Source organism: Anopheles gambiae, chromosome 2 (assembly GCF_943734735.2).
Source record: "Anopheles gambiae chromosome 2, idAnoGambNW_F1_1, whole genome shotgun sequence".
NCBI classification, from domain to species: domain Eukaryota; kingdom Metazoa; phylum Arthropoda; class Insecta; order Diptera; family Culicidae; genus Anopheles; species Anopheles gambiae.
The window spans coordinates 72,333,938-72,406,026 of record NC_064601.1 but is presented as its reverse complement, the minus strand read 5'-3'; the positions used below and the strand labels follow the sequence as shown (position 1 = coordinate 72,406,026).

The 72,089-nt window shown below is 40.8% G+C and overlaps 1 pseudogene; it reads right to left on the bottom strand.

Moving 5' to 3' along the window:
* Positions 1-21,347: 21,347 nt before the first annotated feature.
* Positions 21,348-45,948, bottom strand: LOC133391684 (paired box protein Pax-6-like; annotated as a pseudogene).
* Between the last annotated feature and the right edge of the window lie 26,141 nt (positions 45,949-72,089).

The window sequence follows — 72,089 nt, the reverse complement described above, 5'->3', positions numbered from 1 at the left end:
AAAGCGATGGAATTGACTAATAATTGCAAGCAATTTCAAGCGGGAAAACTGTTTGAAAACCCCGCAATGTTTAGAAAGTACCAGCTAAACAAATTCGAGCAGTTCGCGGGCTCGCATAATTTATCGCGAAAATTACGCGAGGAAATTACGTTTCTAGCAAGGACCGTAAAGATATCAGGTCAAGTTATAAGCCCGTTTTGACAGCTAGGTGGAAAAAGAATCGACGAAGAAAACTGACAGTTAGTTTTCCGCTTTTGGCGAACGCTTCAAGTTCTCGAAGAAAAATTTCCATTTTAAATCACGGACTGTGTTCTAATAAACTAAAATATTCACCCAAATTGATCTCCACCAAATATTGACCATGCAAAACGTAAACAATCCATCAATACATATACAAGCGGAAAACCATCTGTCAAAATCGGAGCCCAGGGGGGGGATCGCCAAAAGCGCTATAACTACACCTCATTATACATTCCACCTTGGTTTCTAGTCCTCGTATTGACACGTCTAATCCTCGGTCGTATTAACATTTTATTAAAAAAAACACCGATTTTGTTTTACAAAATAACGCCGCACTATGTGTGTCTTCTGTTTTCGCCAAATATTAAAGCCAAATATTCCAGCATCGCATGGAAGAAGGTCATACACACTTAAAAACGTAAATTTGGCGCTTTCAACACGGTTTATCACGCACACACACACAATTTTTGTTTTTTCGAGCACGATTCGAGCCAATCATGGTTTAACATTTAGAACAAACGTCACTCGGGTATGTGACCAGTGTCACTTACCCAAGTCTACCCAAGTAGCCTTAAGAAACTCTATTTGATTATTAACAGTTTTTAACGCCTTTAAAAATCAAATAGAGTTTCTTAAGAGAATATGACATTATCAGCGATACAGCATAACGACGTATTATGTTACCTTATTTTATTCTGGCCAATATAACACACAAATTTCAATTTTCAAATTTTATCTATACCAGTTCCATTTTTCAATACTCGGAAGAATTGTTTTTTATTCTTATCCATGTAATGATGCGTATTTATTTTCACAACAAAATATGTGTTTGTTTAACAGTACGTAAAATATGTTTTTCTTTAATTCCTCAACTCGAATTTACATGGGATTTGACAGATAACGTCGGACGTGCGATTTCGTCGTCCGACGTTATCGGTCAAATCCCATACAAAAATTTGACAGGCCGTCCGATAAAATCGCATGCGAAAAAGCGTTGCCACCGCCCTCATTCCCTTTCGCGCATTTTCTCATGCCTTCTTTTTTTCTCCAACGGCAAATTTGTCATTCAGCGTTTCGAGCTACCCGTCCCTGACTCCGCCTCATACCCCTCGCCTGAGCGCGCTGTCCAAGGTTTGGATGTGTTGGTGCGTCAGACGGCCAATCGCTGTCAGCCGTCGTCCGTGCTTTTTCTGCATAGCCATAGCGCTATCTCTTTCACGCGTATGGTCAATGCTCGCGAGCTGTTGTGGCGCTCAAAAAAACCGTTAACAAACTTTGCGGCGATGTATTTGATTTTTCACAAATCAAACCAAAAAAGCGCAATGAGTTCAATCGCTGCAATGTACAAATGACTAAGGAATCGCTAGCTCACGTTGGAGGGTTTGCTGTGCAACGCCCAGAACCCTAATTCCAAGTAGCGCACGCAAGACAAGTGTCCATGGCCGTGCATAGGAAAGCTTAAACCAAATTACATAAAGTATAAGTTTATGTGACACTATGATGTTCCTTTCATGTGTTCGATTACACAGAGAAGCTGTGCCATCTGCGCAAGGGTGTGAGTGTGTGTGTGTGTGCACAACTGTCGCCAAATGTTCCGGAATGTCATGATCGATCGGTCGAAGAAAGGAAAGTGTTCATGATAGTGGCGGATTAGGGGAATCGGGGGACCTAGGAGGAAAGACGAGTTGAGGCCCATGTAAATGGTAACTAATGACTGGGAGGAGGGGGTACTGCTTAACAGCTGTTGGGAGATTGAACAGTATACTTAAATAGCCAGCGGTGATGGAGGGGGGGGGGGGGGGGGGGGATGGGGACGGCTCTGTTGGCTCCGTCGGCTTCGGACGGCACCGACGGCTCCAACGTCTCCAACGGCTCCGGACGGCTCCGACGGCTCCAGACGGCTCCAGCTGCCGACTAGCGGCTCCGACGGCTCCAACGGCTCCGACTGCTCCGGACGGCTCCGACGGCTTCAACGATTCCGGACAGCTACAACGGCTCCAACGGCTCAGACGGCTCCGGACGGCTCCGACGGCTCCAGCTGCCTACTAGCTTTGCGTACGAATGATTTCTTCCGTCGCTTTGCACAGGGGGCGTAGTTTTGGCTGAAGTCTAGCGTATTTTTTTGCGTATTTTTTGACGCAAAACGACGCAAAAAACTACGAAGAAAACTGCTCGAATTTGCAGAGCGGGACAATATAAACAAAGCTTGACGAACTTTTTTTGCGCGTGGCCACGGGGGTGAAAAAATGTTGAAAAAATTTTCAACTTTGTCAAAATTGCTTGTCAACTGCAAAAAAGAGCTTTTCTCGCGGCCGCACCAAACACATACACAATAGCGACAAAAAGCTCCAACATCTGAATATCATCGATATTTTGTTTAAGAAGCACGAAATAGGTACAGTCTTTCCCCGAGTTACGCGACACTCGAGTTACGCGAATTCGAGTTACGCGAATTTTTATTTTTGACAGTTCAGATGTCAAATCAGTACAATTTTCTCCATCAATTGTCAAATGAAAAATAATTACCAATAAATAACCAAATTTTCTACACCAATTGCATCAAATAAGTATTAAATTACATAAATGAACTAAATTCAATCAAAAATTAAGATAAATAAAGTATATTTTTGCTGTAACATGTGATATTCGACTTACGCGAAAATCCGAGTTACGCGAATGTCTCCGGAACGCATTATTCGCGTAACTCGGGGAAAGACTGTACATAAATCAATTATAATGATGCATTTTAGCATTAATATCATAGCAATGGGTCACAACTGCGCCAAATAGCTGTTTGTTTACGCTTTTTCGCGAACGTCAAATTTTGTCACTTTTTGTCAACTTTTGTCAACTTTATTTCCTGGCAGCTCCAGGATACAAAATTTTGACAAAAGCTCACATTTTGAAAATTTTGTCAGCATTTTGTCACTCCCATGGCCTTTCGCTTTTTGATATAAGAAATGGAGGAGCCATGTACGTGACCATGTACTGTATGTCTCTCGTTATCAACGTTAAAATTATCGTTATCAAGTTATTACATGGATAAGAATAAAAAACAATTCTTCCGAGTATTGAAAAATGGAACTGGTATAGATAAAATTTGAAAATTGAAACTTGTGTGTTATATTGGCCAGAATAAAATAAGGTAACATAATACGTCGTTATGCTGTATCGCTGAAAAATGTCATATTCTCTTAAGAAACTCTATTTGATTTTTAAAGGCGTTAAAAACTGTTAATAATCAAATAGAGTTTCTTAAGGCTACTTGGGAAGACTTGGGTAAGTCCCAAGTGCCACAAATCCACTAAACGACCACTAAACGGCTTCTAAACGACTCAAGTTCTCTACCTAAACGGAATATAGAAAGACTTCGTTTAGCAGACGGCAAACGACTCATGCATTCTAAAAATAGCAAAAAAGCTGGTGGCGCTCTCTGTTGGTGGGATACCCCAACCAGTTGAGCTTCATCGCTTGGAGGAGAGCTTTCTCATTTCCTCTGTACTGTTGTATGGTTTCGCATTGAAGTTATGCATCGCTAGAACTAGAACGGCGATACGATTGTTTAAATACTAAACTCCAACCGAAACCACCAGTACTGAAGCAAGTGAGATTTGAGTAATGGTCGTTGGTGTTGATACCCGTGTATCTGACCACACGACCATTCATATAGATTTTTGCTCGGAAAGTTAGAAGGCTACTGCGAAATACCAAAAGAATAGGAGAAAATGTAGATATTTACTGGGAAGAAAAATCACAAATTTAGTCTTTATTCCTTTCTTCTGGTGTTGTGGCGTACCAAGAGAGCGAAGGCGCATATTTCGGGGCTATTTATCCCTTTTCTCCCCACCGCCATCACAACCGTCGTTGCAAAATGAAGTGCACTGTATCCCTCCGTCGACCTTTGTCGCAGAACCCTATAAATTCGCACGATCATTAGAAGTTGTGGGGTTTCGCCAACGTAAACAAACGCAGTTGTCACAACAAAGGCTATATAGGTCATGATCAAGGTGGAATGTATAATAAGGTGTAGTTATAGCGCTTTTGGCGATACCCCCCCTGGGCTCCGATTTTGACAGATGGTTTTCCGCTTGTATATGTATTGATGGATTGTTTACGTTTTGCATGGTCAATATTTGGTGGAGATCAATTTGGGTGAATATTTTAGTTTATTAGAACACAGTCCGTGATTTAAAATGGAAATTTTTCTTCGAGAACTTGAAGCGTTCGTCAAAAGCGGAAAACTAACTGTCAGTTTTCTTCGTCGATTCTTCTTCCACCTAGCTGTCAAAACGGGCTTATAACTTGACCTGATATCTTTACGGTCCTTGGTCATGATAAGATGAAACTTGCCGAAACACATTGCAAGAAAAGGATAGCAATATAATAATCAGTTTTAATACGCCATCTATTGATCAAACCAATGAAGCTGTGGAGCTTTTATTTTTTTTCTATGGATATTCAATTTTCCAGTCGTTTAAGCTTAATCTGTGGCGCTTGGGGTGACACTGGTCACATACCCGAGTGACGTTTGTTCTAAATGTTAAACCATGATTGGCTCGAATCGTGCTCGAAAAAACAAAAATTGTGTGTGTGTGCGTGATAAACCGTGTTGAAAGCGCCAAATTTACGTTTTTAAGTGTGTATGACCTTCTTCCATGCGATGATGGAATATTTGGCTTTAATATTTGGCGAAAACAGAAGACACACATAGTGCGGCGTTATTTTGTAAAACAAAATCGGTGTTTTTTTTTTAATAAAATGTTAATACGACCGAGGATTAGACGTGTCAATACGAGGACTAGAAACGTAATTTCCTCGCGTAATTTTCGCGATAAATTATGCGAGCCCGCGAACTGCTCGAATTTGTTTAGCTGGTACTTTCTAAACATTGCGGGGTTTTCAAACAGTTTTCCCGCTTGAAATTGCTTGCAATTATTAGTCAATTCCATCGCTTTCACATACAATATATTTTTAATTTTGTAATTCTTCCACAAGAGCACATAAACAATTTTTGTTTATTTGTAATTGAATTGAATTGCTTGCAAAATGTAATTTGAATTGCTTGCACTAAAGTAAGCTATATTTCATGTTATTGGAACCTTTTTGTTGAGTTCCATAATTATTACATAAAATCGGTAGTTTTTTTTTCGCGTCTGCATAAATTATGTTGTTTTTGTTTGTAATTGCACCGCAAAAAAAATTGTTGATTTGCACTAAAAAGATCAGATATTTAGCTATCAATAAATTGCACTGTTAAAACTGTTCGCAAGGTGCTATAATTATAATTGCAAAACTTTTGTGCGAAAAAGCTATTTGCTCCTACAAGAAGCTTTAATGCGATGGTGCTGTGATTAAGGAGTTGGATGGAGTGCGAGGCCTTATGCGAGCTCACAGCCTGCTCTAATTGGTTTAGGGCGGTGGCAACGCTTTTTCGCATGCGATTTTATCGGACGGCCTTTCAAATTTTTATATGGGATTTGACAGATAACGTCGGACGACGAAATCGCACGTCCGACGTTATCTGTCAAATCCCATATAAATCTCGTCCGCGAAAATCGCAACCGATACGCTTTTTCGTATAATATTGCGATTATTTGAATGATATTAATAATATAACAATTATGAAAAATTAAGTTGAGATTGTTCCTACAAAACACCACACATTTAGTTTGACAGATAAAATCGGATGCGGCGTCCGACGAAATGAAAAATTTTTGATTCCGTCGTACGACGAAATCGCACGTCCGACGTTATCTGTCAAATCCCATATAACATTTTGACATGCCTTCCGATAAAATCGCATCCGATGGAGCACAGACACGGGCCTTAGGTCTTAGGGGAATGTTTAACGGGCCTCATGCGAGCCTGCAGGCTCTTCGAATTTGTTTAGCGGGATATGAATTTGCTCTGAATAACTTCACCTTGTCATATTCATACACCTTGAGCGGGATTATCTAGAATATGTGTTGATCTAGCTGGCAGCACGGTCATTTCGCATTACCTTGATGAATTGTACATTTTGCCATTTGTTTGACGCTAGAAGTTGCATGTAACTAAGTAATTGAAGTGGGTGCAAAAGTAAAGCAAAAGGACTTGTATTAGTAAACGTATCCCGTTTTGTTGATTGAGAAAGACACAAAAGCTGTTTTCTAATAAACTGTCTTTTTGCATATCATGGTGCGTTTTTGAGTGAGAATGGCGAAGCGACGCTTTTTTTCGTGAAGTGGTAAGAATTAGGAAATCACAACAGGTAAATTTTCTACTAACTGTTTGGTCAATTACGTTTTTAGTTTTTAATCATGTTGAAAGTATATCAATATCGCTACAGTTACTCAGTGCATGTAAAATAGATGTTGGATCATTGTTTGTTCCATTAATGTAAGTAAAAGACTAGAGTGTACTTTGTTTCGTATACAGCATGTAACGCAAAATGCAAGATGCGGTTTATGAAATCTGACAATGCCTCAAGGAAAATATCGAATGGAAATGAATTCGTTGGTTGATGTAAATTTGAATATCGTTGAAACAAGTAAAGAAAAATGCCTCTTCTTCTGCAATTGTATTATTTAACCATTGATTTATTTGTTAAAACCATCAACTGAAACAAAATAACTGAAACTCAGAGGTGCGTTCGCGAAAAAGTGTGGCATTCGTTTTAAGCTGTCTTATGAATACATTAACCGCGTCGCTTCATTAGTATATCATAAGTTATCATATTTATGTCCGATATTACGATACAATTCGTGGTGAAAAATGTTCTGCAAACCATCCTTTGTAGGTAGTGGAATGCGGGGCAAAATATGCACCCTCTTTTCAACATTACAGGCGTCCCCCGAGTTACGACCCCCTCGAGTTACGACGATTCGCAGATACGACGATTTTTATTTTGACAGGGAAAAGTTGTCAGTGAGAAGAAATTGATGTATTTTTTTTGAATTTATGTGCTGAAAACCGTTACAAACACATTTCCAAAGATTCTACAACTAGCCGATCTTTGATATTTATATCGCGTAAACGACTTTCGGTGTAAAATTAATACATTATCAAACATTATTTCAAATAAAAATCACGATATAATAGATTTCGCCTCTTCATCTTCGGTTTTAAACTTAACTTTGACAGATATTCGACATACGACTATTTCGACTTACGCCTTGCTTTGGGCCATTTTTTCGGTCCCAAATACAGTCGTATCTCGGGGGACACCTGTATTTCACTACAAAGATTTTTTCCAATTCTCAAAATGGATTCATTAGAGAATTCATTGAACACTATGTATGTTTCATAATCCTTACATTACAAATATCCAAGAAAAATGCAAAATAAGATTTAGTAGCATATCGATGTAATTTTTGCCACTTTGAAAATAAGCTTGAACCAGTGTCACAGGAATGCGTGGAAGTTTTACATGGTGTATTTTTGTAAAGACTTGATATTTCTACTAAATATTTTATGCAAGGCGCTTGAATGCATATTTTACAAAAACTTCAAAAATGCTTCACGTGGGCAAAATGGGCAGTTAGGCAGCGGTCTAAGCTTATTGTGCGCAACATTGTTGCTCGGAAACATATCGCTGAGGTGGTCTATGAGCGTTTCTACATACACCGAGAAAGCAGCTGAGAAAATAACTGACAGCATGCTTTGACAGCGACTGACAGCATTTTCGGCGAGAGAAATCTCCTCGGCATGCGAAGAACGATCCCAAATAGCCAGCTCGTACTTTATAGCTGATTTAGGGCTGTTTAACGAAAAATCGTTCCATTGTCGTACTTTGTGGCTGATTAAGAGATAGACGGCACTTTGCGGAACTATGGAGCTTTTTAACAGGCACATGGTACTCTTTGGAACTTTGCGGCTGATTAGCACTATGTGTAGGGCTCATGACGGAACTTTAAGGCTTGTTAAGAACGTGTACCGAACTTGGTGGAACTTCATAGCTTTTTAATGCATGACATCGGTACAAGGTGGGTCTTGTCAAAGTGTCAAAGACAGACGCCGCCAATCATCTCATTGCTGCTGTACAAGTTAGATTAGTTCTTTGAAGAAGGGATTTTGAAGGAAGAGATTGTGATTGTACAGTTAATTGTGATACGTTTCGTGTAATTTATGAATATTAAGGGTTTAAAATATACACATGTACACAAACAAAACAAATCCTGTTGTTTATTTCATCGATGACGCTTGCTCTTATTCCAAGTTGGTACGTCAAACGGACAACACAGTTTTTTCAAAGCAAACGTTGAACGAGTGATACAAAAAACGATTTTGCAAAATGGTGACGAAGGACAATACCTTCAAAGTGGATTTCAATCCAATGCCACAAAGACCGAGTCCGGGCTATGTGATACAATTTATTTTGGAGAAAATTGGAGTAAAAAAGGAGAGTTTGCTAAAGGTGCAACTGATGACGACAACGGCTATTGCAGTGGTGCAAATAAAAGAATCGGGAGAGGCCATAAAAACAGTGGATAACCACGATGGCAAACACGCGGTGGAGTACAATGGGGAGAAATATTTCATACCCATAAAAATGGAAGACAACTCGACAAGAGTAATAATAAAAAACTGTACGGATCAGATAACTAACGAGGAGATTAAAAAAGCCATGATGAAATTTGGAGAAGTAAAGAAAGTCATTGACTGTGTATGGGAAGCGCCATCCCCGATAGCGGGAATAAGAGATGGTAACCGAGAGGTAACCATCGTAATAGATACACCAATACCATCATTCGTATCTATTAAAGGAGAAAAGGCGCATGTACAATACAATGGACAGCAGAGAACGTGTAAGTACTGTGAACTAGTGATGGGTAATCCGGAGCGGAGTCATGGATCAACTCCGACTCCGGTGCGCAAAATATGACTCCGGCTCCGGATCAGTCCGGATCAGTCCGGATCAGTCCGGATCAGTCCGGATCAGTCCGGATCACTCCGGATTACTCCGGATCAGTCCGGATCAGTCCGGATCAGTCCGGATCAGTCCGGATCACTCCGGATTACTCCGGATCACTCCGGATTACTCCGGATCACTCCGGATTACTCCGGATCAGTCCAGATCAGTCCGGATCACTCTGGATCACTCTGGATCACTCCGGATCACTCCAGATCACTCCAGATCACTCCGGATCACTCCGGATCAGTCCGGATCACTCCGGGTCAGTCCGGATCAGTTTTCGTACAAATTAGATGTACGACTTGAAAGTCAATGAACTCATCAAGAATTGTCTAAACGATAATGGACAGTCATTCCGGATCCGGAGTGATCCGGAGTGATCCGGAGTGATCCGGAGTAGTCCGGAATAGTCCGGAGTAATCCGGAGTAATCCGGACTGATCCGGAGTGATCCGGAGTAATCCGGAGTGATCCGGAGTGATCCGGAGTGATCCGGAGTGATCCGGACTCGGAGTCGATGAGTCCGAGGGTTTTCCCGTACGCACCCCCCCCCCCCCCCCGCCCCCGCTAAACAGTCCGGAGCAACTCCGAGTCCGACTCCGAGGGGTGCCGGAGTCGGATCAATCCGACTCCGGAAAAAAATTGTATTTACCCATCACTACTGTGAACTCAACATGCATTTAGGCATGACCTGTCTCCAGTACAAAAAAACGGTGACGAATAACAACGAGGATGAAGGTACGTATGCCAATATGGTACGGAAGGAAGGGGTAAAGAGTTCGGTACAGAATAGACTACAGTTAGAGAGAGCAGTAGAGGGATTGAACTCAGAGGAAAAAAACAAGATAACACTTTGTTCAAAAAACCGGTTAACACAATAAAAGAGCGACGAGTGTATGAGAGCGTAGAAGAAGCTCCTAGCACTAGCAAAGCTAATGCTCAGAAACGCACAGGAATAGTGGACAGCCACACTACAACAGAAACTGAGGATGAAAGTTGCATGGAAACAGAAACCGAATTAAAAAAAAACTAAAAGGAAGACCCAAAAAAACAAAAACTCTGACACAGGAAACAAAACAAGACAATAACACAAACTAATAAACTAAACAATAAAGAAAAATTAAATGAAAATAAAAATGGCGACGATAAATCAAAAGGAAATTAGCCTATTACAGACTAATATAACAAGTTTAAAACGAAATAAAGAAGAATTAGAGAGGATGATGAACGCAAACAAAATTACTATCGCGTGCATTACCGAAACATGGATGAAAGAAGAGGAAGTTAATAAAGTAAACGTATCAAATTACAATTTAGTTACCAGCAACAGGGAAGATGGATATGGAGGATCAGCCATATACATTAGAAAAAATTTAGCATACAAAGTTATCAAACATGACATAAAAGATAAAGAAGTTCAAATTACAGAAATAAAATTAACCAGGGAAAAAATAAATATAGTAAGTGTATACATGTCACCTCAATTAAAAATTAATAGATTCAGAGAAAGTGTTAGCAAATTACTACACAACAGATCAGGAAATCAAAAAAATATAATAACAGGAGATTTAAACTGTCATCACAAAATATGGGGGAACCCAACAAATGACAGTAGAGGGAACTTTTTATTAAATGAATTAAATGACTCAAATTTATGCTTATTACACAACAAGGAAAAAACACTAATACCCACCGATAGAAGCAAAAGAGAAACAGCTGTTGACCTTACTATCATATCAGAAGATATAATAGATAAGTGCCAAAGAACAGTTACAGAACACCATATGGGTGCAACAAACCACAAAACCATAATAACAAAAATAAATGAAATAATACAGGAACACACAGTAACATACACAAATAAATCAAAATTGTTCAAAGAAATAGAAGCAATCGAGGTAAAAGAAACCAGGTAACAAAACAAATTAAAAAATTAATAAAATCTAACAAAATCACATCGAAAAAAAAAACCAAAAATATACTGGAATATAGAAACAGAAAAAGCATGGAAAAACAAAAATGAACTTAGAAAAATTTTCAACAATGTCAAAAGCACGGAAAATAAAATCAACATGAATAAAGGAATAGGTGAATTTAGAACGAAAAAAAGACTTAATAAAATGAAAAAAAATTGAGGACAAGCTAGAGTAGATTTCAACAGAGATCCAATAAAACTATATGAATTCTTACAAAAAATGGAAGGGAAATTCAAAAGTAAAACAAAAGCAGGAAACATAATAGAAACTGACAGGAAAGCAGCAAAAATTTTCTTAGACAAACATTTTTTTAAAAATAAAAAAGGAAACAAGAAGCCTTATAGAAACTTTAAACCTAACAAAGATATCATAGATATACATAAATGGAATCGCTTATTAAAAAAGAAAAAAAAAACACAGCACCAGGTCACGATGGAGTATCATATGAAATACTAAAGAAAATAAATGAAAAAAACAAGATTTGTAATGGTTAATGAAATAAATGATATGTGGCACAAAGGAATTATAAAAAAAACATTCCAAAAAAATGAAAATAATAACTTTTCCAAAAGCAAACCAAGATAAAAACGATCCACTGAATTATAGAGGTATAGCCCTTATACCAGCGATTATCAAAATGGACAATAGTGCAGTGTTGGAAGAAATGAACAGGCATTGGAATATTAATAAAGTAATTCCAGGAACAACATTCGGATTTATCAAAAACAGGTCGATAAACAATTGCACAAATTACATAACGAATCGAATAGGTCAAAATAAAAGAGAAGGAAAAGCAACAGGGATAATTTTCTTAGACCTAACGAATGCATATGATAAAGTACGGACAGATATACTTATCTCTAAATTAAAAAAATATCAAACACCAAAAGAAATTATTAGATGGATAGGAGCTTTTTTGAACAACAGAACTATAGAATTAAACACAGAAGATACAATAATCAATAAACTAATATCAGACGGACTTCCTCAAGGAGATGTGCTATCGCCAAGCCTATTTAACATATATACTAAAGACATACATGATAAAATAAATAGGTTGGGAATACAAATAATTCAATATGCGGATGATTTTGCAATCTTTGGATGATCACACAAAGTCATAGTCATCACAATACTACAAACAAAAATGCAGGAGATCATGAAACAGTTTTCAGACATAACAGATGAATTAAAACTAGAAATTAACACAGAAAAAAACTAAATTCATGATTTTTGATACGAAAAATAATAATATAAAAATAAGGATAAAAGGAAAATCAATAGAGAAAGTTAATAACTACAAATTCTTAGGATTATGGGGCCTCATCGCGAACGAAAGTCGATAACGGAGTGGATAATTTAGCCGATCGGTTAGCAAAATTCCAATGTTATCCAATTGCGTTTTCTCAATCAGAATTTTCGCTAACCGATCGGTTTGGCAGTGGAGTGGAATGGTGTTTGCCGCCATAGCAACGTGGTTAAAAAGTCGAGCAGTGGGATATGCAGTTGAAAACTTCATATAAAAAAAAACCATTTCAGTCGGATAGCCATATCTACTGATCCACCCCAGTTGATATAACAGTGGAAAACTAAATAATATTAAAAACCATGTTTCACAGCTCGCAAAAATGGATGTTTTATCGATGTTTGAGTTATTTAAGATGTTTTATCACTCGATTTAGCTAAAATATTATTTTTTAGAAAATATAAATTTACCTGTTTTTTTAAATAAATAATCAAAACACATAAATTTAGGTTTATAACAGGTATCTAGTTTTTATAGTTCAAGCTAAGAAATAAGAAACAAAAAAAATCCTTTTCTGCTAATCCTTCTCTTTTATCCAACCTTATGTTATGGCCTTATGGCATATTAGAATCCGTTCCGACACGTAAATGCAACGAGATTGGGAAGACCAGTATTATCACTAGGTACAAGAAATTATAAGCAACTCATATCCGTTGGAGCGGCGAGTTCCGGTCGGAATCGTTTGCGTTGTTTTGCACCTATCGAAGGTGTCGTGTCTACTTGTACCTTCCGGACTATCCCCAAAAACCCAGGGTTGCTTATGGAAGGGTACAGCCCGGGAGTGTTCAGATTGACACACACATCGCTATGTTCCACGCCTCGTGACAAACGTGTCACCCAATGAATTTTTTTGTTCATCTATTTAAACGAATATGTACACTTCAAAAGCTTCTCTTCTGAATCACATACATTACAATTTTAACGTAGTTATTTTATTTTTATCAAATCTGACGCAATCATCATCGTACGTGTGGAAGCACACTCATTGTCGTATCAAGCTCGCCAGTCTTCAGTGGACGGTCCTTGTTCAAGGCATGGAAACGATCGTCCCAGGTGTTGTGCAGGGAGAGGGGGTGGGGGGAGATTTCATCTCTTGGCTTTGAATCAAATACACTTTAATTTTTTTCTTAGGGGGGTCGGGGGTATTGGTCGGAATCCCTCATATATGGGCCCCTGTAGTCTTTTAGTCTCTTCGTCCATGGAGCCTCTATCGTTCATGGAGGTCCACGATGAGACTACTGTACACACCATATATGCTGGACTTGATATCCACGGAGCCTCCTGTGGCCAATCAGTCCGCTTACGGTTAAATCCGCAATTGCGGAGAGGGCGTAGTAGGTTTAAATTTAAGTGGCCAGAAGACTTGGAGGCGTCAGTCATTGAGGCCAGGATAATGGACTGGCGAGGGCGAGAGACCGTGAGCGGTTTCGGACACTCCTTATTGCACGGAATAAGTGTACCGCGTTGTTTCAATATATTTCTGCACGAGGGCGTAAAATACGGACGTTCACGGATCCAACGTTCGCGGTGGCTGGAGTTGATGGACGCACATGGTATATGGCACAGGACAAGCGTCAGTGAAGGTGGCAAGTTCAGAAAGGATTCAAACCTCGTTCTCCAGTTCATACGATTTTGTTTCAACTAGACTTGTTCAGCCTACAACCCGTTTTACACTTTACCCGGATTGTTTGAATAGGCCTACAGTCAGTACTGTCTAAGGCCTGGTGTGGATTCTTCACTAGATGGTCTGTAAATAAGCCAAATTTACTATTTTATTCATTCCGCAAAACAACACCTCTAAATGTAAACAAAAGTGTGATTGACAGATAGGCAAAATCAATGGCTACTCGAATCGGAAAGAGTTATCCACCGGTGGAGAAATTATCCACCGGTGGAGAAAATTATCCACCGGTGGAAAATAAATTCCACCAGTGGATTCGAGCAAATTAACCGATCGGATAAATTTTATCGACTTTCGTTCGCGATGAGGCCCATGGTTAGATAATAAACTAACATTCAAAAAACAAATCGATGCTATGAAAACAAAAACACAAAAAAAGACTAATGACAATAAAAAGAATTTGTAATTATCTTAATAAATTATATCCTAACAAAACAATACAAATTCACAGAAGTTTTATCAGAAGCAACTTAGAAATAGGAACAGCATCAATAAGAAATGCAAAAAAAGAACTACTGAAACAGTTAGATACAATACAAAATCAATCTCTAAGAAAAGTTACAGGATATACCAAAACAACTCCTATACCCTCACTAATGGCCATAGCGGCAGAAATTCCTTTAGGCATAAGAGCAAAATACCTCGCGAGCAATGAGCAAGCAAAAGAGATTGCACATTCAAAAATTCACAGAAATCTACTGTGTGACAGAAACCAAAATCACAACACCAGAAACAACAACAACAAGCACAAAACATATTACGAAAAATTGTATGAAGAAAACAAAAATATCATAAACAAAATGGATAATATAGTAATAAATGATAACACTAAAAGAGTATCGATAATATCCAATGCCCCGGATAATATAACGAAAAATCAACATACAAACAAACAAATCCTCAAAAGACATTACCAACAAGAAATAGAGTTTTTTAGAAAAACAAACACAATTATTTACACGGATGGAAACAGAACAGATGACGGTTATAGTGGCTTGAAGACGGTATATACATCAAGCCACACAACAAAAATATGTACTGGAGTTACAAATATAAATTAAAAAACAACACACCCATTACCTCAGTAGAACTGACTGCAATAGATAAGGCACTACAAATAGCAGTGGAAAACAACATAATAAATCCTATACTATATACGGACAGTAAAGCGGCTTGCAGCATCATCAAAAGGGAACAATATAACAACAATATAGAGGAAAGTACATACAATATTATTAAAAACAGTTTAAAAATAAATGCACAAATCAGATGGTTACCGGGACATATCGATATCGAAGGTAATGAAAAGGCGGATGCCTTAGCAAAAAAGGGAGTGACGGCAGACAACATTATGGAAAACAAATTAAGAAAAAGTGACTTCAAACTTATGTTTCAACAAAGAATGATTTTTGAAACGCAGGAATGGTACACAACGGAAATACAACATAAAGGGAAAAAAATTGCAGAATACCAAAAAGAATTCAAAAGAGATAACTGGCATAAAACGATAAATATCAATGCAAATGAAATAAAGACTATGAATCGGATACTAACAGGACATGACTTCTCCAAATACTGGCTAAAAATACTTAAAATAGAAGAAAATGATATATGCGATGTTTGCCTAGTGCAGGAAACGGGCAAACACCAAATATTTCACTGTACTAAATACAACAATGAAAGACAGAAATATCCCAACATCCAAGAAAAACTATTTCGCTAACACTGGAAAAATAATGATGGAAAAATAATAAAGGAAATAATTAGATTCATACAAGACACAAAAATCTCCCTATAATGGAAAAAAACCGCAAGTTTGAACAGCACACAAAAACATAGACAACATGATCATATGAACTTTGAAAGACAAATCATGAACACAACATAGAAATGTCAAAACCATCAGCAAGTAAACAACACAAATACAACGGTACCAACATTGGAGAGGTATATGACTCAGGCAGTCGAAAACCTAAGAGCGGTACGTCTTTGAATGTGGCTTTATTAAGCATAGGCTTTATAAAACATAGAAGACTACATCCCGCTCCACAAAAGAAGATGAAGAAGATGACGCTTGCTTGAAAATAAAACACAAAGAAAAATAATCCCCAGCACCGTAGCTTAAGGAAGCTGCTTAGGCGCTATTAGGAAGGAACGCCTGGAACTTTGATGCTGTTTATCTACTGCAAAAGGCGAATTAGAGCAGCGATCTTTAGCGTGCCAAAATGAGCTGCTTAAGCAATTCTGGCTATTTGGGATGGAGCTGAGAAAAAAATACATTGGGAGCGTTTCTACATACACCGAGACTGCAGCTGAGAGATGGCTGTGAGAGAATTGAAAGTAAAAGAAACTATTTTGACTTTATTTTTGCAATTAAAATGGATTTTTTCAACATCATTTTAAAAGTCTCATCTTGGTGCTTTTGTGAGCTTCTACATACACCGGCGTGAAAAACCGATTTTCAATTCTCTCACAGCCATCTCTCACCTGCAGTGTCGGTGTATGTAGAAACGCTCTATGAATGTTGCTGGCAACATTTCTTTTTGACATTGTTTAGTGCAAGGTGGAATGTATAATGAGGTGTAGTTATAGCGCTTTTGGCGATCCCTCCCCTGGGCCCCGATTTTGACAGATGGTTTTCCGCTTGTATAGGTATTGATGGATTGTTTACGTTTTGCATGGTCAATATTTGGTGGAGATCAATTTGGGTGAATATTTTAGTTTATTAGAACACAGTCCGTGATTTAAAATGGAAATTTTCCTTCGAGAACTTGAAGCGTTCGCCAAAAGCGGAAAACTAACTGTCAGTTTTCTTCGTCGATTCTTCTTCCACCTAGCTGTCAAAACGGGCTTATAACTTGACCTGATATCTTTACGGTCCTTGGTTTAGTGTCAAAACAATGCCAATTAACAGCTCAAAGTTTATTTTTTATCATTCACTTGTTGAATAAAGTGTTAACAAAATAAAATATACACAAAAAAGGCTTATAAATGCAAGTTCCAATTTTAGCGGATGTCAACAAAACGCACACTGCTGCTTTGTCATTTCATACACCCGATCACCATGACCAAGGTAAATAAAAAATGTTGCCAAGCAAAAATCAAATTGGTTTGAATTTGGCCGACAACAAAGTAGCGCTAGCTGTCAAAATCCATACATTTCGCCAGCAACAATGTTGTGCGCAAAGTTTTTTTTTATCATTCACTTGTTGAATAAAGTGTTGAAAACATAAAATATACACCAAAAAAACGTATTATAAATGCAAAATTTCAAATTTAGCGGATGTCAACACACACCTGTTTCCATCTACGTTCGAATCTCGTGCCGTTTGCATCGAATCGCAAACCGCCTGCTTCGAATCGCATGCCACTACGATCGAATGCGTGCAACCATGGTTGAATCGCGTGCCAGTACGGTTGAATCAAAGTTTTTGAAGACCAGGTGGTCTCGTCCCATACAAATTGACAACTACTTTCGGAAACAAAAAAAGGTCCATTTGATAGAATGGGTGAAATGAATTTCCATAGGAACGGTTCGCTTTGTTCTTAGCAACACATACGTAGTACACATTGGTGTCCTCATCGACGGCATTATTTTGATACAAAAATAGTTCATATTTGATTTAGCTCACAATTAGAAATATTTTACGTGTTTTTCAAGGTATTTCAGTGCAAATAACGAAGATTTTAAGATTGTGTATTCGGCAAGTCGCTAGAAAGCTTGTTTGGGGAAAAAATTTCACCCATGCTGTCAAAAAGTGACGTTCAACTTTTGCTATAAAAAACAGGCTATGAGACCACCTGTTCTTCATACACTTTGGGTTCAATCGCATTCCACTATGGTCGAATCAGATGCCACTACGATCGAATCGTGTGCTGCTACCATTGGATTTCTGAAAGCAAGAGCATAGTTAACTGTTTGTTTACGTTTGAAAGCTGTTTCCTTCTTCGCCGACGGCATTTCATTTGTAAAATAGTACTAATAAAAGGCAGTTATTCACTGATTACACGAGATTCGAACGTAGATGGAAACAGGTGTAACACACACTGCTGCTGTGTCATTTCATACACCCGATCAAAGTCTTTGAAAGAGAACAGGTCGAAGCGTTTAGAGTAAATTGACAGAAAGCCATGGGAAAATTTTGACAGTTTAATTGAACATTGTTTATGTTTAGCGATGGACGTTGCTATGGAGTGAATAAGAATTTTGTTCAACATTTTGCACTCATTTCCTATTAGAATATTACAAGAACTAGGATCCAGTTGGAATATTACATGGCTGATACAATACCAGGATCTCTTTTATCATTCGACGTCGGGTTATAAGCAGAAGACGGTATACATATTGTACATGTATGTGCCGATACGATGTTTCATGTTACTCTCAGTGTTTAAATGAAAGTAAATAGGACTTCTGTTACCCAGTTGGAACATGTAAAGTGCTGTTTTATGCCTGTTAAACTTTTCGTTCTTCCAGCATGACCGTTGCAAACGGTAGTGATTCGTGGACACTGATAGGCAAGCAATGAGGTTAAGTGTATACAGAGTAGACTGCAATTACTTCTCCTTTATTCTCCAGAAGTGATTGACCGCAAGAAATTTAACCAATATAATCTTCCTAATAGTAAATTCGCCCACTTTTCCACGTTAACTTTTAGCCGTTTTTTTGTAAACACTTTTTCATGAAACTGTCAAAAGCGAGCTGAAAATGGCAACCTAGCACGGGCTTTGCATCGACCTGTTCTCCTTAATAGATCTTGCACCCGAGCACCATGACCAAGGTAAATAGAAAATGTTGCCAAACAAAAATCAAATTGGTTTGAATTTGGCCGGCAACAAAGGCAGCGGTCTAATCTTGTTGCGCGCAACGTTGTTGCTCGGAAACATATCGCTGAGGTGGTGGTCTATGAATGTTGCTGGCAACATTTCGCTTCGACATTTTTTAACGTCAAAAAATTGCCAATTAACAGCTCAGAGTTTATTTTTTATCATTCACTTATTGAATGAAGTGTTGAAAGAACAAAATATACTCCAAATAATGTATTATAAATGCTTCAAATCCAAATTTAGCGAATGTCAACAAAACGTAAACTGCTGTTGTGTCATTTCATACACCCGATTACCAGGACCAAGGTAAATAGAAAATGTTGCCCGACAAAAATCAAATTGGTTTGAATTTGGCCGGCAACAAAGTTGCGCTAGCTGTCAAAATCTATACATTTTGCCAGCAACAATGTTTCACGCAACAAGATTAGACCAGTGCCTTACCGTAGCAATAGACGATGCGCAATCTCAGATTGCGCATATATTTATCTGTCAAACGGATGGGTTAGATATATTTATCTGGCAAAAAATATTTATATATCTCGGACATATAATCTTGAAAATTTATGCGCAATCTTGGCGCAATCTGAAATTGTATGGAAATGACGTTTATAGCTCAGGGTTGGCTACGCGAAATGACATATGTTTTGATAAAACGAATATATGCGCAATCTGGGATTGCGCATCATGTATTAATACGGTGACGCACGATGAAATCGCACGTCCGACGCAAGGTGTTATAAATGACAAGGTGAAGTTGTTCAGAGTGAAATAACATTTCTCGACTAGACATAACTGTTGTATGCAGAGAGTGACAGATATCTCCCACAATGACATTATCCTTGGTCCGACGTTATCTGTCAAATACCATGTAAAATTTTGACAGGCCTTCCGATAAAATTGCATCCGATGGAGCACATACACGAGTTAAAATTATGATTTAACACATTTCGTGTCATTTATTAACAATCTGGAAGAAATACAACGCAATAAAAGAGAGAAAGGAAAAGGATATATCAAAACTGCCCGATTGGGTAAATTAACGACTGCTTATTTACCATTACCTTCCTCCAAGTCTCACCGCTGCTGATGTTGCACTGTCAATTATGTCGGCGGTAGCAGATGGAACGGTGCCATTAGGGCCGAATGGAAAATATCCTGTGCAAGGGCCAGCGCTGAACGGTGCACGGGCAGTGCGGCTAGCCGAGGCAGAGGAATACTGCCAAGCTGCGGCGGTGAAACAGCCCACCTGAAGCAGCACAACTATGAGAAATCCTGGAAAACTCTGTAATCAAGAACTGGTTACAGAACCGGCGCACCGGTACGATTGGGATTGGAATTTTGAATCGATTGGGATTCGATTGATGTTCCATTGAGATTGGTATTTGATGGCTATTCCAATAGCGATCTAATCTCAGCCGGATTTGCTGGAATCCAGTAGAGAAAAGCGCTGATTGTTTCGCCAGGACTCCACAGAGCATAACACGGAGCGCAACATAACAACTGACAGCTGCCAAACGCTTCAGAAAACGCTTCTTTGATGGTAACATGTTCTGAATATCCTTAGTAGGCCGCTCATTGCTCATAGAAAAGCTACCAACCTACTACGATGACCGACAGTTAATGAAACGCTTTACCTGCTTTCCCAAGCGTTTTCTGAAGCGTTTGGCAGCTGTCAGTTGTTATGTTGCGCTCCGTGTTATGCTCTGTGGAGTCCTGGCGTTTGAATTGCTAATGTAAACAAACATTTTGATAACATTTTTGTTGGGGTAAATCGTGAAAATTTGAAGAAATGGAGCTTTATGGGAGAGGAAAAGCTTTTGAAGTAGAAAACATGAAAAAACACAAAATTCGTGTAATATAAGTATTTTAACATGTATTTATCTCAACATTAGTTCTTACTTGTATTTACATCTGCCCCTTCCCTCTCCGTAGAGCATACCAAAAGGGGTCTGATTGAGATTCGGAACTGTACAGAGGGCAGGTGAAAGCTATGACAGCAAGGAAAGGTACACTGCATGAGGCTATCCGCCATCAGCTTTTGTTTTGCTGTTTTTAAAATGCGTCAGTCGTTTGCCGGCTGCTAAACGGAGTCTTTTAAGATAACCTTTAGTCCGAGAGTTTGAGTCGTTTCGACATTGTTGAGGAATCGCAAAGTTGATTTGTAGTGCTTGGGATTGTTTTAACGGAATGCCCGACGCTATTCGAGACTCCCAATGTATGAATTAAGATAAACATTACGGCGCTCGAAATTACAATGAAATTGTCGTTTTATTTCCTTATAATTATTTTAATTAAACAAATCCGTTCGTTGATGCATTACACGCCCGCACTTTTAAATCTCTTGCGGTTTAATCTTCACTCTCACAAGCATGTTTTCCTATGACCACTGCGCACTGCGCTCTTCAGCCCGAAGCGTCCACCTGCTTCAGGTCCTTTGCCCGCTTGTCTGTAGCGATGAGACAACGGAGGACGTCGCGAATGGTACAGCCGTGGGAAACGCTGTCACCGCATTCGGCGAGCGGACCGTGTACACCGGTTTGCCAACACGCGGTTCTTCCTTCAAGGCACACCGCTGCTGATGTTGATGCTGTTGCACTGTCAATGAAGTCGGCGGTAGCTGATGGTACGGTGCCATTAGGGCCGACTGGAGCGTACCCTGTGCCAGGGCCAGTGATGACCGGTGCACGGGCAGTGCGGCGAGCCGGGGCAGCGGCTGCAGCTGCCCGTCCAGTGGAATGCTGCCAAGCTGCGGCGGCTGAAACAGCCAGTGGGCGATCAGCTGCGCCTGCTGGCGCTGTTTGCGCTTGTTGCGCGAGTCCTGCTGCTTCTTAAACTTGGTGCGCCGGTTCTGGAACCACGTCTTTCTCTGCGTCTCAGTCCAAGACACTGCGCAAGCTCGAACCGCTTGTTCATGTTCAGGTAGATATTGCGCTGGAATTCGTCCTCGAGCCGCTCGAGCTGCATCGCACTTTAGGCCTGGCGCGGTTTTCGCTCCTGATTCTGTTTCCGGTACCGCTTCAGCAGCGTGGATGCTGCTAGAGAGAATGGATGGGAAAACAGGGCTCAGTCGCGTTTGTTCAGTATTTTGTTTGCGCCGCTCGAGGAATGCAGGCGTCGCCACGATATCGTTGAAATTGACTCACTCAGAGAATTTGTGTTAGAATATTGTTGTGGAAAGACGTTTTGTGGTCTAGATTCGCCGCAGCAGTTGCGCTGCTGCTGGTCGACATCCACGAATCGACAGTTCGCTCACGTACACTATGAAGCATACACTAGCGAGGCGCGCTAAGTGTGTCAGACTAGTGATGTGATTTCTAGAGCGCTTCCACGACTCCGATCCGACTTCAACTATTGTTAGTCCGATTCCGACTTCGGCAAAATGAAACCACTAGATCCGCCCGGAGTCGTCCGGAGCCTTCCGGAGTCGTTCCGAGTCGTTCCGAGTCGTTCAGAGTCGTTCGGAGTCGTCCGGAGTCGTTCAGAGACGACCCGAGTCGTCCGGAGTCGTCGGAGTCATTCGGAATCGGAGTCGTTCGGAATCATCCGGAATCGTTCGGAGTCGACCGGAATCGGAGTTGGTTGGAGTCAACAGGAGCCTTTGTGCTTGTGATCAGACATTTCCTTTCGTTGTGTTTTAGGTCTTTCACTTTGCGCGTGCACTTCTTATACAGGTCTTTGTTTCCAAGGCCGACCTCGGCCGACTCCAGACGAGTCCAGATAACTCCGTCCGTAGCCATTGGTTGCAATCGAGAACAATAGTAACAAATAAGACAATCAGTACAATATTACATTCATCACTACTTGTTAATTTTTATTCATAATATCCAACTTGTGCCGCGACACAGGACAGGATAAAAATGCAGATTGTTCCAGGGCTCTTTAGCGACTGGATACATGTTTCCGATGAGGAAACGACGCTGGAGATGTTGTGGTGATATCATTATATATACCATGCCAGTCTGGTTGCCTAGCGTTCTTCCGCACACGCTTTTTTTACTCCCTTCAAGGATTTTACAGAAATGACCCGGATGAATATCCTCAATAGGGGTCGGCAAGACTGTATATGAATCAGCTTCGAAAATCAGCTGTTAGTCACATAGTTGATAACGTACGTGGCCGTCGGCTTTGATTTCTACTACGACACCTTGTCTATGCATTGGTGTACGAATGAAGTTGCCTATGGCGATTTTCGGTTGTTCCATTTTAGAATACTTGAATTTTGATTCTGGTTTGGGAGAAATGGAGCTAGAAATTGAATGTAGAATAACAAATATGGTGATTTTTGCAGTTCTTTTCTTTTCTTGTTCTTTGCAACGATTTTTTCTTACCTTCAAATGCTTACTTTGCTACTCGGTGCAAGCGCAAGATGTATAATGGCGGTGCCTGTGCTCCATTGGATCAAGCTGTATGTAGCTGACAAGGTGAAGATATCGAGAGCAAATCTACATGGTGCATTAATGAGGGTGGTGGAAGTGCCTCACCAGATGCGATTTTATCGATCATTCTGCCAAGTGCTATTTTGATTGACATTGCGATTATAGAGATGGGTTTAATAGTTGAATTATAATAACACATAGATTTGACATATTTCCTTCAAACTCGACTTAGGCAGCGGTCTAATCTTACCGCAGGACTCCACACAGCATTACACGGAGCACAACATAACAACTGACAGCTGGCAAATGCTTCTGAAAACGCTTTATTGCCGGTACCATGTTTTGAATATCCTTAGTAAGCCGCTCATTTCTCTTTGAAAAGCTACCAACCTACTGCGATGACCGAAAGTTAATGAAACGCTTTACCTGCTTTCCCAAGCATTTTCTCAAGCGTTTGGCAGCTGTCAGTTGTTATGTTGCGCTCCGTGTTATGTTGTGTGGAGTCCTGGGGTTATTGCGCGCAACATTGTTGCTCGGAAACATATCGCTGAGGTTGTCTATGAATGTTGCTGGCAACATTTCGCTTTGACATTGTTTATCGTGCCAATTAATAGCTCAAAGCTTAATTTTTATCATTCACGTGTTGAATAAAGTGTTTATCAAAATAAAATATTCACAAAAAAGGCTTATAAATGCAAAAAATCCAATTTTGGCGGATCTCAACAAAACGCACACTGCTGCTGTGTCATTTCATGCACCCGATCACCATGACCAAGGTAAATAGAAAATGTTGCCAAACAAAAATCAAATTGGTTTGAATTTGGCCGACAACAAAGTTGCGCTAGCTGTCAAAATTCATACATTTCGCCAGCAACAATGTTGCGCGCAACAAGAATAGACCGCTGCCTTACGCTAAGGGCAAAATGGGCAGATGCTTTTGACGTACGGCGCTTGGTGAGGCTATGGTGTTGTATTTGTCGCCTCAATAATCATAACAGGCACAGGTTCAAAAGATTCGATTTTGTAGGTTTAAACTTGTAAAAACTGTTTTAATTTTGGTAACATGTTTTTGGAAGAATTTTATGGGCTTTTCTGACCAGCAAAACAAAAGATAGAACGAAAATACATTTCACGAAACGTGCGCAAAAGCATAGACCAATTCCTAAGCGCAGTTGTTGTAGTCAATATTGCCCCAGTGTTTTGACACTTCACAGTTTGTTTACATATGCCCATTTTGCCCCAGGGCAAGGTGTTATAAATGACAAGGTGAAGTTGTTCAGAGCAAAATGACATTTCTCGACTTGACATATCTCTTCCGTGGGCTCCGGTATAAAAATCGGGCAGGGCTGGTGCGGGATAATGAAATTTGTATGCAGAGAGTGACAGTTGTCCCCCACAATGTCGCCCAGCAAAAGCGATAAAAATCGACCTTCTAAATACATTATCCTTGCCCCAGGGCTATGCCCATTTTATCCCGCGTGTCAAAAAAGTTTCTCGTTAACCGTTGAGTAGGCAACCAGATTAACATACGTAAGTTGGCAACCGACATACCCGGGTATTCCACACGTTTTGACGCAAAAAATTAACGGTTTTCATAGGTAAACAATGCTTTCTATATTTTAATGCTGTAAGCAAGTAATGCCGACCATATATTCTCTTCTATTTCATTTATTCATTTAGTTTATTCATTTTATTATAAAAATAACGGTTAAATTGAAATTGGGAATCAGTTGAATTTGACTCGAAAATAAGCACAATACGAAAAGAGAAAGAAGAGAAACCTCATTCTCCATACAAAATGTATGGAATACCCGGGTATGCTGGTTACCAACTTACGTGGTAAAGTTAAAAAAAAAATCAAAATAAAATACTTACAGACTGTTCAAAATTACAATTTATGCACCTGTTGCGACGATCGCTTTTGCAAAGGGCTGAATTTTAAACTCGAAAACCAAGTTTTATATAGCGAGACTTGTTTATTTCTCCTACACTCTAAAAACGTCTTGGCTTCTCCTTTGCGAATGAAACCATTGGTAGACGCTCTCGTTGATAAGCGAGCGCTAGCACCCATATTAGCTAAGCCGTCTGTTAGCAACGCATCGCGAACGCACACATCCACTAATGTATCGTCGCTCAATGCCACAAATACATCCAGAACGACTAAAACAGCTTGCGCTCGCCGTACATTTACTAACTCAACGGAGCTCACTGCTGATATCCAAGCTGCGAACGATACCAACACTGTGGAAGATTCTGATAACTGTAACCACTACAATCATCGTACAGTATCGGACATAAAGATAGAACCCTGGTGTTTTCAACGCAGCATGCACCTGTTGGGACAGGTTTATGTGTGGTTTGTGTGTTTGTGTTTGTGTGTGTGTGTATGTGTGTGTATGTGTGTGAACATGTGTGTGTGTGTGCATGTGTGTGTGTGCATGTGTGTGTGTGCATGTGTGTGTGTGTATGTATGTTTGAATGTGTATTGGTGTGTGTGTTTGTTTCACAAGTATGTCGTTTCATATAGATTTGTTAGTAGTTTTTCTGTGTTTTGGGTAAGGTTTTTGATGTAATAAGCAGAACCACCGCCCTCTCGATCAGTGTTTTTTCGATCTATTAACAACTTTACGGTCTTCTTTCGCCGTGGTCTTCTGAGGACGTCCGGTTGACTTGCGCGTTTCGGTTGTCCAAGCGCGTTTCAGTTGTCCAAGCGCGTTTTGGTTGTCCAAACACATTTCGGATGTCCGAAGCGCGTTTGCGACAAAAGTGCGCGATCGTTCCATTACGAACTAGATCGTTTTGCGCTTAATGCCAGCAGCCGCCATTCGCTTTATTATATGGCGCTGATCATCGGTACTATGTTTACCTCGACCCATTGTTACTAACATTGCTTGCTTGGACCGTCAAGAACGCGCTGGTTAAAAAGTTGGACACGGCTGATCCCGTGCTCAGCCTGCGTTCTGCTTCTACACGTGATGAATTACATCGTTGTAGAGCAGCAAAAAAAGCGTATGGATAAAAACTATCAATGAGCAAGCGAGTGAGTATCTACCCATTTAAATCGAGAACCGAATACTGCCGCGCTCATGAAACAAAACGCCCATTGAAAAGAACAACTGCGCGCCAGCTCAATGCACGCACAAAGTTTAACATGCGCACACAACGTTCAACGCAGAGATGCACGCAGGCATTTCTATGGCGTGCACTGGAGAAACACCTGTAAGGGAATGCCGAGTTCATTGCTGTTGTGCGCGTGTCCATTTCACATCGCTGCGCATGCACATTCATCAACCAGCATACCTGCGGTTTCTTCCGAGGAACAAGCGCTGCTGTCGATGCAAACTGTAGCTTTTATCCAAGTGCAAACGCACGCTGGCTCACATGATAACACACATTATCAGAATACTTTCCATGCAATATGAAACCATAGCAAGCTACGTTTTTCAGACACAAACCCGCGCACTTGCAAATACACATTAAAAAGCACACTCTCTTTCTACCACACAAACACACACACACACACACACACACACACACACACACACACACACACACACACCATACACACACACACACACACACACACACACACACACACACACACACACACACACACACACACACATACACATACACATACACACACACACACACACACACACACACACACACACACACACACACACACACACACACACACAGACACAGACACACACACACACACAGACACAGACACACACACACACACACACACACACACACACACACACACACACACACACACACACACACACACACACACACACACACACAAGTAACGTGGTAAAACAAGTGCAAGGTGCGTTGACAACACCAGGGTTCTATCTTGATGTCCGATACTGTACTAAGCCGACTACTGATGTTAGTGCTGGAAACTATCGAACAAATACACAAGCATCTTCTGATCCTGTTTTGTACCAAAACACCACCAACACGGGTATAGCCGAGAAAGTATGGTTATACTTCACGAACATCAAATCGCATGTCTCCGCTGATGATATGCGTGTGTGGCTTAAAGCTGTGCTACCAACGGACGATATTAATGTTAACCGTCTCACGAAAAAGGGTGTGAACCTGGACTCGATGTCCTTCATATCGTTCAAAGTGAGTGTTCCTAAATCTCTTAAGGAGCTTGCGCTGCAGTCTACTATTTGGCCAGTTTCACTTACTGTTCGGGAGTTTGTTGCTCGTGGCCTACCAAAGCAACGTGTACATGAAAGGGCTCGATTTGACCCTTCTGAGCTTATTTCGCATCGTACAAATAGTGAAAATTGCTCTTCAGCTGTGCCAAAAACTACCGCTCATCCGGATCATTTTTTGGAACATCGATCGCCACCCCCACAGCGCGGGATTCTATCACCATCCCAGATGACCGAGATCTTAGAGGCTATTCAACTGGAGTTTCTTCCCACACCGGCTCAGTTATCACCGGGGGTGGGGCTTCAATCACAATCCAATCTCAGCAACAAGAACCGCTCACCACAGATCAGCCCGTTTGCCAAACGGATAGCTCACAATCAATAGACCCATTCGTGATATATTACCAAAATGTTCGAGGCCTTCGCACCAAATACAATGAATTGCGCCTTTCTGCGAATGAATCAGGGTTTGAAATGCTTGCCCTTACTGAAACCTGGTTAAATGAATCGATTCCATCCAACATGGTCCTTGATAGTGATGCCTACAACATATACCGCTGCGATCGAAGCAGGTTAAACAATGAACGTTCGCGTGGGGGTGGTGTGCTACTTGCATGTTCCGTTCGATATCCTTCTGTGGCACTTAACATTAATCAACCCACGCTTGAAGCTTTATGTATACGTGTTTCTTTTTCTAAGTTTCGTCTTTATGTGGGGATTGTTTATGTGCCACCGTATTTGAGCAGCGACCGCAACTATTTGGAATCCCTTTCTGCTTTCATCAGTGATGCATACATGCAAATGAAACCGAATGATCATCTTATCCTTCTGGGCGACTTCAATCAACCTGCGTTAGAGTGGTTGCTTTCTACCGCAGTAAGGCCAGACTCATCTTCAGCTATAAGACATTATGTGCCACATATTTCTTCGAATACATCCAGTTCCTGCTTTTTGGATTTGTTAAACCTGCATGAACTCTATCAGCTGAACGGGGTGCATAACCATTTAAATCATTATTTGGACCTGGTGCTCTCCAACTCTGCTGCAGCTGCTTGTTGTTCTGTGTATCCTGCTTCGTCACTGCTCCTGCCCCAGGATGCCCATCATCCTGCTCTAGAAATTGCGTTACCGTCTTCTTTATTTAGGGCTAGTAGGGTTAAGAATGTATTACCTTCTGCTCCTAATTCATTGAGTGTTCGTTATAATTTTCGGCTCACATACTATCGTAAACTTAATTCAATTCTATCTCGTTCCGACTGGTCTTTTTTTATCAATGTACATCGGTCGACGAGGCTGTTCAATCGTTTGATGCTTTGTTAACCTCTGCACTCCTTTCATGTACACCTATTTTTCGATCCCCTCCTAATCCTCCCTGGTCAAATCGTACTCTTCGCAACCTGAAAAAGGTTAGAATGAAATATCTTAGCAGGTATCGTCTGAACTGATCAACATTCAACTTTCGTTTATTTAAGTACGCTGCCTCTGCGCATCGACTATACAACAGGGCTCGTTTTGAGGCCTATTCGAGTAGACTGCAATCGCGTTTCCGTTCGGATCCAGCATCCTTCTGGCGATTTGTTAGGGTACGAAGAGGGTGCAATACGTTACCTAATGAAATGGTACTTGATTCTCGAACTGCCTCTACGCCTGTTGAGATCTGTGAGCTATTCTCTGCACATTTTTCCCAAATGTTTGAGCCACCGGTTAGTGACCCTAACTTTATTGAGGGTGGGCTACTCTACACGCCAGAGAACTTAATTAATCTCTCCGATATTTCGGTTAGCTCTGAAACAGTTGTACAGGTGTTATTTGGGTTGAAACGTTCTTTTACTCCTGGTCCAGATGGCATTCCTGCCTCTGTTTTAATAAACTGTAAGGACGTGCTTGCTCCACACCTTGCTAAAATTTTCAACCTTTCACTTTCTCTTGGGGTTTTTCCTGCTCTTTGGAAATCCTGTTGGCTTTTTCCGGTACACAAAAAGGGATGCCGTAGCATTGTTTCTAATTATCGTGGGATAACTCAAACATGTGCCACAGCCAAAACTTTTGAGCTATGTATCTTTCCAACCATACTTCATAGTTGTAGTTCCGCTATTAGCCCTAAACAGCATGGGTTTATGCCTGGTAGGTCTACTTCAACTAATCTCATGTCTTTTATTTCCAATATGTTTAGATCTTTTGAGGCCGGTACCCAACTTGATGATGATACTAAACTTGGTTTTGGTGATGGCATTATTAGCTGGCTGTCCTGATATTTAAGTAATCGATCATGCAGGGTTAAAACCGGGTCGTACTTATCTGAGGAGTTTTTTTGTACGTCAGGTGTCCCTCAGGGTTGTGTGCTAAGTCCACTTCTGGTTTCTTTGTTCAAAAATGATGTTTGTAATGTTTTACCTCCTGATGGTCATCTCCTTTATGCGGATGATATCAAAATCTTTTTACCTGTGTCTTCTTCTTCTGATTGTCTGAGACTTCAGCATTACCTCAATGCATTTGCTCATTGGTGTTCATCCAATTTACTTCGCCTGTGTCCCGAAAAATGTTCTGTTATTTCTTTCTCTCACTCTCTTTCTCCTATTTCATTTAACTATACTCTCTCTAGCGCTTCCCTCTCTCGTGTTATGTCCATCCGTGACCTTGGTATTATACTTGACTGTCGTCTTAACTTTAAACTGCAGCTTGATGAGGTGCTACTAAAAGCAAATCGAACCCTTGGGTTTATCTTACGTTTTACCTCTATTTTTAGAGATCAAAGCATCCTAAGAATCCTTTATTGTGCTTTGGTAAGGCCTATTCTTGAATATGCAAGTATCATCTGGAATCCTCCCACTATTGATGGCTGTTCGAGAATTGAAAGCATTCAGCGCCTCTTTACCAGGATTGCCTTTCGTCGTTTGTTCGGTGCTGCCTCACTACCTCCCTATGAAACGCGATTGCAGTTATTCAATCTTCACTCCTTAAGCTTCCGCCGCCAAGTGTTTCAGGCTTGTTTTATTGGTGGCTTATTACTTTCTGCTACTGATGCTCCTGATTTACTCTCGTCCATCTCGCTGTATGTTCCCTCTCGTTCTCTTCGTCCACGTGATCCTCTGTCAATTGAAACACGTCATACTCTTTATACTTTCAATGACCCTCTTCTGTCCTGTTTCAGGTTGTTTAACCACTTTTACTATCTCTTTGATTTCGACTCCTCTCTTAACTCTTTCCGTAACCGTATTTTTTCTTCACATTCCCTTTAATTATTCTCCTTAGTTTTCTATTACTCTCTTTTTTCTGTTAAGTTTATGATAGTCTCTACGCTCTACTCGTGTTTTTTTTTTCTTTTCTTTTTTGCTAGGTCAAGACTAGGTTAGTTAGGCTGAAACAGTTGTACAGGTGTTATTTGGGTTGAAACGTTCTTTTACTCCTGGTCCAGATGGCATTCCTGCCTCTGTTTTAATAAACTGTAAGGACGTGCTTGCTCCACACCTTGCTAAAATTTTCAACCTTTCACTTTCTCTTGGGGTTTTTCCTGCTCTTTGGAAATCCTGTTGGCTTTTTCCGGTACACAAAAAGGGATGCCGTAGCATTGTTTCTAATTATCGTGGGATAACTCAAACATGTGCCACAGCCAAAACTTTTGAGCTATGTATCTTTCCAACCATACTTCATAGTTGTAGTTCCGCTATTAGCCCTAAACAGCATGGGTTTATGCCTGGTAGGTCTACTTCAACTAATCTCATGTCTTTTATTTCCAATATGTTTAGATCTTTTGAGGCCGGTACCCAACTTGATGCAATATACACCGACTTTCATGCTGCTTTTGATAGTTTACCTCACTCTTTATTATTAGTTAAATTGTCTAAACTTGGTTTTGGTGATGGCATTATTAGCTGGCTGTCCTGATATTTAAGTAATCGATCATGCAGGGTTAAAACCGGGTCGTACTTATCTGAGGAGTTTTTTTGTACGTCAGGTGTCCCTCAGGGTTGTGTGCTAAGTCCACGTCTGTTTTCTTTGTTCAAAAATGATGTTTGTAATGTTTTACCTCCTGATGGTCATCTCCTTTATGCGGATGATATCAAAATCTTTTTACCTGTGTCTTCTTCTTCTGATTGTCTGAGACTTCAGCATTACCTCAATGCATTTGCTCATTGGTGTTCATCCAATTTACTTCGCCTGTGTCCCGAAAAATGTTCTGTTATTTCTTTCTCTCACTCTCTTTCTCCTATTTCATTTAACTATACTCTCTCTAGCGCTTCCCTCTCTCGTGTTATGTCCATCCGTGACCTTGGTATTATACTTGACTGTCGTCTTAACTTTAAACTGCAGCTTGATGAGGTGCTACTAAAAGCAAATCGAACCCTTGGGTTTATCTTACGTTTTACCTCTATTTTTAGAGATCAAAGCATCCTAAGAATCCTTTATTGTGCTTTGGTAAGGCCTATTCTTGAATATGCAAGTATCATCTGGAATCCTCCCACTATTGATGGCTGTTCGAGAATTGAAAGCATTCAGCGCCTCTTTACCAGGATTGCCTTTCGTCGTTTGTTCGGTGCTGCCTCACTACCTCCCTATGAAACGCGATTGCAGTTATTCAATCTTCACTCCTTAAGCTTCCGCCGCCAAGTGTTTCAGGCTTGTTTTATTGGTGGCTTATTACTTTCTGCTACTGATGCTCCTGATTTACTCTCGTCCATCTCGCTGTATGTTCCCTCTCGTTCTCTTCGTCCACGTGATCCTCTGTCAATTGAAACACGTCATACTCTTTATACTTTCAATGACCCTCTTCTGTCCTGTTTCAGGTTGTTTAACCACTTTTACTATCTCTTTGATTTCGACTCCTCTCTTAACTCTTTCCGTAACCGTATTTTTTCTTCACATTCCCTTTAATTATTCTCCTTAGTTTTCTATTACTCTCTTTTTTCTGTTAAGTTTATGATAGTCTCTACGCTCTACTCGTGTTTTTTTTTCTTTTCTTTTTTGCTAGGTCAAGACTAGGTTAGCTAGGCTTAGTTTTTCATGAATTATTTTGTTTATTTGTTAGTATTTAATTAGTTTTAAGTCAATTATATTTAGCCTTGATGGCGGATATTGTATAAATGAAATGAAATGAAATGAAATGAAATGAAATGAAATGAAATGAAATGAAATGAAATGAAATGAAATGAAATGAAATGAAATGAAATGAAATGAAATGAAATGAAATGAAATGAAATGAAATGAAATGAAATGAAATGAAATTAAATGAAATTACGTTTAGATCTACTTTAACGCTGCGGGCCAGTCGTTCCCAAACTCCACCCATGTGTGGTGCGGAAGGAGGGTTGAAGATCCACTTCGTGTGGGTGTTTGTAAAGGTGGCTCTACAGGTATGGTTCAGTTCTTTCATGTGCCTTTTCAGTTCGTTGCTGGCGCCTTGAAAATTGGTCCCATTGTCGGAGTAAATCTCCGCCGGTGGCCCTCTGCGGCAGACAAATCTTTTGATGGTCATTATGCAGGACTCGGTAGAGAGGCTGTATGCGATCTCGAGATGAACTGCACGTGTCGCGAGGCAAGTGAAAACGGCCACACATCGTTTCTCGTGCCGTCGCGCATTTACGATGTCTATTTCCCCCAAATAGTCAACTCCTACGTTTGTGAATGGGTGCCAGAAGGGGGTATGTCGTTGCTCCGGTAGCGAAGCCATTCGAGGATTTTGTGACTTACACTTTTTATTTTGCAGTATTGGCATGTTATCCTCACTCTATCAACTGCTGCTCTTAAGAATGGAATGTAGTACCGCTGTCGAACTTCATTTACCACGGTTTCCCGATTTGCATGCCCATATTGCACGTGGTAGTGTTGCAGGAGCAGTTCTGTCGTGAGGTGTGATAAGGGTAAGATGATTGGAAATCTAGCGTCGTAAGGAATATTGCTCGCGTTCGCGGTTCCATCTACTCGTAAAATCCCGCATTCATCTATAAACGGGTCAATGCTGTACATAGGGCTTGATTTTCTGACCACTTGTTTTATTTTCGTCCCCTGCTGCTTTCTGGAGGACTTCGAGCTCTTTTCCAAAACCATCGCTTTGTGCTAGCTTTTCAGCGCGTTGAAGTTCTTCGGATTGTAGTGGTTTTAACTCATGTTGCATTTTACATTTAATGATTTGAGCCTGTTTCTCGGTAGCTTCGAGCGTCTTTATGGGTTTACCAATCCGTTTTAGTTTGCTGTTTCTTATAAACCTGTAGACCTTGGCTACAGTGCGTAATAGTATATTCCATTTCGAGATTCGGCTGATATCTATGAGGATCCGAAGGCGTAATGGAATGGGCCAATAGAGGGACTCTTCTCTCGATTATTGTTGTGCGAATTGGTTTTTGTTCAGGCCAACACTCTTTGGGATGGTAGAGGAATGAAGGACCGTTGAGCCATCGACCTCCTGTTGGATTCTCTTTAGAGGGGACGTATCTCCAGTCAGCTGTGTCTGTTAAGGTGCGAATCTCTGCGACTCGGTGTGCTTTGTATTGTTTATATTCCCTAGGGGGTGATCGAATCCATGCAAGAACGACATCTGAATCAGTGTGTATGTATTTTTCAGTTATATTCAAGTTGTGATTTTCACCGACAGTTTTCATTAATCTTGATCCTAGAAGTGCTGCTTGCAGTTCAAGCCTGGGTACGGACAAATGTTTAAGGGGTGCCACTTTGCTTCGAGACATCACCAATGCACAACGAATAGCATCCGCAAGCCTGTTCGCTAGCATCCGTAAATACATGCAATTGCACCGCTTCTTGTGTAGTCGAGCATGCACCTTTTGAAGTACCAACGTGGTATTTTAATTTTATAAATACTGGGAAGTATGGCTACCCAGTTACTCCATTTGATTAGCTCTTCGTCGCCTACTTGCTCGTCCCAATCGATACGGGTTCGCCACAAATCTTGCATCAGTAAGCGTCCGTGAATTAGAGTGGGGGCTAGTACTCCAAGAGGGTCGAAAATGCTTATTATCGCTCTCAATGCAATTCGTTTCGTGGGTCTTTTTCCTTCAACCACATATGGAATTAATTCCTTGTGCCAGGACGAGGGAAATTGGAAAACATCACTGATTGGATCCCAAACCATTCCTAGTACTCTTGTTTCGCTATCGTTATCAGTGGGTTTGAAGATTATTAGAGTTTGGCTCTTTTTATTTTCTTGTAAGCGTTTTACAAGAGTGGGATCGTAGCTTACCCAGTTTTGCATATTTAGTCCTGTTTGTGCGTAAATGTACTTCACTTGTTCGGCGCGCTCGATTGCTTCTTCTTTTATGTCGCAGCTGTCGAAGTAGTCGTCCATGTAAGTGGAACGTTTTATGGCAGCTGCCGCAATCGGGTATTCCTTCTCATGTTCATCGGCATAATGGTGCATGATATATTGGGCCGAGCATGGAGAACACGTTGTCCCAAATGTAGCTACGTCCATGAGATAGACGTCTGGTTCTTGGTCTTTCTCGAATCGGAATAAGAACCTTTGACTGTGCGTGTCTTCTTTCCGTATCCGAATTTGGTGGAACATTTTCTCGATGTTTCCACCAAAGGCAATTAGTCGTTGCCTAAATATGCTCAGTACTCCTGGCAATACGACTAGTAGATCTGGGCCTTTTAGTAGTTGCAAATTTAAGGATACTCCTTCTACTTTTGCAGCGGCATACCAAATCAGTCGTTTTTTAGAGGGTTTCTTGGGGTGGGACACGACGTTTAAGGGAAGATACCACACTCTGTCTTGATTTGCTAATCTTAAATCTTGGGGTGTGGCAACATGAGCAAATCCCTTTTTTATGTAGTCTCTGATTTGATTATGGACTTCTATTTTGAGTTCGGGATCTTTATCCAGTTTCCTTTCCAAGGCGAGCAGTCGTTTGAAGGCCATGGGCTTGCTATCTGGAAACCGAAATTTCATCGCTCTTCCATAGTAGTCCAGCAGTGAATCTACCGTTTGACTTGAATGACGTGTTTTCAAGTCTTGCGTTTTCGCTCTTGCCACGTCGGTGGGTTATGGAATTGGTCCGGCATACGTCCCTACATCATCTAGCACAAATAGCTGTCGCAGTAGCTCGTTGAGCTCCCTATCTACAATCGCTCTATCATTTCCCTCTTCGCGAGGTTTAACGCGGTAAAAGTTATCTACTGCTAATTGTAGTGCTACTTGATTATGTGGCACTCCTAGGGTCATCCTTTCAGCACACGCGTCGGTTGGTCCGTAGATGGCCCAGCCGAGGGCACTCCTTACTGCGACGGGCTCATGGGCTGGGCCAAAGCGTGTTTCTAGCGGACGCATCAGCTGCATGTCTCGCAGTCCGATCAGGATGGTTGGCCTCGCGTTAGCCAGGGACGTTATCGGAAGGAGCTGTAAGTGTGTAAAAGAACTTATCAGTGCGTCGTATTTAATGTTGTTAGACGGTAAACTTAGCTCTTTGACGGTGTGGGCGGCCGCTACGTCGTAGCGCCGCCCCTCTCCTCTCGCTGATATTTGAAAACTGACGCGGCAAGAGTCTGCTTCCTTCCGGGTTACGTTGGCTGTCCAGCAGAGCTCTAGCGGTTCTACCTCTCCGTGGAGTCCCAACTACGATGCTAATTCAGCTTCCACCAGGGTGATGGCTGATCCCTCATCGAGAAAGGCGACGGTGTTAATGGCGCGCCGGCCGTGGTACACCGTAACTGGCACGATGCGGAAAATTGCCGGTTGCTTGACGTAGTGATGTGCTTGGTAGTGTACCACCTCAGGGGTTTTTCTATCGCGGTGTAGCAGAGTGTGATGTCTTTCGCCGCATCCTGGTACCCGACATGTGAATCGTGATCGACACGGCTTCGAACCATGTCTGTTCAGGCACGTCGAGCAAAGTTGTAATCGCGTTACGCTTTCCAACCGTTCATCCACGGTAATTTTTTTGAGCGTTTGGCAATGCTTGGCGGCATGTCCCGGCGTAGTGCAAACCAGGCATTTTATATTGATCTGTCGCGAAGTGTATGAAGTATGCGCAGATGGCTCTGGATCTGAGTGTTGCACGTGCAAGTGGGAGTGGAAGCTTCTGGACCTTGTTTGATCTGCTCGAGGAGGAACGTAAGTGGTGACGTCGCATGCATCGTCTACCAGAGTCTCTACGAATTCACCGAACTCTTTTAGCGTTGGTTCGGGATATTTATGTTTGTACCTGGACCACTCAAGTCTCCTTGTTGCGGGTAATTTATCCACCAAATCCGCCAAAAGCTCCGGGTTGTTAAAATAGCCAGACAGGTTGCTCAGAGTCAGATGATCGCACAGGTTGATGACTTCCAAGCCGAACGTAATAAGGCTGTTCAATTGCTCTGGCTTGGGAGGGTCTAATCTGCGAACACCTTCTGTGAGTTGTCGCACGAGCTGGACTGGTTTTCCGAACAATTTCTCCAACCGTTTAATTATGAGCGGGGCGGTATTGGGCAACCTTAGTTTGGACTGCACGGCAAAAATTCAAAAATTAAATGTTGGGAGGCTACGGAAAATTTCAGGCCAATAAAAGCAATGAATCAAAAGTTATTTCAGTTTAAAGTTAAAAAAATACCCGGGTATCGGGTTGCCAACTTAAAGGTTAAACATCAACTTTTATTAACCACTATTTTCATGTTGTTAATTTATTTTCATTCTAAGTGGCAATTTATATTCATAGATAAAGGGTGGAGGCATACAATAATGAAAGAAAAATTTTGTTATGTGGCATATTCAAAGGAATTTTCAGTAAACTGCTTAATATGTCCATTTTACCCCGCTTTCCCTGACCAGACGGGACTAACAAAAATTAATAAGATAAATATGTAAAATAGAATCTGAAATCTACTAAAACGTTATTGCAAAATTAAAGCATGTAGGTTTTGAATTTTATTCTTTCACTCTTTATTTTGAATAGACATAAACATTTGCTGGTAGATTCCTAATGTTCCCTCTCCTAACATTTCTAAAATCAATGAAATTTCTTTTAGAAGTTATAAATTTTGAAATGATGCATACTAAGTTTAACAACATGCAAACTACGTATTTTTAAATAACTCAAGGATCAAAAACACCGGAGCTACCGATTTGATACCTTCAAGAGTAGGCCGCTTTCATTCTGTACTATGCCCGATTCATGCTTCACAAGGCCCGAATAGAAAAGACAGTGCCCAATTGAGGGTTTACGTCACTCGAAAAAGTATTTACGGCGACCGATAACGCTCTGACGATGCCGGATTGGCTAGGTAAACCCTGTAAGGTTGCGGTTCATACTGCTAAGAAATATTGATATGTTCATATTGCTTGCTTATACCAACGCACATTTCGTCAAGCGTGGCACTGATGTCTCGGACGTTTGTTCTAGCAGCTCGCTGAGCGTTATAGCATCTCGCTGAGCGCATTGAATGACGGTTTCCCATCATTCTTCAGCGTTTCCTTTTTGTTGTGGCTGAGCTTTTTCTAGACCGCTGATTCTTTTCGATCCATGTCTGTAAATAAAATGAAAATAAATTTAAAGTTAAAAATAGTACTACAATAAACTTAATTATTAAAAATAACTGTTACATACCCTTTTCCATGCTGCTCGTTTCTTCACAGCTGGCCCCATCAAATAGAGATCCAAAGCCACATCCTTCCAAAAAATGCAGGAATGGAACCTACACCGATTGCGATTTAAGTATTTCGGTCCATTATTTCAACAAGTTTGTCTTGCTGAAACTTTGTAACACGAATTTTCCTGAAATTTCATTAAAATTGATTCAAAAATGTTGGCTTCCAATATCTGTTGATATAATTCGAAGAAACTGTTCACTGTTGGCTTATTAAAACTTCTGGCTCTTGTTGCGGAGGTAGCTTCCGGTTTTCGGAAGGAAAGGTTCGGATTCCTTTTTCAAAAACCGTCCATCCAGTCTCTCGCAGCAATCTTCTTTTTCTTATTAAACTGATGCTTAATATTATTTTTTTCTGCTAAATCTGCTTTCTTTTATGGAATCTGTCAATGATTCCATAAAATCGGCTCTCCAGGTCAGGTCATGTCTATGTTCGATTAGTTCTTTCTCCTGTTCAGGTGTAAAAACGCACGGTTTGTATCTGAGTTTGGCAGACGTACTATGAGAGACGTATTCAATTAGTGCTGTCCTTGGAATTGCATATTTATTTGCTGCTTCTTTTTTAGACATCCCGAGCCTTATAGCTTGTTGCGGGTTCACGGAGCTTAGTCTCGCGGCTGTGTCGTTATCAAAAGAAGGGCTTTATTCTCACTTCCTATAAACTATCCTAATCTATAAACCTAACCTAGCTATAATAATCCCCAATTATTATGGGAAGGTTGCTACAAGCTTCTAATGCATTTTTCTATTGTTAGTTTGTCCAGCTTGACTGTGACTTTTTTGTACATAGTTCCGGGGCATCTGTAAAAAAAAGGCTTTTAAAAATTACGATATAATTAAATTTCTTCTATTCTTCTAAGCGCGTATGTCGCTCACACAGGAATTCGATACTTTTTAAGTACCACGCACAGGATAATCAGTCCTTACTACGGGTGGAGGAGCGGTCTATTCAAGATTTGAACCCACGATGAGTTTTTCAGTTGTTCGAGTGGATCACTGTAGCACGGAACCGCCCTCATTTTATATAGGTATAATATTTGAATGTTACAAATAGGTACCGAAATACTGCTTGGTGAGGTGTCGATTTTACCCCCACTGGTCACATACGACTTGGTGACATTTTGTATCATTTAATATTATATAAAAATTACATAGCTTGGTACTGAAATAATCAATAATGTTGATAAAACAATGTTATTCACACAGAAACTACAATTTTGTTTTAAAAACGCTACAAATCCTTAAGTCTCATAAGTAAAACTTGACATCTGTTGTCAAGTAAGGTAACCTGCTGTCGCAGCAAGAATGGAGATCTGGTCAGTAACCAGCCAGAGGTCCTCTCGCGGTGGGCTCAGTATTTTGATGAATTATTCAACGAATAGTTTAACGAACAGCTAGAGGCTCCATTAGCTAATGCATCATGATAGAAGAAACCCAATGCTGAATACTAACAAGGCACCCGGGACCGACGGAATTGCAGCTGAGCTGGTCAAGAATGGAGGTCCACGACTAGAAGATGAGATTCATCAAATTGTTACAGAGGTGTGGGATACTGAATTGATGTCTTGTGATTTAAAAATCTTAATCATCTACCCCATATACAAGAAGGGAGACGGGAGCTTGGACTGCAACAACTACAGGTGCGTTACGGTGTTGAATATCGCTTATAAAATATTCTCCCTGATCCTTCAGGATGATCTGGTCCCGCACGTCGGAAACTATCAAAGAGGATTCCAAAACGGAAAATCAACCACTGGTCAGATCTGTTTGAATTTCTAATACATATTATATTTCAATTATACTTCTTATGACATCAATTGTGTGATTATGGTAACGGGATTAGGAATAGACAACAGTTGAAGGCTATAACAAACAGTGAATTAGATGAAGATTAGATGAATTGTATTATAAATTATAGCATGTAAAATGAACTTAAACGGACAAGTGAATACACACTAGCAAAGTGAAACTGATGATCATGCTAGTTAGAATGACCATGACCAAATTCACTTGCCTGGTGAAGTTGGATGAAAAATTCTCAAGCGCTTTTGCTACCACCAAAGGTCTGCGCCTGGGTGACGAGCTCGCTTGTCTCATATTTAACACTCTGGGCGCTTTCATTTTGCATTAGCTTTCTGCGGAGAACACAGTGCAAGATAAGAGAGCGATCAGAGCGTTTCGTAGGCTTACGATCGTTCACTCTCTTTCCGATCATCACGTACGATGCCGCTTCTGCAATATGCGCTCTCTCTTTCTTTCCGCTGCAATACACTCTGCTGAGAGTTGCTGAAAGACCAATCACAGAGAAGGAGAGTGAACAAAGCTGTGATTCCAAAGCAAGCCACACAGCGCCCATAGTGTTTGCTCGGCGCTAGAGAGGGCCACCTGCGGCTCGAGGATGGAGACCACGGGAATCATTTTCTATAAGTCATCCCAGATCCTGGCATACGGTGGTAATATAGAAATAATTGGTCTGCGGCTATCTCTCATCTAGCAGAAAACTACCAAGGAATCGAGCAGGCGGCAGAGAGCCTTAGATTGCAGATAAACGAAGCAAAGACCAAACCGATGGTGGCAACATCAGCGGACCTACCAATAAATAATCCGAATCTACGTAGGCGTGATGTACAGATAGGTATCTATAGGTAGGCTATCTAAGGTCAAAGGTCAGCAACGACAATAGCATGGAAGCTGAGTTGCGCGCAAGGATGCTGGCTGCCAACCGGTCATTACAACGCCCTGAAAAATCAGTTCACCTCAAAGAACTTGTCGTGATGGACGAAGCTGGGAGTATATAGTACTAATATAGTTCTGGTACTCACATACGCCTCTGAGACATGGACACAGTCCAAATCTGACGAAACCCTCTAAGCCGAGTTCGAGAGGAAGATGCTCAGAAGGATACTTGGCCCCGTATGTGTTGAAGGACAATGGATGAGCCGCTATAATGACGAACTATACAAGATGTACAGCGACCTCACTGTCGTACAGCTTATCAAGCTCGCCAGGCTCCGGTGGGCTGGCTATGTTGTACGCATGGAAACGGACGACCCAGCCCGTAAAGTCCTTTTAGGCCTTGCACAAGGACAGAGGAGGCGTAGTCGACCTAAATTGAGGTTGCAAGATGGCGTGGAGGTGTCCGCCATTAAGGCCGGGATAACGGACTGGCAGACGAAGGCGCGAGACCGTGACCGATTTCGGACACTCCTGAGGCAGGCCAAGAGCGTAAAGTGGTTGTAGCGTCAGATAAGTAAGTAAGATGCAGGGCTTTTCAATTGAGTTTAGACTCGAAGCATACTAGTTTTGTATCAACGCATCCTTTCCGTTTTGTATTGGCATGCATCCTTTTAGAGTGTAATTAATGGACTTTTGACTGATAACAATTGATTTTCAGCAAGCCGGTTGCTGGCGCGGAATGACCAAATTGTTTATAGAACTATATATGGGCAATCTGAACAAATGGTTCAATTCAACTTATGGTTAGGTTATGCCATTGGGTACTGCATATTTCAATGTAGCTGTTAAGTGTTTTTGATTTGCATTGTGCATTCATGGAATCAAAACAATAGCACTGAAAATATATCAGAAAAAATATCTCTTATTTTGTGGATAATATGTAGCAGTAAAAGAAATCCTTTAAACTAATGTACGTAAGAAATTACAGGGTTTCGAATCATATAAGGGAATAGTTCAATCACTTAGGGGAATGCTGCAAATTGGTAGGGGAATATTGCATGCAAGCTGTGGATGTTTGCAATCAGTTAGGGGAGTTGTGCAATCGATTAGGGGAATGTTGCAAGCGTACTGTGGAGCTGTCATCAGACTGTGGGTGCCGGTGTAAATACCTTAACAATTCCATGAATGCACAATGCAAATCAAAAACACTTAACAGCTACATTGAAATATGCAGTACCCAATGGCATAACCTAACCATAAGTTGAATTGAACCATTTGTTCAGATTGCCCATATATAGTTCTATAAACAATTTGGTCATTCCGCGCCAGCAACCGGCTTGCTGAAAATCAATTGTTATCAGTCAAAAGTCCATTAATTACACTCTAAAAGGATGCATGCCAATACAAAACGGAAAGGATGCGTTGATACAAAACTAGTATGCTTCGAGTCTAAACTCAATTGAAAAGCCCTGCATCTTACTTACTTATCTGACGCTACAACCACTTTACGCTCTTGGCCTGCCTCAGGAGTGTCCGAAATCGGTCACGGTCTCGCGCCTTCGTCTGCCAGTCCGTTATCCCGGCCTTAATGGCGGACACCTCCACGCCATCTTGCAACCTCAATTTAGGTCGACTACGCCTCCTCTGTCCTTGTGCAAGGCCTAAAAGGACTTTGCGGGCTGGGTCGTCCGTTTCCATGCGTACAACATAGCCAGTCCACCGGAACCTGGCGAGCTTGATAAGCTGTACGACAGTGAGGTCGCCGTAAATAACGTATAGCTCGTCATTATGGCGGTTCCTCCATTGTCCTTCAACACATACGTGGCCAAGTATCCTTCTGAGCATCTTCCTCTCGAACTCGGCTTAGAGGGTTTCGTCAGATTTGGACAGTGTCCATGTCTCAGAGGCGTATGTGAGTACCAGAACTATATTAGTACTATATACTCCCAGCTTCGTCCATCGCGACAAGTTCTTTGAGGTGAACTGATTTTTCAGGGCGTTGTAATGACCGGTTGGCAGCCAGCATCCTTGCGCGCAACTCAGCTTCCATGCTATTGTCGTTGCTGACCTTTGACCTTAGATAGGTGAATTGTGGGACGACTTCAAAAGTGCGTTCACCTATCTGTACATCACGCCTACGTAGATTCGGATTATTTATTGGTAGGTCCGCTGATGTTGCCACCATCAGTTTGGTCTTTGCTACGTTTATCTGCAATCTAAGGCTCTCTGCCGCCTGCTCGATTCCTTGGTAGTTTTCTGCTAGATGAGAGATAGCCGCGTCATCGTCACCCAGGCGCAGACCTTTGGTGGTAGCAAAAGCGCTTGAGAATTTTTCATCCAACTTCACCAGGCAAGTGAATGTGGTCATGGTCATTCTAACTAGCATGATCATCAGTTTCACTTTGCTAGTGTGTATTCACTTGTCCGTTTAAGTTCATTTTACATGCTATAATTCATAATACAATTCATCTAATCTTCATCTAATTCTCTGTTTGTTATAGCCTTCAACTGTTGTCTATTCCTAATCCCGTTACCATAATCACTTATCACCATAATCAGTTATTTAGTTTATCATGTGTACAGCAGAATCCCACACGAAAACAACTCCAAACGATGTTTTAAAAAAAAACATCATCGGTATCAATTCGTAGCTTTTTACACCGGCACCCACAGCTTGCTTATTTAGACGTGTTAAATACAACAAACCGATCGCGACTGACCACTATGCACGCGCTCCCGTTTTTATAGCTATTCTATCATCTCCTATCTCGCTCACTCATTTCTTCGTTTCTCTTTCTCCGGATGTCCTTCGTCATCGCTCGCTTCGTTCCTCTTACGTTCGTCCTATCTCCTTTTAGAAACTTACATTCGGCCTTTCCTGGCTATCCATTGCCCTCAAGGGATTTCTTCATCACATTCGTCTAGTAGATCATTTTCCACGGCGTAAGACCACAATTTCATGTTATCTGCGCTACTACTAGTTATATTAGGACCTTCACAATTAGCAGCTCTTTTTACTTTGTAACGATCGTTGCGCTTGGTTTATATTACTTCATAAGGACCTAGATATTCATTTGCTAGCTTTCTACCTGCTACAAACTGGGTTCGTCTAATAGCTACCAGATCACCTATGTTATATTCTATGGCTTCCTTCCGCGTTTTGTCAAAGTTCTGTTTCTGTATTGTTTGAGCTCTTCTAATTTCTTCTTGAATCTGTTCCCTTATTTCTGTTTTATCGTTATCGAAACGTTCGTATAGTTCCTCTTGAATTATCTTTTGTAGTTGTTTTTCATCTTCATTTCGCATAGTTGTACCGAAAAGCGCAAAGAACGGTGTCCGTTTAGTGGTAGCATGAACATTTGAATTAATAGCTCGTTGCACTAATCCTACTGACTTGTACCATCTTGACGATTCATCTGAACTTAACTTAGCCAAAGTAGACAACACAATTTTATTAACTATTTCGGCTTGCCCGTTTCTCCTTGGAACTCCTGTAGTGTTTATGACATGCTCTATCTGTCGATTTTTTAAATAATCCATAACGTTGTTTGAAGTAAACGCGCTTCCACGATCCGTAATAATCCTTTCAGGGTTACCAAAAATCTCTGACCAACTGTTTAGTTTTAAAATTACCTCCTCGGTACCAGTCGATTTTGTTGGTTAAAGCCAAACAAATTTGGAAAATGCATCTACAACTGTCAAAATATACTTATATTGTTTTGCCGTAGCATCCATTGGTCCTATATGGTCTAAGTGGATTGTTTGTAAAGGACTATTTCCTTTATCGATTTGATGCAACAGACCTTCCTTCTTCCCCAGCTTCCTATTATGCAAAATACATTTCACACAACTTTCTATGACCTATTTAACCTTATATTCTAAATGTGGTATGAAATATAACTGCTTTATATTATGCATAGTTTTAGTATTACCAAAATGACCTACATTATGTGCATCTACAATTATCTGCTTCTCCATACTTTTCGGAATAACCAATAAATCAATTCCTTGCACTGTTTTGTAAAGAATGTTTTCCTTCATCTTATATGAACCGTAAGGACTTTCTTTTAATATATGCTATGCAGTCAGTAATAATTTTAAATTTAATCCCCAATAGGTAATGGTGCCATTTTTTGACCACAAGAAAAATTGTCTTTGCTTCTAAAATGTAGCTATGTTGATTTGACTCCCATGGCGTTGTTTTTTACTCCAAAACAAAATCGGATAAAATTTTCCATAATTTTTTTGCAATAAGACTGCACCAAACCCATACTTCGATGCAACAGTATGTATTTCTGTTTCTGCATCCCGATCATACAATCTAAGAATCGGTTCCTTGATCAATAACTGCTTAAATTTCTAGAAAGCTTCTATTTCAATCTGCCCCATGTTAAACTCTACATCTTTCTTTAGCAAATCTGTTAATGGTCGGGAAATAATAGCATAATTTTTGATAAATTTTCGAAAGAACCCCGTTAGCCCTAAAAAAGCTTGAATAGCTTTAACATTTTTTGGTAGGCTAAAATTCTTAGGGGCTCTTATCTTGTTTACCTGGTGAAATTGTTCCCTTTTCTACACGATGCCCTAAGAAGACAATTGACTGTTGCAAAAATTCACATTTCTCCCAGTTTACTTTAAGTCCGTATGCCTTTATTTTATCAAAAACTAATTCCATTTTATTCAAACATTCCTCTAGAGTTACACCGTGAATGACTATATCGTCCATATACAGATCTAATACATTTTGATTAATTAATGATTGAAAAATAGTGTTAACAAATCTGATGAAAACTGCGGGAGAGTTACAAAAACCAAATGGTGCTCTCTTAAATTCGTACAATCCCGTTTTTGTGGCAAACGAGGTATATTTTCTACTACTATCTTCTATTGGAACATGAAAAAATCCGTTTGTTAAATCCATAACAAAAAAAAAAAAATACTTAGCTTTCTGTAGTTTTTCTAATACCTCATCAATTACTGGGATTGGAAAACCATCTTTTAATACGATCGAATTGAGTTTCCTATAATCAACGCATAATCGGTACTTGCCGTTCTTTTTCTTGACGATCACCACTCTGCTCGCAAAGTCGGACGACGATTTCTGGATCACTCCTTGCTCCAGCCATTGTTCTATCTGTTGTTCCACGATCTCGTTCTCAGGCGGAGAGAAACGTCTGGGTGATTGACGAAACGGCACCGCCCCTTCGTTGGTGATGATCCGCATTGTTATCGGCGATTCCTTGGGCGGCTGTTGCTCGTCGTTGACACAATGCTTGCTTCTCGATCAACGCACTTATTTGTTCTTCATAAACACTCGGCACAGGGTTTTCCAAGCCACTTCAATGTTGAAACTGAAAATTTCAATCACGTTAAATGTATCCTGAAGGCTGCACGGGTGAATTCAAGTCTGAAAAGCCAGTTCAATACAAAAAGTTTTGTTTTCAAAATCGTTAAACTATTTTTCAATATCGGTATAAGCTATTTCGATCTGTCAGTTTGGCGGGCTCTCGCCACTATGGGATAGAAGGAAATGCAATACGTCAAAATGTTTAACAAAGCGTGAAGAACACAATCGCCAAATTCAATAATTACCATTGTATCGTTGCTATCTGTCACCAAATGTGTACCCGTGTTGGTTGTTTGTTTCTTCTCGCATTCACTTGCTTTGTGCCCGTACACACCGCACCCGTAACACTTGACGCCCCTTTTTCGCTCGACACAGCTGGTGGCCACGTGCCCCAGCTGACCACAATTGTAACACTTGGGCTTCCGTGTATTTGGTGTGTCTTTGTACTGCTTAGACATTTGTTCAACAAAGGGCCGTTTTTTCTCATCCTCTGAATTTGTGTCTGCCCGTTCTCGCAGCGCTATTTTTTTCTTTAGTTGCGAAATTGTTGTTGCTTCGTACAAAATCGCCCTTGTTGTTTCATTGGACGAAAACCCGTCCACGATGAATTAATAATGCTCGCTTCAGCGCAGCATACGTGGTACAGTATCAGACAGAATGATAGGACCCTAGTTTTTTCAACGCACCGTACACTTGTTTTGCCACGTTACTTGTGTTTGTGTGTGTGTGTGTGTGTGTGTGTGTGTGTGTGTGTGTGTGTGTGTGTGTGTGTGTGTGTGTGTGTGTGTGTGTGTGTGTGTGTGTGTGTGTGTGATTGTGTGCGAGTCTGTGTGTGTGTGTGCGAGTGCGCGGGTTTTTGTCTGAAGAAACGTAGCTTGACATGGTTTCATATTGCATTGAAAGCATTCTGTTTATGTGTGTTATCATGTGAAACAGCGTGCGTTCACACTTGGATAAATGCTAAAGTTTGCATCGACAGCAGCGCTTGTTCCCCGGACGAGAACGCAGGTGTGCTGTTTCATGAATGTGAATACGACACCGGTGCGAAATGAAAACGCGCACAATAGCAATGAACTCGGCATTCCCTCACAGGTGTTTCTCCAGTGCACGCCATTGAAAGGCCTGTGTGCATCTTTGCGTTGAACGTTGTGTGCGCATGGGAAACTTTGTGTGTGCATTGAGCAAGCGTGCAGGTGTTCTTTTCAATGGGCGTTTTGTTTCATGAGCGCGGCAGTATTCTGTTCTGGTTTTGAATGGATACATGCTCACTCGCTCACTCATTGATTGTTTTTATCCATACGCTTTTTTGCTGCTCGACAACGATGTGATTCATCGCGTATAAAAGCAGAACGCAGGCAGTGCACGGCATCAGTCGTGTCCAAGTTTTTAACCAGTGTGTTCTTGACGGTCTAAGCAAGCAATTTTTATTACAATGGGTCGAGGTAAACATTGTACCGATTATCAGCGCCATATCATTAAGCGAATGGCGGCTGCTGGCATTAAGCGCAGAACGATCGAGTTCGTGATGGAACGATCGCGCACTTTTGTGGCGAACGCGCTTCGGACAACCGAAACGCGCAAGTCACCCGGACGTCCTCGGAAGACCACGGCGGAGGAAGACCGTAAGATTGTTAACATATCGAAGAAACATCCGTTTAGCTCGGCACCAGAGATCCGAGGCAGACTGAAATTGGCGGTGACGCCGAGAACAGTTCAGCGAAGATTGGTCAGTGCCGGGCTACTCGCGCGAGTGCCACGCAAAGTGCCCAATTTAACACCTGCGCATAAAAACGCACGGGTGTTATTTGCAATTGAGCACATGTTCTTTGATGAAGAGGATTGGCGCAGGGTTTTGTGGTCAGACGAGTCAAAATTCAATCGACAGGGGTCGGACGGACGTAGGTTGGTTCGGCGCCCTGTTAATTGTGCTCTTGATCCGAAGTACTGCTTCAAAACTTTCAAGCATGGCGGTGGTAGTCTCATGGTGTGGGGATGCTTCTCCTACTATGGGATGGGTCCGTTGGTTCGAATCCACGGTAATTTAAATCGGTTTGGGTATCGAGATATTCTTGATACTCATTTGCTATCACACGCTAGGAAAAACCTTCCTCGGTCTTGGATGTTTATGCAAGACAACGATTCTAAGCATACTTCCGGGACTGTCCAAACTTGGCTTGCTGACAACAATGTCAAAACAATGAAGTGGCCAGCCCTTAGCCCGGATCTCAATCCCATTGAGAACCTCTGGGCAATTTTCAAGAAGAGGCTGGGTAAAAACATACCGGAAGATCTGGATCATCTCTTCGATCACATGCAAGAGGTGTGGAGCAAAATTCCACCTGAAACGATCCAGAATCTGGTGATGTCGATGCGTCAACGCATGATTAATGTCATCGTGGGCGACGGCAATAAGATCAAAAACTGAGCTTATTGCATTTTTGAATAGGGATCACTGCTCGCGAGGGCGGTGGTCCTGCAAATTACAACAAAAACCTAACCCAAAACACAAAAAAACTACTGACAAATCTATCCGAAACGACCTACTTGTGAAACAAACACACACATCAATACACATTCAAACATACATACACACACACACACACACACACACACATGCACACACACACATACACACACACACAAACACAAACACATACAAACCACACATAAACTTGACCCAACGGGTGCACGGTGCGTTAAAAAACCAATGCCCTATCTTTCTGTCCGATACTGTAACTCCGCGTAATGTAGCGAGAAAGCTCTTGGCCACACCGGTCAGTTTCTTCCGACACATAATAAACTTATGCTCATCAGACCAGCGCGCTAAACTAGAGATTTCCTCAAACTCTACAAACCAAGCGGTAAGGTCTCTAGAACCATCTGCGCTGTATGCTTCTATCCCTTCTTCAACGTCACGGAAGAAGTAGGGCGATGAACTTACTACCACCGGCTCAAGTTTTGGTATGGCTGTTGAACTCTGTCCAGATGCAACTTCCCCAAACACCGCATCTTGATACCGTTCCGCCGAGGACACGTCGAGTTCGGCTTGAACCTCTTGATTCTCCACAAGCAAACGTGCCATTTCTTCTTTTGTTCCCGTGATCGGTAATCCCTTTTCTTGGCAACGTTTTATTAAGCCACTGCGTGTAAATTCTTCAACCAATACTGCAATACGCACTTCTTCCGTCATTGTCACACGTGTACCTACTATTCACAATTGCACCTGAATTTCGCGTTCGCACTCAATTATTCGTGATATTGTGACACACGCTTTCTCTACGCATTCACCATATACTTCCGCACACCGCAGTTTTCTTAGCTGCCACGATGCTCACAGCATAACGTTTTGCACACAGCGTTTTATGTATCGCACTCAGCGTATCGCACTCAGCAGTTAAACTCGCACACAGCGTGTTTTACATCGCACTCAGCATTAATACTTTCACACACACAAAAGACACAACGTTTTATGTTTCGCACTCAGCGTATCGCACTCAGCAGTTTTACTCGCACACAGCGTTTTCACATCGCACTCAGCGTTTTCACATCGCACTCAGCGTTAATGCTTTCACACACAGAAAAGCCTCCATTAGCGTCGCGATCAGCACTTCAATCCTCGACTTCACGATCAAATCCGCTAACGTAATCCTCATTCCACAATCAATCTTAATCCCGGACGAGCCCTTAAATGTAAGGAATGAAAACACGAGGAAACGAATGTACGAGTTCAAAGTTATTTATTTAGCCGTGTTAAATACAACAAACCGATCGCGACTGACCACTCCGCACGCGCTCACGTTTTTATAGCTATCCTATTATCTCCTATCTCGCTCACTCATCTCTTTGTTTCTCTTTCTCCTAATGTCCTTCGTCATCGCTCGCTTCGTTCCTCTTTCGTTCGTCCTATCTCCTTCTAGAAACTTACATTTATAAGATCACGAAAAAGAAACACCGTATTGATCTGATAGGATAAAATCTGGTGTCAACGTTTTCCCTTACTCGAACCACCTCAATACCTCGGTCGTTTCCCGGTGATAATACGGTTTCAATATATCACTTCTTCTATTTTTATCTATTACTCGCTTGTCTGGCGCTACAACCGCTTTGCGGTCTTGACCTGCCTCAGGAGTGTCCGAAACCGCTCACGGTCTCGCGCCTTCGTCTGCCAGTCCGTTATCCCGGCCTTAATGGCGGACGCCTCCACGCCATCTTGCAACCTCAATTTAGGTCGACTACGCCTCCTCTGTCCTTGTGGACGGCCTAAAAAGACTTTACGGGCTGGGTCGTCCGTTTCCATGCGTACAACATGGCCAGCCCACCGGAGCCTGGCGAGCTTAATACGCTGTACGACAGTGAGGTCGCTGTACATCTTGTATAGCTCGTCATTATAGCGGCTCATCCATTGTCCTTCCACACATACGGGGCCAAGTATCCTTCTGAGCATCTTTCTCACGAACGCGGCTAAGAGGGTTTCGTCAGATTTGGACAGTGTCCATGTCTCAGTATATGTCGTAGCATTGCTTACCACGCCTGTTGTGCACACCGTTCCCTAGCCACCGAATCACTTGTAGAGCTACGAGGTCCATGCTCAGTGTGGCTAGGGCGTTATCAAGTTTTTTCAAGGCTCCGGCTTTGCTAAGAGTGCGTACGTTCCATGAGCCCATTTTAATCGTTGTCCGTGGGCATTGCGTAGGGTCGGTATCGTTAGGTCCGTTTCGTAAATGCCTGGTGCTTTCTGTAGTCGTTTATTCCGTGAGACTGGGTGGCTGGCTCTGCGCCCACGAGGCTGTTTTTTTTTAGCGTTGGGTTGCCTCCCCCCCCACCCCCCCGACGTTCAGGCACCCAGTTTCCCGGGATAACCACCCCCCTCCTGGGCCCCCATCCGCCCAAGGGGTTGGATCTAGCCCGTGTACCCAAGCTAGGATATATGGAGGCACATGTTACCACTCTGCACGACGAGGACGTGTCGGAATACGATTTGGATGGGAGAGCCTGTATTATCCCTCGGAGGGCTTCAGATCCCATCCCATTGCAGAGCACCTATTAGTAACTGTTTTTTTCACTTACAATACTGTCAATATTCAATAAATTATAAACAGTTTTCGTATTGGCGCAGTTCTGTGAATCTGGCGCGGATCTTACAGGGTTTACCAAGTTACTTTGCGATGTGAGCAGCACAATTCATCCTACTTGACACGTATTTCTATTCTGATCGCCCGAAATAATTTTCTATTCCGACGCATTCTTTTTCAACACCTTATATGAAGTTTTTTCACAGGGGATATTAGTCGAAACCGTCCGAGAGGTTTATATTTTACATATATTTTATATTTTATTTACGCTATATAGTTCAATAAAATGATGTGATGGTGGGCGGAAAATATTGTGCCAGTGTTATATTAGTGTTTTCAGTGTGGCTATTTTTAAACTATATTAAATATATTATTTATGGAAAGTGAAATATCTGTGGCAATTTTGTTATGTTTTCATTTTTTCGGATGCGATCTGGCCGTCCAATTGGATTATACTGCCACGTTGGCGATCTTCGTACAACATTTTGTTTGAAATATGCTCTGTCAGATACTCGATCTTTTATCATACACGGATCACACGACAGGAACCACCGTCAAAACAAACAACATAACATGGGTGTTGAAAACAGTTACATACAAATTAGCTATCTGCGGTAAAATTTCACGTTTTATCAAGGTAATATGTAACAAAATCATAAAAGGACACTCGGAACCGTTCTCCCTTACTGAAGTAACATTCAGCGGATGGCCATACATAATCAATAAGTTTATAATCAATGGTTTATTTTGCTGTATCATCAAGAAAGTGATGGTTCAGATCGTTTTCATTTTCAGTTCAGCTCGGAGGAAAATAAAATCCGACAATAAAAGTATAGTTTGCTGGTACCATTCACCCATCAAAATGCCGTACGCAAGTAAAAAAATTAACAGTGGAGACACAAATCTGCGCAGTCTGTGGCGGCTGCGGAATCCGCACAAGGATTTGGACGAAATCGAAGAACGACCCGGAAAAACTGCTGAAAGAAGGTCGATCTCAACAAGCCGAGTTTCTGGCAGTTTTATTGCATCCACTGTGCTACCTACTACTTCAACGATCAGGCACTGCAGCAGGCCCATTTCCGTACGAAAGTGCACAAGCGTCGCTTGAACGCACTCGAGGCGGAACCGCACTCCATTTAGGATTCGTTGCGTGCTGCTGGCCAGGGCAGCTTCATGCAACACAGCTCAGCTTGGTGGAAGTGGACGAGGGAAAGCGAATGAAGGTGGATACGGTAATTTAGGAAGAAAAGCCCGCCAAGCTGGAACAGAGGGGATCTAACGGTAGGCGGACTAGGCGCTCGCCTGGGGCCCGTAGATCAGCATTCTATAGTATGCCGTATGGACAGAGTAATAGCGACAAGGGCCCCGGAAGAATGGACGTTGGGGCCCCGAGGCTGGCGAATCACTTTCACCCCCCCTCCCCTCCGGCCAGCAAAAATTTTAGGGCCTGTGACTGATGATCTTAGGGCCCCCCCCGACGATATTTCAATGGTTCTGTTCAATCTCCCAACAGCAAGTTTAGTGCCGCTCCCCCTCCCCCCCCCCCCCTCCCCAATCCAGGACACCATTTACGATTTACAAGGGGCCTCAACTCGTCTTACCGCCTAGGGCCCCCGATACCACTAATCCGCCACTGAGCAGGAACTGTCCTAGGTGAAAAAGTGGCCATCTACAAGAAGAGCAGTAAAAATAAATGGTTGTTGTGAAGGGGAAAAAAATTAAGAGTACGGCCTTTTTGGACCGTTACTCCTGAATAAAATAAAGAAAGTGATGGTTTTACCTTGATCTAACAAGGTTTTGCTGGTCAACGGGAAAAATGCATAATGTAATTATAAATAAATGAAGTGCTATACTATTGTCATGCATATGATAAATATGGCGAAATTAAAACGTGTATTACTAATTAATCCTCTAGGTGCCCCCGACAGTGAATGTTGTTTTAGCACATACGATCCTCGGTCTAATCAATATTAATCAAAGATCTTAGACAGGTCTTGCTTCGCCTGATCCAGCCATCGAGCTTGCTGTGCTCTTCTGCTCCTCGTGCCGAACTGGCGATCACTGTTTAACACCTTGGTGGGGAATGAGTCCGGTGCTCATGATATACCCCAGACAACGTATCCTGCTAGCCACCTCAGTCCATGCTTGAAAACACCGAACAGTTTGATCGGAGAAGGTGTCGCTCGAACACGCACAGATCGATTGCATTCCTCAAGAATAGATCCATGATACCTTATCTATTTATTATTTTTTGATCTCTTCACAGTTTAAAAAATATCGAAGAAAACAAACATAGGAAAAAAAAAATTTCAAAAATTATTTTTATTTCACTTTAAATTGCTAGTTCGATCACAATCGATCAGCATAATTCGATCACTGTAGGTAAAGCAATATAAATCTTCTGATTTTTTTCACAGCTCGTTACCTTAATTAAAATAACACTTCTAAAAGGAACAGTCTTTGACTAATGTAAGCATATGTGTGGAAACTATTAGAATATGGTTAAACTACTAGAATTCACCGCACGTTGTAATAAATGCAACAGTAGTTCCACAAGTAACAATTCACCACTGCCGAATTCATCACGATCCCTCTTTTTCAGCATTTGGAGGAACAGTTGGTTAATGTTCGCGCATGTCGAAAGACCGATGTTCAAAATCCAAGATGGCGGCTGTATCGACTGTCATGGCGGAAAAAAATTACACTGATCTGAACAAAGGAAGAACCTTGTTTTGTACATTTTTACAATTGAATACATAAAAAAGCGAACTCTCCCCTTCCTCGGCACTTGTTGTTTACACCCCTTCTTCCACGATTGCACCCATCTGCACTGCCTTGTATAGTCGTTCCAGTTCTCCCTTTCTATCAACAGTGATTCTCGCTTGATATCGTTGCGTCGTGTCGCTCCTTTGGTGTTCCTGTGGATATAGATTTGAAAGAGGTTGTTATTAGAATTGAAATAGGACTGATTGATTGGTAGTCCGGTCTGTTAACCGCACGGCCATTCAGGTGTCCTGCCATCATGGGTGTTATTAGTCAATATGTGATGGTAATGATTCATCATTTTAGGATTAGCGGATATAATAGAAACATGGCTGATAATAACGAGACACCCAATAGTGAAAGAAACAGAGCAGTTCTACCGACTTCGTCTCGTGGCATCACCATCATAGAAAACATATTGATAGCTCCGCCGAAAGCTGTTCATTCCAGCACTTCCCGATCATCATCTCCGCCAGCTTTTACGCATATTAGTGCCCCCCTACAATTAACATCCACAGCAACGCATTCTCGTCCTCACACACAACCAGGATCAACAAAACCTGCAATTCCTCCTAAACCCAAAGTTCTTTCTGATCCTGCTTCTGTTCCTAAACTTCCAATGGCACCAAAAACTAACACAACATTCAAGCCTACAGTAGCACCAAAACCGGCAATAGCATCCAAACCACCAATAGCACCTAAACCATCAGTTTCTGCAACTGATATCGCATATTCAAAGATGAATCGAGAAGAAAGGATTGAAAGGAAGATTGACGTTGCTGTTAAAATGCTGGAGAAGTTATCATCGCAGGTTTCGATGATAATGAGTAGCGTGATGAAACGAATATACCGTCCCTAGGTCATTTGAAGTAGACAGGATAAGCGATGAACATAGCCTAAACAAATTTGAACAATCGTTACACAATGGTACGTATATGGTAAACCTAGTTTGTTAAATCGTGCATATATTAACGGATGTCACAGATTTTTACAAACGGTTAACAATTGTTCTCGACCTTTTTTCCGAAAAAGATGTTTTGAAGAAATGTTGCTGGACCGGAGAAGGCAAGCAGGGACCTAAAATTTGTTTCTCTAAGTATACGCAAATTTTAAGTCTACTCAAATTGATTGGAGGCAATCGATTGACAGAGCTTACTGACGCCTACGTGAAAACATTCCTAAAAAAAAAAAAAATTATAATTGCAAGCCTTCAAAAATGGAAAAGTTAGAAACGACAAAGAAACGAAAAATATCAGAAACGTAATTGTTATAACAGGGTTATAACTTATATTAGCTTATAAGCTTTTAAGATATTTTTTTCCTTTCGTTATGATGAACTGTGATGAACTATACCAAAAAGGGATAATAGATTTAGTTTCTTTCAACTGTATTACGAATATCAAACGAAATATCAAACGAAATGATATGTGATAAATAATGGAACTCAAGGATGGGATATATCTTGTTTCATATTTTTTAAATTATATGTTATTCGAAAAGTTCTTAATTTATGGTAATAAGACTCCTTTCTTGAAATTATTTTTATTTGAGAGCAATACATGCATTCATGTGTAGGATGTAATCCAACTAGCCAGCCTACAGATCACTAAATATATGTTTTATTCCAATAAAGTATGCATGAGCGGACTAAAATAAAACGATTCGCCATCATCAACAGAAACCGCTACCAATTTAACTTTTACATTGTTTAAATCTACTTTAACTACGTCGGTTGGAATATCTGATACTCTACCTATATAATTATAAATAGCTTCCGAACGGTTCGGATAACTAAATGCTGGTTGTGTTTCTGTTAATTGATGCCCTTCTATGATATATGATCCTGGAACCTGCTTAACGCTACTATACCTAATAAGCTTATTATCTTTGGTTAAAAACCAACCGTTCCTATCACCTTTCCTTAATTGAAATTTATCTGTTATATTTATCTGTCCGAATTCACGTACATCTTCAGCTATGAGTAAGAGATTGTGAACATAACTGGTAATGTGAGATTTGCCATAAATCAAACCGAAATCTTCAACAAATTGTTTTAAATGAGGTTCCGCGTAATCCCAATGATTTGTAAAATTATTGCTGGAAAACAATGTTATTGCAACATATAAGGGTTTAAAATGATGATAAGCATCATCGTGAATTCTATCTCTAAGTAATGCTATGCTAATATGATTGAGAAATGTACGATATTCGGACTCTTTCCAATAAGTTAAATATTTCAGTGGCCTCATTGCCCTATTTATCTCTGCAGGTAACTTTGTCTTTGCTAGAAATTTCCTCTCTATCTTCTTCGTTCTACTTCGGAAACGGTGCTAAATTACCTACGGCATATCCTTTTCCTAACTTTTTTGCTATTCCTAAATGTAGTAAGTGTAAATCGTCTGCTATGCTTAAGATCTTAATAATATCTTTATCCCTAATATCTAATTACGGTGTTGGTCGTTTCGGATGGCTTATTTCATAATCTCCTTGCCTAAATTCCTTATTTGCCCTCGGTTTAGCTGTTCCTTCAAATATCATTATGTGGGTTTTTTGTCCTTTTTCCCACAATTTTACACTTCATGCATCCGTTCGCTGCATTGAAATTCGCCACATCTGAAAAATGAATTAAAAAAAATGAGGAATTTAGTAATAAACAATGCAAATTAGATGTATACAATTTTCTTTAATAAGCTTACCTTTTATTAACGCTCGGGCGAGAGAATCGGCGATCATAACACGAAGATCAATTCCAATTTTTGTTTTGTTGATTGTGACTCCCTGGTCCATAACACGATTAAGGTCGTCTACCAATTGACGAAGATAATCCTCCACCACGTTGTCAGGTTTCGACGAACCACAGAAAATGCCTAACACCAAGACAGGCACCTCCGGAAGCTCGTGAATCTGCGCCATTATTGGCCATAACTGCGTAGGGCCACTGTAATGTAACGGAAGCCTACGAAGAGATTTAAAGCAAATTTGTCCACAGCAGGCTTGGTGTTTCTGTAATAAATGAAATACATTTATGTTCATATATTTTGTGACATGGAAAAATCATGTTACTTATAATTTTAATTATTACTTAAAATGGCACTGAAGCGTCTTTTCGATCCCTTGGTACCATAGCTGGCCTCCTGCCACTGTGGTAATATTTTATCTGACGTTCACGGTAGTTTTCAGAAACGTCATTGCATCCATTGGAACGTAATGTTCCGTTGTCTCGCGTATGATCCCAAGAAAATCATTTATAGCTGTGTGGGTTATTCGATGAGATAGGGCCCACATTCGTAGTTTCCTTGATAATATGTTTTCAGATTGAGGATCCGTAACATAATTTTCTGTATGCTGATTATCTTCGCCTTCATCTTCGTCACTTTCGTTCAGCCATTCCTCCAACCATTCTTCTTCAGGCTCATCGTCGTCAAATACTTCTTCATCGGAGACATTCTCATCAACGAATTCCACACCAGCATGCGGAATTTCAAACACTGAAAGTGAAATGTAAAAAGAAACAGAACAGAACTCTTACTTATACTGCAAAAACGGCTAGAGCAATTTTTAGTTACGTTCAGTGGCGCGTTAAACGGTGGGCGGACTGGGCGGCCGCCAGGGGCCCCGTCGATCTAGGGGGCCCCGTCATTGTGGATGTTCGACTTCGTACCGATTCTACCACCCCCCCCCCCCCCCCCCCCCTCTGGATGGGACTTTCTATTTGGGACCATCTATTTCAAAAAGACACATTTTGAATTAATTCATTTTTCCCATCGCTTTATTCACTGTATTTTGTCGAGGGCCCCGAACTGCAGAAAACCGGGGCCCATACTACTCAAAGCAGCTCATTAAATGTTCTAAGAAATCTGCCAATACTTGCATCAAAGCTGCGCTGCGACACGCGCGCACAGCTCAAATCAATACCTCATCATCGTTGGCGCAAAGTATTGGACAGAGCGAGAAACCGTCAATTTTTGCTGGTGTGGGTGGCCTGTGCACGAGACACCCAAACCCACAACCACGCAGAGCAACTTGCTGCTAAAATGGAATGCACAGAACGCTGTGCTTAACTACCACCGAAAACCCGTTACACAACACAAGCATACAACACACCCAAACAAAAGTTTAAAGGCCCCGAAACACAATATCAATACACCGGCTCGTAGCCGGTAAAATTAGCAGGAAAAATTGACTAACATCAAGCAAGCAACGGTGCTCCAGTGGGTAGAGGTTTCATTCGAGAAACGATTCCATCGATATCGATGTGTGCGCTTTTCAATTTGGCTGGGATGAAACGTGCCTGCGCTTGTCTAGGGGCCCCTATACTTGTTTTGCAGATGTGTGCCGAAAACAGACAGCTGTTTTCACGCGAAAAATGGTATTCACATCTCAAGCCTGAGATCGTGGAGCGTGCTTGCTTTTAACCCAAAACCTTAAATTTTCACGCGGGGCCCTACTCAACTTTTGTGGTCAACTGACAAATAGGGGAAATCGGGAAGGGGTGGTATTTATATGTCCAAAAAGAAACTGTGCCATGTTAATATTAAAATGATGTTTTATCACTATTTACATACAACTTTTTGCGTGAAGACAAGATAAAAAACCGTTACAGCTATGCTGAAACTAAAACTCAAAGGTGGTTTACGGGGCCCCAACTATTATGTGGACTCTTCGATGAAGGGGCCCCTTCGGTAAGGGCCCCCGTCGGTAAGGAGGCCCCGTCGATAAGGGGCCCCGTCAATGAAGGGCCCGTCCATTTGGTGTCTTGGTGTGGATGGTCGATGCACGAGCTCACCAAAAAAAACGCGGAGACACTTGCTGCTAAAATCCAATGCACAGCACACAGAACAGAACGCTGCGTTTAACCACAAAGAAAACCCGTTTCAACAGCCACAAGCACACATCATACACAGACAAAAATTTAAAGGCCCCTAAACAAAATTTCAATACACCGGCTCGTAGCCGGAGAAATTAGCAGGAAAAAATGACACCAAGCTCGCGTCGCTTTAAAAAGCCTAGGAAGGTCGTTTGGTCAACGGTGGGTTCAGTGGGTTGAGGTTTCATTCGAGGAATGGTTAAATCGATGTCATTGTGTGCGCTCTTGGCTGGGATGAACCGTCCTGTTCTTGTATACGGGGCCCCTGCCCCGCTTTGCGATTCTGTGCCAATAGCAGACAGCTGTTTCACACGAAAAATGGTATTCACATTCCTGGCCTGGGATAGTGGATTGTGTGTGTCTTTTAATACAAAAACTAAAATTTTCATTCTTGGCCCTAATCGAACACATCCAGTTTGTGGACCGAAGAAAAGGGGAAATGGGAAAGGTTTCAGTTAGAAGAAAGGGGGGAAGGGTATAAAAATACTCAAGGAACCTATGGAACATGTTCATTTATATATGGTTTTTATCGACTATTTCAAGTTTTGCGAATACAACAAGACCAAAAACCGTTACAGATGCATCTACATACAGCCATACACAGCCATAATACGAAGAACAATCTCCATTGCCGCGTCCATTTGGGGCCCCGTTGATGATCCCGTCGATTGAGAGGCCCCTTCTATTTGGTGTTGTCAACCCAATATATCTCCATTTTCCCCCCGGGGGTTATGTTTACAATCAGATTTACTATTACTATCAGACCTATCAGAAGCATATTTATTTTATTTATCATAAGCAGTTTACTATCAGAAGCAGAAAACATTTGCCTTTTTAACATGTGCAATATTTTTGTTTAACACGTGCACCTTATTTGGAAGCGTAGAACGCTGCGATACATGCCCACAGCTCAAAACAATATCATTTCATCATCGTTGGCCCAATGCATTGAACGTTACGCGCGAGTTGGGTAAAGCGAAACCGTTACAAGAGATGCCTCACGCAAACTACTTGCACATACGACATTAAAAGGCTCCGAAACCGATCTCAACACAACGGTTCGTAACCGGAGAAATTAGCAAGAAAAATTGGCTGACACCAAGCACGCTCTTTTTATCTGTTGAGGTTTCATTCAAGAATCGATTCCGATGTCGATGTGTACGCTTTTTAATTTGGCCTGTGTCTGTTATCACGCAAAAACTAAGAACTCGTGTCCCTGCTATTTTTTGGGGACTGGACGAAGTGATGGTGGAATATACAATATGCAGTCAGGCCCGAGAAAATATTTGCGCGATTTTGAAAGATAGGAAGATCCTATTCATTACAAATTAACTGAACATATTTTAATATGACAATTCATATCGTTCAACTATTCCAAATTTGATCACCATAACATGGATTGTCGGACAAATCAATATGGTCAAATTTGAGGAGAAATTAGAAAATAGAAACGAATAATTCCATAAAAACCTGACTGTTGATTTTACGAGAACAGTGGTTACACACTATTGCTTTTTAAGGATGCAACGATTTTCTTGGAGCTTTTTTTTTAAAGAAATGCACTATCAATTGGTCTGACCTGGCCTTACTTGTCCGTGGCCTCATAATAGTACTGAACGATTGTACGATTGTCTCGATAATTTTTCAGCTGTTAAGGTTTTTGTACCATCTTCAGATATATCCTGAAAACATTTTGCAACATGGAAGGAAGGGTACATTCAGAAGCGATATTGCGATTTTGCTTAATTGTTTTGAACTTTTTATGACTTTTGCACAGTATGCTGCAGACTCTTAATTGAAGAATCTTTACAATCAATTTTAGTTATTTAATAAAATGAATTTGAAACTTGCTTGGATGATATAATAATTTAAGAAAACCAATAACCAATCGCATTTTTTAATATCATAAACCAGTTATTTGGGTATTAACTGTAATTATATAATAATATATGTGTAAAAAATGCATTCTCCTGGCCCTCACCGCTCGATCATTTAGAAAGCAGCTGATCTAAAGCAGTGGTCTCCAACCTGTGGTCCGTGGATTATTTGAGACAAACATACTGCAATACAAGGTATTTCCAGTTACTTTCGAATGAAAATATTGTTTTTCCCGCGTGCAAGAAGTTATCGCTCTGACCGATTGAAAATGAAGTGGCCGTAATTCGAAGCAAGACGGTACTTCAGTATTCATTGTAAAGGTAAACACCAACGTAAAAGCAAAATATTGTTTTCATGTTATGCTCACGATGACGATTTTAAATCAAATCGTCCGTATTATGAAACACGAGCTAGAAACTGTAAAGTAGGTAAGAAAATATCGTTTAGGACCATCGACAATAAAAGACAAATGTAACTAGCTTAGCGAAAACGATAACTTTCCGACCTTTAACTTCTTTTGAGTATAGATAAAACCAACTCCGATCATGACAGGTCAGATTTGTTCGGATTGTCAGGATAGGACTAAGCCCATCCATCATCTATCGACTTCTCATTTAAGGAGTTTAGTTATGTCCTCCTACCCAAGGTAATCCCTCTAAACTCCAACGTCCTAAAGGTTTTTATGATCGCCTAGACGATCAAGTGTCGAAAGTCCGCTTCGAAACAGTATTCACAGTACCCAAAATTTGAAAATACTACAAAGCCTTTCTGATATTACTGATTGTTTAGTAATTGATATCGATTAAAAATTGGCGAAAAAAAGTATTGAAATTGGGGTTTTTATTGATGCGCGGGTGGCAGTCCATGCTGCTCTTGTTCATCTCTGTTTCATAAAGATTTATACAGATGTGAACTGTATTTTGTCGAAACAAGTTTGTTGATTTGGTACGCACTCACGGTTATCATGAAATTTCAGCAAGAACAGCAAAGTGGTGTGAAGATTTTTCTCAACCAAAACGTTAATCCCGCAAGCCGAATACGCACCTAAAATTTATCGGGGTGTAAGCGGTTACCAAATCAAATGTTTGTTCATCACGAGCAAGTGGGCATCGCATTATGTTTTCTTTTGAAGCTCAGAAATGTCGTTTTGACAGAATAAATAGCTGCATTTTCAGTAATTTGTTTTACTGATATTCAGTGAAACGAGAAAACCATGTATTACTCAATAGCTTTCAGTAAAAAATGTAACTGCAGCAAACTTATAAAATTTGCAGTGTATGATTCGTACACCAAACCCCCCCCCCGTCGATGGATTTGGTGAAGGGGCCCCGTCTACCATAACGCCTAGGGCCTCGGAGAGGCTTGACCCGCCGCTGGTTACGTTAAACTTATATTTAACGTTAAACACTTAAGGGCCAGCAATTAGCATAAGTTATCTAAAATAGAACCAGTGGCTTGTTACAGACGCATGTATGAACATTTTACCACCATCCCGATATTGAAGGGCTTTTAACAATAATCACACGCGTTAATTCTGAGACGAACTGGCGTGACATGAAGGAATAAAGTTATCGAGTAAAATTTGCTTCTCATGCAACTTGTCATGCATTTAAACACACAGTACTGGTCGATCTTATTTAATATCACTTAGACTTTTGGACACCATTTATGTTGTTATTTTTAAAGCATTTTATGAAGCTTTCACTTGGGGTTTTAAGCTAAAGTGACGCCACAAAATAATAACGAAAATGTACCTGGTGCTTCTTGGCGTCGGCTGGTTCCTGGTTGGTTTTCCGCTTCCCATTCTCGCTCGCACTCCTCCCTTATCGCCTGCCCCATAATAAAATCATGTTGATATTACAAACATAAAACAAAAATGAAAAGAGTTTAGCTTTTTTTTTGAAAAATCCTCTATCTTAAATTCTAAATTATAACAAAGAGTTCAGATAAGCCTTAAATATCCCTCAATCGGTGGTTTCTTCGCCCAAAACGCACTTCTCTATGTAACGGTACATACTACAGAAGTACCCGTCACATTCTTGTGACGTGTTTAACGATGCACCTTGTTGTATCGCAGTCATCAGTTCACCTTCGTTTTGTGGGTTCGCTCGATGCTCTTCCACTTGCTAAAAAGATTTTCAATTGGATTGAGGAAGGATGAGTAGGGAGGAAGATATGTGACTTCGCACCCTTTCTCGATTATTGCTACTCGGACAGCAGTGAATTTATGAAATGCCACGTTATCCATTATCAGTAAGGGAGGATGTCCGATGTTCTTCCCGTTAAGGGTTTCTTTTAATTCTCTTATAAAATCGACAAACACTTCCTGATTTATCGCTCTGTTCCGACTAATGTAGTGTAAGATGCCAGTGCGATTAATCGCACATACAATCGAAATGTTCCTCGATCGTAATTGAGGTACAACTTTGGTTGCTGCTGTTCAAACCTGCGATCTGCCCATCATCGTTCTCATACTAACATTAAATCCAACTTCATCAACTAAAATTATTGAAGCTTGTGGAAGGCGCTGGGTACATCGATTGTACGATAAAGCATACTCTTTACGTTCTGCAACGGTATTGCTATTATTACGCCGTGTGGCAAGAAGCTTTTCTCTTTTAAAAAAGTAGTTAAATTCCTTTGATCGCACGTGCGATCGTTGATGCGCTTACTTCAATGCCATGGCGTTCTAACACTTTACTCTTCAGCTTTTTAATCGAGATCGAGCAATCTTCGTCAATCCAGGACTGTATGTGGATCACGGCAGCATTTGTTAGTTTTTTTTCTGTTTGACACCACCTCAAAGACGAGGCTTCAATTTCACCTGCTTTCCAGTATTTTTTTAAAATACTGTAGACGGTTGATCTATTTATAGATAACATCTCTGTTATCGTAGTTGTGGAATAACCATTCTCGTTTGCAGCAATGATCCTCTCACGGTCCTCATAGCTGGTAGATATTTGCGATTGGGTCGCGAAGTGCCAGGAACATTCACTTCATCCGGAATGTTGCCATCTGTAGGATTGTCTCGGCTGTTAGTCTCATTCGGGACATCTTCTACTCCCGGAGCATTGGAATCTGCCATATCTACAGCGCCTACCACAACTATATGGACAGTCGTTTTTCGCGATGTAGCATATCTACTTTACACAACTTATACACACTATCAGCTATAGACACATTGTAACACACTTTGGAAAGCCAAACCACACCATTGTAATACATTCATTATAACTCATTCAGCAAATCAGATCATACCATAGCAACGCAACCGGAAGAGTTCAGGCCGTCCATTCAAACAAATAACAGAGGTGACACACTTATCAAAAACAACCGAAACGCACAACATAAACAGGAACAGTATGTAGCCCAAAGCAGGAACAGTATATGCATTAAACCCAAAACAGGAACTTAGTGACAAGAACCATCGTTCTTGTCAACAAACGACAAACGTAACTAGCTGAGTGAAAACAATAACTTTCCAACATAAAACCCGGAAAAAAATGTGCGAAACCCTTTACTTCATTTGAGTATAAATAAAACCAATTCCAACCGTGGCAAGTCAGATTCGTTCGGACTGTCAAGATAGGACATTACGCTGCCCAAAAATCTTCGCTTTCCAACTTATTTCAAGAGTTTAGTTATGTCCCCCTACCCAAGGTAAGGCCTCTAAACTCCAACGTTTCCAGTAAAGGAAACCTCCTAAGGGTTTCTATGATCGCCTGGACGATCAAGTGTCGAAAAGTCCGCTCGATCGATGTTTTAATCCACCTCGGCTCATGTCAGTAAAAACTGACCTACCGCGACGGTACTCGAAGTACAGTCGTACGATCATCGCATTACATGGCGACCGTAGCTATATTCCGAACTCATTACATGGCGACCGTGACTATCGTCCGAACTCATTACAGCGATTTGCCGAAAACCCATAAGAGATAGATAAAAACAGTGAATGTATGAGTTGTGCAGAATACTATTTCGCATCTTTGTATATATTTTTTTAATTTTTTTCAACACATTTTTACACGACTTATGACGAAAAAACAAATTTATGATCGTACCATATCTATAACGACACTTCGAAAAACAGGTTTTATGTGCTAACTAACGCATTTAAAAATCGTTCAAAAATATAAATAACATATTCTACAAAGGTTTTAAAGAATATATTTTTGAACGATTTTTAAAAAGTGTTTTTAGAACTTATTTTAAGGTTTTATAAGTTTTTTTAAGAGTAATTACAGGGTTTTACAAGTCAGAATCGAATGTCAACAAACTAGTTTGATTTACTCACGGTCAACTTTCACTCGCAAACATTGTTGTTTTCAATGCACCGCAGCTATTTTTGCCAGCGCAAAATGATTTTTCACGACGTCAAGTTATAGTTTCACGAATGGCTGAGTTTTTGCACTGGGTAATATTTATTTTGAATTTTTGTCGTTGTGTGTTTGTTTTCCTAATAGATAGGGAAGGTTTAAATATAAAATATGTATTGTAAAGTAATGCAATTGGCAATATCAACATGAATTAGACGTATTAGCATAGTTAGAGCATATCGTGGAACATATGTGCATCGTTACATGTATTTCCTAAGAAATGTTATTTGACGGACACGTGTGATGCCGTGTTTTACATCTGCTGTACATTCCGAAAGATCCACGTGAAGCATCATGTTACGGATTGATCATGGACGGATTAACGAATGGGCCCCCAATTAGTTTACTAACTTACTTATCCGGCGTTACAACCGCTTTGCGGTCTTTGCCAGCTACAGGAGTGTCCAAAAACGCTCACAGTCCAAAACCTTTGTCTGCTTGTCCTAGCCTTAATGGCCGATGCTATTATGCTATTTTAATAGCTCAATTTTTGGGTCTACATCGTCTTCTATGTTAATGTTAATAGCCTAAATCTTACGGGCTGAGTCATCCGTTTCCTTGTGTACAATATGGCCAGCCCACCTGGCTAGTATGAAACGACACGCGACAGTGAGATCGCCGTACTTCTCGTATAGCTTGTTGTTGTATCAGCTCTTCCTTTGCCACTCCACACATACTTGGCCAAACATCCTTCTAAGCATCTTTCTCTCTAACTCGGCTAAGAAAGTTTCGTCATATTTGGACAATGTACATGTATCTAGAAAGCACTCTAGCAAAGCTTTTTTTTTAGTATAATAATGGCTTGAAATAAAAAAACCTATTTTTTCCTATTAAAATGTATCAGCTCTCTTTTTATAAATAAATTTCCCCAATAAAAGTTGTAATGTGATTTGAAATGGAAAAAGTAACCGATTGTCTAGTTGTAGAATTAAAGATCGGAAAGAAAATGTGCAATTTTTAAGTTCTTTTAAGTTCATTTATTTTCCACAATGGACGGTTAGGCCAGGTCGTATCACAATTCATTTTTAAATTCGCTTTGAGCTTATTTCATAAGTAAATTATGTTTGATTGAGACAAAAGAAATTTCTCACGAGTTCGAAGCAACAATATGTTTGTGCCTCCCTGGGAAAAAAAACTCCCTTATTCTTGAGAGGATGATGATATAAATTTTATATTAAAATTCTAATTATAAGCAGGGGTGCTCGGGGGTTTTTATAATTTTGGTACACTTTCTTCAATCTTTTTTGAAGATGTGATGAAAGTTGGGTCATATAGCATCCCCTTTGGACTAATCAAGTAGTAATTCACAATGTGACTTTTCAAAAAAGGTGCTATAGTGTCGAGTTATCATGACAAATAGTTATCATTTCCTGCCCGAGTCAGTCAAGACAGTGTCCCATAATTATGGAAACCCCTTGAAAACCCCTGTGGTTTCAACAAACTGAAACTAATCATCGATCACCTCGCTCAATGTGCAACGTTCTAAGTACTACCACATGTTACTAAAATAACCATCGCAGTCCACCGATGTTATCAAACTAGATCCATTGCCTATAGCAGTCATTAGTTCTTGTTCATTTTGTGGGTTTGCACGATTGACGAATTTTTTCCATTTGCTGAAAAGATTTTCAAAGAGGATTCAGGAATGGGGAATATGGAGGAAGATATTTTACGTCACATCCTTCTTGCAAAATAGTTTCCCTTACTGCTGTGCACTTGTGGAATGCCACGTTATCCATTATTAAAACTGGATTGTGCTCGGCAGTTTGATCCCGAAGTTTTTGTTTCAACTCGCGAATGAATTCTATAAAACTTTGCTGGTTTATCGCTCTGTTTCGCATCATGTAGTGCAATATACCACTCCGATTCATTGCACAAACAATATAAATATTCCTCGATCGGAGTTGTCGCACAACTTTCGTAGCAGATGTTCCAATAAGTGATCGTCCCATCATTGTCATCATGCTCATATTAAAACCGACTTCATCTATAAAGATAATAGCAGCTTGGGGTAGTCTTTGCACCAATCGATTATATGCCATAGCATACTCCTTGCGTTCGGCTATGGTGCTCGGGGTATTTCGTCGTTCAGGGATTAATTTTATTCTTTTCCATGAATAGTGGAACGATTGAACGGCACGAGATATGGTTGTTGTGCTGACTCGAATTTGATAAACATCCCATACTCTATCTGCTAGTTTTTTCAGCGAAATAGAACAGTCATCGTCGATCCATGAACGAATGCGGGAAATGGCTTCTTCTGTCAGTTTTCGTGGTTTAGCTCCACCACGTTGATAAGCCTCAATGTCTCCAGTTTTAAAATATTTTTTCAGGATTGCATAAACCGTACCTCGTTTTATGCCTAATGTTTTCGAGATCATCGTCGTATCTGCACCATTTTCATGCGCGGCTAGTATTCGTTCGCGGTCAGCTTTGCTAGTAGTGTTATTCTTGCGCCGATTTTGTGGAGCTGTTTCATTTACTTCCTCGTTCGATAAAGGTTCTGCATTAATCTGATTGTCGATAACATCTGCCATTTCTAAAAAATAATATAAAATATGTTTTTCATAACCACAACTAACAAAGCGTTGAAACAGCACTAATGCAGCTCATGGTACACTTTCAAACTGTTAAGCTACAAAAGTTCTAATAGTTTACAGAAAGGAAATAATAGGCAATACCTGTAGCGCAAATAAAACAAATTCCTATGTACGTCAGCAAATTTATAGTTTTTTTTAAATGGAAATGAGCGTGTTTCAATCTTTGCGTCGTGTCCGCCGAAAATTAGTGGGTTTGTATATTTCGTGATCAACAACACAACATAAAAAAAAGAAAGTTTACCACCTGTTGTTCGATTAAGATTACATTGCAAATGTATGGTGCAATCCGTTAAGCCTATGATGTATACGTCGGAGACTTGAAAAAAATATGACGTCGTGAAAAATCATTTTGCGCTGGCAAAAATAGCTGCGGTGCAGTGAAAACAACAATGTTTGCGAGTGAAAGTTGACCGTGAGTAAATCAAACTAGTTTGTTGACATTCGATTCTGACTTGTAAAACCCTGTATCAAAATATTTTTTTTTAATATGAAAACACACATACAAACACACAAACACAAGTAACGTGGTAAAACAAGTGCACGGTGCGATGAAAAATTAGGGTCCTATCTTATTGTCCGATACTGTATCCCAGCGCACGGGAATTTGGTTCTCCTTTACCGCGTACTGCTTATCCATGCGTGCGTACTTATCTCGTTGTCAATGACCTCCACCGATAGATCGTGCAGTTAGATCGAATCAAATTTACCGTCCAACCAAATCACTATCGGAAACTGCTTCCCGCTACATTCCAATTAGTGGTTTTGTCGTTTTCTTCGATAATTCTCCAAGCTACTCTTTGGTCCTTTAATTGCATAAAGGCAATCGGTTGGAAACGTTTTAAATGATATCTCACAATTCCAGTTAGCTGCGTCCTAGCTTTTGCACCACAATGACTCAATTGCATTAAAACACCTCGCTCAGTTAGGAGCTACCTAGCGCCTTTCGAGAAGCCGAAAAGGAAGAGGTTCGGGTTCGGGATATCCCAGAGCATTTGGCAATCGTCCGAGCAGGGAACAAGGTTGCAGAAAGCGATTACTGGATTTGATTAGATTTGCTATACGTACACCGGTGGACATAACAATAGGAACTTTTTTTCTGTGACTGAAAGACATAGTTCTTGTCAGAAATATTTGGTAGCCCTGAAAAGAGCTGTTTAAGTGGTGGTTGGGAGGTGATGTTGCGGTGTTTCACAGAGCGAAAACACATTCTAACGGTCAATGTGTTGACCGTTATTGGCTATCACTTTCTGACAGCGACGGGCCATATCGCCGATGAGCTTACGGCATTCGCTTCTGGGTATGCGTTTCCACATATCTGTGCAGCGTGTCCATAGCTCATCGGCTGAACGTGCATGCTGGTTCTTAAGCTGATGCTTGAGAGTTGACCACAGATTTTCAATCGGGTTGAGGTCATGACTCAACGCAGGCCACGGTAGAACTTGCACATCCTGGCTTGCCAAATAACATTTAACTGTTTGCGATGTGTGCTTAGAGTCGTTATCATGCTGAAAGATGTAATGCTCTTCGTCTCCGATTTTTTCTCGGGCGTATGGCAACATCTTACGACTAAGTATTTTTCTATACCCTTCCGAGTTCAGTGTCCCGTTGATACGTACCAAAGGACCCGGGCCGTGCCAGGAGAAGCAACCCCACACCATTACGTAGCCGCCTCCGTGACTAAGGGTTTTTATCGTTTTTTTCGGATGATACGCCTGATTAGGAAGGCGCCAGACGTATTTAATGTCGTCCGAACCATCCAGATTGATTCTGGACTCATCCAAAAAAATATTATCATCCACCAAGTGATGGATGTAGTTAGATGTTCTTCGGTAAACCGAATGCGCGCTTCTACGTGGTGCGGCAGCAGCTTACGAACCTTCCGCGGTCTTCAGGCACAGAACCCAGCCTTGCGTAAACGGCGAAACTTGCTTGATGATTTCGACGAAACTTGCAATCCAAGCTCTTGCTTGATGCGAGTGCAAGTTGTGAAAGGGTCCGCCCTTTTCAACAATCTGCGCGTCAACGTCAGCCGTTGTTTTTCGCGGTCGACCGGTCGACTTACCCGTAGCCTCGCTACGAATGGCATAGTCCACAAACGTCCGAGAACGGCAGAACGTTTTGCAGATTGTCCTTATTGGGACGTTCTCACGAAACAGCCCCTGAATGTGTTTCCGCTCCTCTGGTGTGCAGTGCTTACCGCGACACATGATGATTTTGTGGATTTTTTTAACTGCAACCTAAAACTTTGAATGACTGAAGAATGTAGTGCAAAACGATTTGGCTCTCCTTTTATACTGCCTCGACACGTCATCGGCACTCGTAACTCAGGTTAGTAGCGCATCAAAAAAGGGAGTATAAAAGGCAAAAAAACAGACACATTTTTTTCCTTTTTTTATGTCCAGCGTATTCGACCAACGATATTAATAGGATTGAACCATAGCCATCTAATAGTCCTGATAAACCGAAATATTGCGAAAACAGCGCTGCTAATGGTAAAGATGAGCTAATCGCTATTTACACGAACTTGGGTTGGGTTGGATAATTTTTGGCATAGCCAAAATAGCCTATGATTGCGAATCTAGTCATCTGATGGTTCATAAAGGAGACGAGTGCATGGACGAGATCAAGATCTATTAAAGAGAACAGGTCGATGCAAAGCCCGTTGCTAGGTTGCCATTTTCAGCTCGCTTTTGACCGCGCGGCTACATGAGGTGAAATATACAGCGAAATTAACTATTTGACAGGTGAAATATCTGACAGGTACAGGTAAAGGGTTGGGGAAGACACAACACCCACATTCGAAATTCTATTTAAAATATTATCTTCTTAAGCAGAAAATTTCCTAATTGGAAGAAATGTTGAACTGTTGACTGAAAATTGAAGAAGTGCTCGATATTGAAGTTATTTAATGGATTTAATTACGATTTTGTGCACGTTATTTGTTTACATTGCACATCAGCTGGTTGCTGTGATGCTTTATCCGTCAGATATTTCACCTGTCAAATAGTTCATTTCCCTGTATATTTCACCTCATGTGGCCTCACGGTGACAGTTTCATGAAAACGTGTTTACAAAAAAAAGGCTAATAGTTAACGTGGAAAAGTGGACGAATTTACTATTAGGAAGATTATATTGGTTAAATTTCTTGCAGTCAATCACTGCTGGAGAATAAAGGAGAAGTAATTGCAGTCTACTCTGTATACACTTAACCTCAAAGCTTGCCATTCCGTGGCCACGAATCACTACCGTTTGCAACGGTCCTGCTGGAAGAACGATAAGTTTAACAGGCATAAAACAGCACAGTACATGTTCCAACTGGGTAACAGAAGTCCTATTTACTTTCATTTAAACACTGAGAGTAAAATGAAACATCGAATCGGCACACACAAGTACAATATGCATACCGTCTTCTGCGTATAACCCGGCGACGAATGATAAAAGAGATCCTTGAATTGTATCACCCATGTAATATGCTAACTAGATTCTAATTATTGTAATATTCTACTATGAAATGAATTCTAAATGTTGAACAAAATTCTTATTCACTCCATAGCAACATCCATGGCTAAACATAAACAATGTTCAATTTAACTGGCAAAATTTTCCCATGGGTTTCTGTCAATTTACTCTAAACGCTTCGACCTGTTCTCTTTCAAAGACCTTGGACGAGATGATGCGAAACTATTTTTCACCGGAAGATTTTGGAGTGAAGGCAACAAAAATGGTGAAATTTAGTTCAGAAGAAAGGGCGAATTCCATCCTAACAAAAACTTTGAAGAGAACGGGAGAGCGGTTTGAAGTTTGACTATTGTGGAAAAGTGACAATCCGAAATTTCCGAACAGTTACAGCAACGCTTTAACTCGGTTGAAAAGTATGAAGAAGCAGCCGCGAAGTCGAAATCCTGCGTTGATGGGCGAAAAAAACATTTGAGGAGTATCAAGCCAAAAAATACATAAGAAAACTAACGCTGGTTGAGGTTTCGAAGCATACGCTCAGGATGTTTTATTTATCACATTTCATCGTAGTTAAAAAAACAAGCCAGATCCGAAGCCGCGTTTCTTTTTCGATGCAACCTAAAAAACCAACAATGTGTTTCTAAAATCTCAGTCACTGGTCGATCCTGATGAAACGGCTTCCTAGTTTTTAATGTAGGTCCGCTTCCGCGAAGGGCACATTTGTGTTGTAGGCGATATTAAAGAATCCGGCGATATCAAAGATGTTTCATCAGGTGAAAATAAGACTCGAGGATCAAGACTCACTAAGGATTTTGTGGAGAAACAGAGGTTTGAACAAATCGGTTGAAACATTTGTGATGCAAATCATTACGTTCGGAGTAACAAGTTCACCATTGAAATGACTTTAACTACTTTTTCGTCGGAAAACACGGTACTAAACTACTGTTATTAAATAAAGATTAATGTTCTCCTACAACAATTTATTTACTTTCACATAAATCCACCA